The 72,089-nt window shown below is 35.6% G+C and overlaps 3 protein-coding genes across 3 annotated transcripts; all 3 read left to right on the plus strand.

Moving 5' to 3' along the window:
* The first annotated feature begins 30,345 nt into the window (after window positions 1-30,345).
* On the plus strand, window positions 30,346-34,608 carry LOC113338042 (beta-glucosidase 22-like). The gene is made up of 13 exons (XM_026583563.1): window positions 30,346-30,663; window positions 30,806-30,869; window positions 31,176-31,234; window positions 31,832-31,907; window positions 31,993-32,064; window positions 32,156-32,243; window positions 32,342-32,603; window positions 32,796-32,911; window positions 32,985-33,205; window positions 33,336-33,376; window positions 33,464-33,551; window positions 33,815-33,914; window positions 34,047-34,608. The coding sequence occupies exons 1-13, from the start codon at window positions 30,439-30,441 to the stop codon at window positions 34,279-34,281; spliced, it is 1,647 nt and encodes a 548-aa protein (XP_026439348.1). The 5' UTR covers window positions 30,346-30,438; the 3' UTR covers window positions 34,282-34,608.
* Window positions 34,609-42,064: 7,456 nt separating this feature from the next.
* On the plus strand, window positions 42,065-43,880 carry LOC113338068 (putative Peroxidase 48). Its single transcript, XM_026583587.1, has 4 exons — window positions 42,065-42,399; window positions 42,537-42,725; window positions 42,923-43,088; window positions 43,227-43,880. Exons 1-4 carry the CDS (start codon window positions 42,100-42,102, stop codon window positions 43,637-43,639), a joined length of 1,068 nt encoding a protein of 355 aa, XP_026439372.1. The 5' UTR covers window positions 42,065-42,099; the 3' UTR covers window positions 43,640-43,880.
* A 1,528-nt stretch (window positions 43,881-45,408) lies between these two features.
* On the plus strand, window positions 45,409-45,864 carry LOC113337988 (mavicyanin-like). Its single transcript, XM_026583515.1, has one exon. It carries the CDS (start codon window positions 45,409-45,411, stop codon window positions 45,862-45,864), a length of 456 nt encoding a protein of 151 aa, XP_026439300.1.
* The last annotated feature ends 26,225 nt before the right edge of the window (window positions 45,865-72,089 follow it).

A 72,089-nucleotide genomic window follows, 5' to 3' on the forward strand; every position in this document is an offset into this window, starting at 1 on the left:
TAGTGATCAAAACTATAAGCCTTCATTTCTAGCCTACATAGCTAAGTCTCGGACTAGGATAGAAAAGTGTAGTTGAGCTCAAGGACTTCATGGTGATTCATCATACAACAACGAAGATCTATACAAGGAACCGTGGAACTTCATCAACAAAAAGGTATGTGGAGACTTGAACTTATCTATCACTCAAAAGTTTATCTATTCTATCTCCTACTTCTTATGAGACAAAAGTCGTATGCTATATAGAGTAGATCATACACATTTGACATTTCGAGCTGAGCATTCATTGCTTATGTTTTATCTTGAAATCGTTTGTTGGTAAAGCGTTTCGCTTTGATCAAGTTTATCTTCACCTAGTGACGAAAGTCATGAAAAGTTTCAATCACTTTGAGAATTGCTCTGACGTGAATCGGTCTGTGAATAACTTCTACATAGTGTCCTCTGAGAATGTCTCAATGATTGAAATAAGAGTTTAGATTACATAACCATGTATTCCTTGAACCGAAGTTTTCGAACTTTTTTAATCAAGAGAAATCGGGAGGATTGTGGAATTGAATTTCCAAGTCCGTGAACCTAGTTTGCAGACTCAGTCGGCGAACTGTCGGAAGTTCTCGAACGAGAATTTCTGCTGGATTTTTCAAAACTCGTCCGCGAACTCAGTCCGCGAACCCAGTCCGCGAACTGGCGGAAGTTCTCTTTCCGAGAATTTCTTCGGAGTTTCGAAAACTCAACCGATTAACTTAAGTCCGCGAACTTGTTTGTGAACTTAAGAGGTTATGATCTAAAGATGTGCTCTGAACATGAAACATTAAATTACTAAGGAATGCTTTATGAAAACCGCGGCTATAATGTTCATGAGTCGATTCAATCGAATCAAATAATCTTTGCTTCAATTGTGTCTTGTGTAGTTACATAAGATCTCATAACAATTGAACAACTCTATAACTAGTTCATTTGAGTCAATTGAACTTGTTATAGTGAAGAAGAACAAGGTTAATATGAAATTCTCATAAGGTTTACCTTTTGGGTTACTATGTTGAACCAACATACACGTACACGTTTGGGCATGGTTTTCACGAACCCAGTAAAAGTCTACCCAAGTGTGTGTGACAAGCTAAGTTTTCGATCTAACGGTTGAGAAATATTATCTTGAATCTAAATAAGGTTTTCATCTAACGTTGAATATGGATTTCTTTGTAACTAAGGCAAAACCCTGATTTGAAGGATATATAAAGGAGACATGTAGCATTGTGCAAAACTAATCCCCACACGTGTGTGTGCTACTAGTGCGCCCGCTAGAGTCGATCTCCATTAACCTTTGATTTTCTTCTCTAAAATCAGGTTAATGACTTAAAGACTTCATTGGGATTGTGAAGACAAACCGATACTACTTTATCGTAGTTGTGTGATCAAATCTTGCATCTTCTATCGTACGAGTACAATCGACTGATTGGATTGAGATCGTGAGAGTTCTCCAATAGGCAAGATAAAGAAGTCACAAACATCTTCATCTCACTGTTTGTGATTCCTCGACAATCCGCTTGTGTAGTCAGGAAGGATTATAGAGAGGTGATTGATTAATCTAGGTTGTTCTTCGGGAATATAAGACTGGATTATCAATTGGTTCCTGTTACCTTGATTTTATATCTAAAGACGGAACAAAACCTAGGGTTTATCTGTGGGAGACAGATTTATCCTTTTATAGACTTTTCTGTGTGAGACAGATCTGTTTATTATCAAGTCTGTGATTTTGGGTTACAACAACTCTTGGTTGTGGGTGAGATCAGCTAAGGGAATCAAGTGTGCAGTATCCTGCTGGGATCAGAGGCGTCGGAGTACAACTGTACCTTGTATCAATGGGAGATTGATAGGGTTTCAACTATAGTCCAGTTCGAAGTTAGTTTGCAGTAGGCTAGTGTCTGTAGCGGCTTAATACAGTCTGTATTCAACTGGACTACGTCCCGGGGTTTTTCTGCATTTGTCGTTTCCTCGTTAACAAAACTTCTGGTGTCTGTGTTATTTCTTTTCCGCATTATATTTTTTATATAATTGAAATAATACAGGTTGTGCGTTAAAGATCATCAATTGGAAATCGAACCTTTGGTTGTTGATTGATATTGATTGATCCTTGGACATTGGTCTTTGGTACCGTCCAAGTTATCTCTCTTTGATAAAGACTCGCGGATTTCCATTTTCTTGAGTAAAGATCAAATCGAGAGATTGAGATATAAACTCTTTGATATATCTTTTTATTGATTGAGTCTAACTGTCTTGTTGATTCTCATAAAAAGTATATTGGAGTTTTTCCATACAGATTGCTTAGCGAAATATTGGGTGGTGTTGTTAGACCCCCGTTTTTTCACACTTATCCAGCCCCACTGAGAGTTACTAGATATAATGGATGATATGGCACAAGTTCAGAGAATGAATCTGAAGATGTTGTGCGAGACATATGCAACAGTTTTTTATTTTTATTTTTGATAAGAAGACATATGCAACAGTGACAACAAAAAATCAAGCGAATGTAGGCTCAATGGGGATGACTATAATGAGCAGCATTATTCGTTTATTTACAATATGCTAGAATGTTTCGTAAAAAAAAAATTTCAATATAGGCTCTTGATAGCTATTTATGCATATTCTTACAAAAAAATATCTCTAAATTTTCCTTTTTATTAACACTCTGCCATCAAAAATAGTTTTTTCTTTTTTTTTGTTTTCCTCCCTGTATTTTCAACGATGACTTTGTCGAGGCCTAGATTTATCCATATTTCCATATTGTTATGTAAATAATGCCTCCCCGGAAATTTCTTTATTACAGAGCATAATTTAGGTCAGGAGAAAGAGTTTTAAGTATCCGAGATACCTATTTTGGGCCATACTGATGCATTTTGACATAAAACCTCTCGTTTTATACGTCGAATTAGAACAAAAGTATAAGCTTATCGTTCATTAGTTATAGAAAAATGGATTGATATATATATATATATATATATAGTAATTCAAAGCGATAAAGCTACGGATATTCATGACCTTGGATGGACAAACTTTACTCTAAAAATTGGATCAGCAGCTGAAAAATCGACTATATCACTATGAAATAAACATAGATTGATCTTTTACAACTTTAACAAAATCTTGTTGAGAGAAAACCCCTTACATAATGATCCATAAAAAGTTCATTCTATTTTCCATCAATATTTGCATAATGACATAATAGACTTTAACTTCGACATGTATGGGACAATCATAGTTCACAGACGCAAACACACATATCCCATAACATAATTTGGAATATATAAAACCAATAAAGATTAATGCTGCAAAATCATCTTCCAAATAAACTTTAGAATTTAAATAAATAAATCTAAAAACATTGCAAGATGAAAATAGTTAGCAATAGCAATGTGTAATCACAAAATAATCCATTCCAAACCCTAGTTATCCTTCTTAAAAACACAAGAATTAATTCTCATAAGAAGTTTCCTAGACACGGAAAATATAACTCCTCAGAAGAAAAAAATTGGAGGTCTTCAGACATAATCAACAACCAGAGATCGAACAATAACAAGTTCATCAGTTGCTTTCTTCAGTTTGGTTTTCAGAAATTCAAGATTCTTTGTTGCAATTTCAAGTTGTTCACGTACAACCCCAAAATCTCGAAGAAGATTTTCCACCATTTGAGATGACATCTGAACTGGAAGTTTTTTTTCATGATCAACTTCATGATAGCAGGTTATGAAAATAGGAGTCTCGTGAAACTCAATAACTTTGCCCTCTTCAACTTTGTCTTCCTTTTTGCATCTATCCATTGTGCACTCCATAAAAACTCAAAAAAACTTGATGTTGTGGAACGAGTATATGTCATAAGAAGTCCATGATACATACATATATATATATACATTCGAGATTTTTCATAGGGAAACCCTACGGTTACTTTTGCGTTCGGTAAGGGTTGGGTGCACGAACGTTCGTGGTTATGAACCAGGTTCAAAACCGAGGAACCAAATGGAGATTCTAAAGACAGAACAACTTAGTTCAGAAAAAGAGCATAAGGTAATTGTTGAAATCAACAAACCAACTATCATTAAGGAGAACAACGAGGATTTACAAAGTGAGCAACAAAGAGAAATTTCTCAAGAGATATAGATCAATTGTATTATATTATGTAATAATTAACCGGAGAAAAGTTCAACAGTAAGATGATAATTTTATTCTTAAACCGAAAAACAGATACAACAAAGACCACTTTGTCAAGAAGAAGAGCTTCTTTAGAACTATGAGCATCCTCACCCGGTATCAAAGAGGATGCACAATTGTAAGCAGTCAAGTTGTAATTTGACGAGCATATAGCTCATCAAGGGTATTGACATTTTCCCCTTTTCTTAATAACTTGAAAATATTTAGAAAAGTCAATAGAGTGAGTCTCAAGTGAATTAACAAGAAGAGGACAAGAGATACCTGAAGTTGCTGCCTTCCTTGCCTTCTTAATGATGCGTTTGAGTCTATTTATACTGGTTTTTAGTTCCAAAACACAATTATTGATATGAATATACTCAGGAGAAATTGACGCTTTTGATCCAACACTTCCTATTGTCATGGAAGAAAAGTTTGAAGAATTTTTCTTACTCATTGGATTAACAAAGCAGTCATTTTTCCGTATAACACAATTCTTCTTACAATTGTAGAAAGCCTTTGTGTTATATTTACAGGAAAGAGTTGGATCATCACATCACTTTTCTTGTTTGAGAGTTAGACATTTAAGACCAGTAATATGAGAAACCGGTTTGATTACTTTCTTAGACATCCAAATAAGAATGTTATAAAGTTTTTCTTTCTGAAAACGAAAATGACATATTTTTTCAAAATGACCTTTGTTTCCGCAATAATAACATCTGAAGGGAATGTTTTTAATCTTTCTCAAATGAGTAGGAGGTTGAGTTCTTGTGTCTATTGAGACTTCTGCCGCAGAAGGTAATATTCCACTTTTGCCATTAGAGCAAGTTTTCTGAAAGAAGTTGCTTTTAGCAAAAACAAAATTAATCTTGCTACTTCTTGGAGTGTCTTTTCCTTCATAGCCCAAACCTCGTGTATCACGATGTTTCTTACAAGATCCCAGCATAGTGGATAATTACGATGAACTCAGATTAAAGTTTTTCAAGTTTTCTTCCAGCATATTTACCTTGTTTTGAGCATCCAAAAGCTCATTCTCCAACTGCTTATTTCGGGAGATAAAAACGTTCTCTCTGTCTTTAAAACAACTTTGTCGAGAGTTACATGTAGATTTAGATTCAGCAAGTTCTTCTTTTAACATAAAAAAATTTCGACGAAGATTCTCACATTCAGAAATTTTTGAACGCGCATCTTCTTCTCGATCTTTAAGAAGAGATTGTAGGAGATTATATCCACAATTATATCCTTTAAAGAGCTTTTTCATTTTCTTGTTTTCTAGACAGAGAGGAGTCAGAAACTCAGCCAAACAAAATGTTGACTTCTTTTTCTTTGTGATATGGTCAAAAAGCTTAATATATTGAGAGACTTCCTCATCAACATTGTATCCATCATCTGAATCACTTTCATCTGAAATATCATCCAACTGTTCATCTAGGCGTGTTTCCGAGTTATACACAGTTTTCTGACCATGGAGAGGATGAGGAAGATTTCTTAGGAGAAGTAGAACTTTGAACCAAGTCAAAACGTTTCTGAACTGGTGATGCGTTGTTTGAGATTGCACTACTGTCCATAGAGTCAGATTGCTACAAATACAGACTTATGAGGTCTGATACCAATTGAAAAAACGGGGGTCTAATAACCACACCCCACATTTCGTTTAGGAAATGTGTATGGAAAAATCCAATACAATTCCAAGAGAACCAACTAACAGTCAGACTCCACCACGGAAAAATATCCAAGAGTTATATCTCACTTTCTCAAATCAATCTGCAATCGAACAGATAGAAATCTGTGAGCCGAATTAATATGAGAAATAACTTGGATGGTACCAAAGACCAATATCCAAGCGAGTATCAATTTCAATCGACAACTAAAGGTTGGATCCAACAATTGATTGAACTACACACAACCTTTGATATTTTAATTATACAAAAAATATAATGTGGAAAATAAATAACGCAGATACCAGAAATTTTGTTAACGAGGAAACCGCAAATGCAGAAAACCCCGGGACCTGGTCCATATTTGAACACCACACGGTATTATACCGCTACATACTCTAGCCTACTGCAAGTTAACTTCGGACTGGAATGTAGTTGATCCCTAAACAATCTCACACTTATTAAGGTACAGTCGCGTTCCTTACGCCTCTGAATCACAGTAGGACCCTACGCACTTGATTCCCTTAGCTGATCTCACCCACAACTAAGAGTTCCTACGACCCAAAGTCGAAGACTTGATAAACAAATCTGTATCGCACAGAAAGTCTATTGAATAGATAAATCTGTCTCCCACAGAAATACCTACAAGTTTTTGTTCCGTCTTTTGATAAATCAAGGTGAACAGGAACCAATAGATACACCAGACTTATATTCCCGAAGAACATCCTAGTAATATCAGTCACCTCACAATAATCTTAATCGTATGGTAGAGGAACATGATATTGTGGAATCACAAACGATGAGACAAAGATGTTTGTGACTACTTTTATCTTACCTATCGGAGATTAAATCTCAAGAAAATCTTAGAGAAGATAATACTCAATAGGATAGAACAAAGTAAGATCAGAACGCGCAACTACAGAGAAAATAGTTGGGTCTGGCTTCAGAATCCCAATAAAATCTTTAAGTCGTTAACCTATAATGGTTTTAGAAAAACTTAGGTTAAAGGAGAATAGAATATAGTCGCAACTAGTATCACACAAGAGGTGTTGGGATTAGGTTTCCTGGTTGCTAGAGTTCTCCCTTATATAGTCTTAAAATCAGGATTTGCAATCAGTGCTACCTTGATCATAAAGATATCAATATTCACCGCTAGATGAAAACCTGATTAGATTTAAGCTAATATATTTCAACTATTAGATTGAACTTAGCTTGTTATACACAAATGAAATGTTCCTTCATTTAGATATGGGTAACCGTACCTAAACGTGTACACTTGGTTGGCTCAACAGTAGTTAACTGAAGTTAGCCATATGAACACTTTCATACCAACCTTGTTCATCTTTATCATAACTAGTTCAAATAACTAAAGTGAAACTAGTTATAGAGTTGTTCAATTGTTTATATTCTCATAGAAGTATAAAAGACACAATACATTGAAGTAAAATCGATTTTGATTCAATCGAATCAATTCATGAACATTATAGCCACGTTTTGCAAAATATTGCATTCTTTATTATATAAATGTAATTTTTCATGAAAAAACCGATTTTAGAACTTAACCCACTCAAATATGCAAAAGGGTACTCATACTTAGAGTTTTGGACTTGGTCTGTTCGCTAGTATGCGAACAGGTACACATATTGTCGTTCACGATCAACTCAATTGAATTATTATACAAACGAGTATGCATACTAAATTCCCGAACCTGAACTGATAAGCCAGTACGCATACGAGTATGCATACTAAGTTCTCGGACTTTAACTGTTAAATAAGTATGCATACTATGGTTCCCGAACTTGGAATAACTTGCAATAATTAGCATACAAGTACGCATACTGTGTTATATCCAATCAATGGTTAATCGTTCTAAACTCCCATTTAATCATTGAAACATTCTTCGAAGACGGGAATAGCTGTCTCACACAAAATATTAACATATCAAGCAATTTTCAAGTGATCGAATGATCAATACGAAACATTCTGAGTCTACATCAAATGACTGTCTCACACAAATCATGTAAGATGTTACCAGGCGATTTTCACATGATCGTCTTTTGACTTTCCTCAAGAATAAAAGATGAACTTGGTTAAAGCGAAAGCTTACTAACACATATTTCGAGAAATATGTAAGCGAGTTAAACTCAGCTTGAAATATCAAATGTCTATAAAATAAAGTCTACATGGCTATAAGACTTTGCTCAATAGGAGATAGAATAGAAATAGACTTCCGAGTGATAGATGAGTTCATGTCTCCATATACCTTTTGTTGATGAAGTTCCAAAAGATCCCTTTAGTAGTTCTTCGTCTTCAATCGATGAAAGTAATGAAGTTTGAATCTCAACTACACATTCTATCCTAATCCGAGAAATAGTTATAAGTAGACTAGAAATCAAGACTTATAGTTTTGACAACTAAACTTGACAAACAAGCCTGAGATAGCAACGCTTGCGAGTTCAAACGAGCAGTGCTCTAACAAACAATTATATGTGTCATTGATGTTATTAAGGAATGTTTCGAATCGGTTTATATAAATATAGAACTGATATTCATTCGGATACAAGACAATATCAGTTTTACTAGGAAAATTGTTATAGGTCTGAACCCGTATTACATATATTCGTACAGGTAGCCGAGTAGCTATATACATATCGACTTACGGATTAATGATAAACATATTCTTATGTATATCATTGAAAATTCGTGTGACTCTTGAACCGGGTCGGTATGTATACTCGTATGCAAACCATTCTTGAACTAAGGTTACAGAACCGACGACAGTCTTTGAGTTTCCAAACTAGTACGCAAACCTTAAAAGTTCTGTGAACTCCGGAACTTAGGTTTGTTGGAAAGTTTGCAAACTGGTACGCAAACCTAAAAAGTTATGTGAACTCCAGAACTCGGTTTTGGTTTAAATTTTCCATACCGGTATGCGAACTGTGACTGAACCGGCTCACTAACTACTATGTATTTGTACTCGTACATCTACTAATCATGTCGATTATATTTTCAAGTATGTTTAAATTATTTCTTCGATGTAATTAACATTTGATTAATTCCATATAGACACTAGACTTAATTTATCACATGTTTGTGACTCAGAGTTAATGTCTTATGTGTTCATGATAATGGAGATTAAGCTTTTAAGTTCAAACCGTCTAGTTTCGACAAACCATGTTGAACATAGTCTTTGTACACGGTTCGGTTATGGTCTCACCCAACCAGAGTGTATATCTTTCTTATGTAAATCAGATTCAAAGATTCATCTAATGGTGGATATTGCTTGCTTGGTTCCAAAGCTATTTTAGCTTAAACCTAAAGCAACCTATGATTTGAATGTCTATAAAAGGGGAACTCCAATCAACTGATGTTTTTGAATCCTGATACTACTTTTTGGTGCGTCCTAGTTATATCTAGAGTCGTCCTCTCCAAAAAACCTTTTTGTAGAGCTTTTTCCAACGATCAAGATAGATAGTAATCATCAAAGTTCTCATCATCTCAGACTTTGTTGATTCCACAAGTTGTATATGTGTGAGGTGAATAATAATCTATGCTTCACTTCAGGTTGTATAAGTCCGCATTTTGAGGATAACTAGACTTTTGTTAAATTGGTATCGATTTACATCACCTTGATCATACGTTTTGATTTTGATCATACGTTTTGATCGTAATCAGGAAATCAATTATATATGTTTAATCTGGGGGAGGCGGATTTGGTTTAAAGTCTTCAATTGAGTTGAATAAACTCTTAATTGGTGCGACGTCATCTAAGGAAATCAATTGCACAGAGTCCTGCTGGGATTCAAGAGGCGTAAGGAGCGCGAGTGTACCTTAATCGGTAGGTGAAAATGTGGGGGTCTAACAACCTCACCCAATATTTCGATTAATAATCTGTATGGACTAACTCTAATATACTTTTAAGAGAATCAACTAGACAGTTAGACTCAATCTTAATAAATATCTCGATCTCTTGATTTAATCTATACTCAAGAAAATATAAATTTGCAAGTCTTTATTAAATACAAGAGATATAAACTTGGATGGTACCAAAGACCAATATCCAAGGATCAATCAATTTCCAATCAACAACCAAAGGTTGGATTTCATAATTGATCGATACAACGCACAACCTGTGATATTTCAATTATATAAAAAAATATAATGCGGAATAGAAATAACACAGACACCAGAAGTTTTGTTAACGAGGAAACCACAAAAGCAAAAAAACACCGAGACCTAGTCCAAAGTGAACACCATACTGTATTAAGCCGCTACAGACACTAGCCTACTAAAAACTAACTTCGGTTTGGACTGTAGTTGAACCCCAGTCAATCTCACACTGATTCAAGGTACAGTTGCGCTCCTTACGTCTCTGATCCCAGCAGGATGCTACGCACTTGATTCCCTTAGATGATCTCACCCACAACCAATAGTTGCTACGACCCAAAGTCGAAGACTTGAATAAACAAATATGTATCACAAAGAAACGTCTACGATAATAGATAAATTTGTATCCCACAGATAAACCTATGATTTTTGTTCCGTATTTTGATAAAATCAAGGTGAACAGGAACTAATCGATAACTCGGACTTATATTCCCGAAGAACATCCTAGAACTATCAATCACCTCACAATAATCTTAATCGTATGGTAGCGAAACAAGATATTGCGGAATCACAAACGATGAGACCAAGATGTTTGTGATTTCTTTTTATCTTGCCCTATCGGAGATATAATCTCAAGTCAATTCTTTTAATTGAACTCGTGCGATAGAAAATGGCAAGATCAGATCGCTCAACTACAAGAGAAGTAGTTTCGTCTGGCTTCACAATCCCAATGAAGTCTTTAAGTCGTTAACCTACAGGGTCTCGCGAAGAAACCTAAGGTTAAAGGAGAATCGACTCTAGATAAACCAACTAGTATCACACAGGATGTGTGGGGATTATTTTTTCCAGTTGCTAGAGTTCTCCTTTATATAGTTTTCAAATCAGGGTTTGCAATCAATGTTAGCTTAGTAACAAAGCATTCAATATTCACCATTAGATGAAAACCTGATTAGATACAAGCTAATATCTTTCAACCGTTGGATCTAAACTTAGCTTTTCATACACGAATGAAATGTGTTTCATTTAGGTTTGAGTAACCATACCTAAAAGTGTACACTTAGTTGGTTCACAAATAGTTAACCAATAGTTAGCCATATGAGCACTTTCATAATAACCGTATTCATCTTCTTCACGTAACTAGTTCAAATGACTCATAAGAACTAGTTTAAGAGTTGTTCAATCGCTTAGGTCTTTATGAATAGACACAATTGAAACAAAATCGGTTTGATGAACAATATAACTACGGTTTCGCATTATATTTTGTTATATAATTGAAATATCACAGGTTGTGCGTTGCATCGATCAATTGTGAAATCTAACCTTTGGTTGTTGATTGGAAATTGATTGATCCTTGGATATTGGTCTTTGGTACATCCAAGTTCATATCTCTTGTATTTAATAAAGACTCGCAGATTTCTATTTGCTTGAGTATAGGTTAAATCAAGAGATCGACATATTAACTCCTTGATATACTTTTTATTAAGATTGAGTCTGACTGTCTAGTTGATTCTCTTAACAGTATATTAGAAGTAGTCCATACAAATTGCTAATCGAAATATTGGGTGAGGTTATTAGACCCCCCGCATTTTCAATTGGTATCAAAGCAGGCAGACACTATAAACCTAATAAGTTTGTGTTTGCTTGATCCTTAAAAATTGTCCTATGGGAAATTTCTTTGGAAAACTTGCTCGTGGCATCTGTAACGCACACCAGAACTCCTTAAAGACTATTCAAATATTATTACTCTCTAGACCTATGGTCTCTCTTAATAATCTTGTATCATTTAGTATATCACCGAATCTAGATGATGAGAAACAGTCTAAAGGAAAATATAAAAAACCTTCTAAGAAGAGTTTTCAGAAGAAACATAATCAACGCGCAAAGGTATGGACCCTCACAAGAATCACTCTTAATATCTTTGAGGAATACTATCATAATGGATCAATAAACAAGGATCTGTTTAGAGCGTTTAAAAATGTTTTGAAATTCTTAGAAAAACTTAAATTCATAGAGAAATTGAATCTTTCTGATAAAAGCTTTGTACCTGTCAAATTATGTTCTCATGATGTACAAAGTGTTCCAACTACCTACTCATGTGAAGTTGATAAAAAGATTTCCTATGAGGTTGGTAAAGGAACCATTTATCAGAAAAAGTCATTTCCACGTCATAAGAAAAGGATCTTACAGAACTTTAAGTATTATCACTATGATTATGCTCCTGGCTCTGATCACAAATGTCAACCGAAAAAATTGCATGAGAAATCCTCTGCACGTTCCACCACCTGAATTCAGGATTGGATCCACCCCATTTGTATATAACTTGAAATGGGGAAAGTAACGGTTTGACTTTGTTTATGTAATCCTTTCTTTAAGTTTTCTGACAAAAGCTTTTCAAAAAGATTGTGTAGGTAATTTTTCCTTCTAAATACGGGTATTTACTCCTAGTATGCGTACCTTTAAAAATCCTACTTTCCTCTTTGTGGGTCGTGGTTCATGTATGGGTCCAAGACCATCTGTGGGTATAAAAGAAGTACATGTACGTATTCCTTCCTTCCTCCCTCATCAGACCGCGTACGTGAACTATTCTAGGGTTCATGTATTGTCTCCATTAAATCTATTTTGGAGAACAATTTGTGAAGGGATTCCTCAATAAAATAGTCAAGTAAGTAATCTCTTTCCCACTCCTTTATTCCCTTCTAGAATCATGAATAATGTTAAGGATTCAAAAGGTTTGTCAAATAACCTAGGTTATTCATCCTCCTCAATGAATCTTCCTATTGAACAAAATTCTATTAGGGTTAGATTTGTGAATGAATCATGTGGCAAGGTTTTTGAAAAGATTTCTACTACTGGGTTTATTTTAGAAAAGAAATTGGATGATGTAAGTGGGTATAAAGAGGATTTGACTTTCTTTGAAAAATTCAAGCTTGGAAACATCTTTGATGGCGTTGGTGAAGGTTTTGATACTCTTACTAGAATCTTCTATGCCAACATTCATGATGTTGTTCTTGAGGACATGGAATTCAAGACCATGCTCAATAGAAAAAGGATTCTAGTTAATAGAGGATTGATTTCAAAGATTACCAAAATCCCTTTGGGTAACTTTCGTCTTCCTAGACCATTACATGAAACCATTTCAAATGGTCTTTGTGGCAAAAGTGTTGTGTGGAATGGAGGAAAATTTTCTACTAATCAGCTAGATTTTCCCCTAAAGTCTTTTGGAAAATTGGGTATTTCTAACCTTTGTCCTTCCACGGTTGAGAATTATCGTTGGAGTCGTGAGTTCGCGGAGTTGGTCTATTACCTTGTGATGGAAACCAATGATCTTGACATTTGTGGATTCATTATTTTTCAAATATTAGACATGACTTCCGTCAACAAGAAGTTAGGCTACCCATGCTTGATTGAGCGTATTTGTCGCAACTTCTCCATTGAACCCATTGGGAACTCCATTGGGAACCCCAAGCTTGTTCGACCGTGTACCTTCAATCGAATGAAGGAATATGCTTGCAAGAGACAAAGGCGTGACACAATTGATGGCTTGAGTGATCCCTCTACGAATCTTCTTCACCAGCATTACAAAGGTATTTGTAAGTTGAATACCAAAGTAAGTTGTGTTCAAGAACAATTACTTGTGATTGCTACCAAGTACCCCGATATTAAAGAAGACATGGACAAGGTTCGTTCCACCTTCATGGTCTCCGAAGATGAAGATGATGAGTAGTTTCTTGTGCTTCTTTATATTGGTGTTAAATTATTTTTGACCTTTTCTAGGAAACTTCTTAAGAGAATTTGTATTCTTGTTTTTATTTAAGAAGGATAACTAGAGTTTGGAATAGCCATTATTGTGAGTACACATAGCTATGTCCAACATTTTCATCTTGCACGTTTAGGTATGGTTACTCATATGGCTAACCAATGGTTAACCATTGATGAACAATATAGCCACAGTTTGTATAGAAATAACACAAACACCAGAAGTTTTTTTAACGAGGAAACTGCAAATGCAGAAAAACCCCGGGACCTAGTCCAGATTGAACACCACACAGTATTAAGCCGCTACAGGCACTAGCCTACTACAAACTAACTTCGGTCTGGACTATAGTTGAACCCCAATCAATCTCACACTGATTCAAGGTACAGTTACGCTCCTTACGTCTCTGATCCCAGCAGGATGCTACGCACTTGATTCCCTTAGCTGATCTCACCCACAACCAAGAGTTGCTACGAGCCAAAGTCGAAGACTTGAATAAAAAAATCTTTATCACACAGAAAAGTATACGATAATAGATAAATATGTCTCGCACAGATAAACCTATGAATTTTGTTCCGTCTTTCGATAAAATCAAGGTGAACAGGAACTAATCGATAACCCGTTAGAATTATCAATCACCTCACAATAATCTTAATCGTATGGTAGCGAAACAAGATATTGCGGAATCACAAACGATGAGACCAAGATGTTTGTGATTTCTTTTTATCTTGCCCTATCGGAGATATAATCTCAAGTCAATTATTTCAATTGAACTCGTACGATAGAAAATGGCAAGATCAGATCGCTCAAATACAAGAGAAGTAGTTTCGTCTGGCTTCACAATCCCAATGAATTCTTTAAGTCGTTAACCTACAGGGTATCGAGAAGAAACCTAAGGTTAAAGAAAAATCATTTCTAGCTAAACCAATTAGTATCACACAGGAGGTGTGGAGATTAGTTTTTCCAGTTGCTAGAGTTCTCCTTTATATAGTTTTCAAATCAGGGTTTGCAATCAATGATAGCTTAGTAACAAAGCATTCAATATTCACCCTTAGATGAAAACCTGATTAGATACAAGCTAATATCTTTCAACCGTTGGATCGAAACTTATTTATCATACACAAATGAAATGTATTTTATTTAGGTTTGAGTAACTGTACCTAAACGTGTACATTTAGTTGGTTCACAAATAATTAACCAATGGTTATCCATATGAGCACTTTCATATTAACCGTATTCATCTTCTTCATAACTAGTTCAAATGACTTCAAAAGAACTAGTTGAAGAGTTGTTCAATTGCTTAGGTCTTTATACATAGACATGATTGAAGCAAAATCGGTTTGATTCATTTGAATCAATTCATGAACAATATAGTCACGGTTTGCAAAGATTGCATTCCTTATAATTTATTGATTAAGTTCATGAACTACCGATTTGAGAAAATAACCAGCTTGGGTACGCGTACGGGTATGCGTACCTTAGCAACCGGATTGAGTTGGTTTTGGTTTCCAAACTCAGCAGAATTTTTCAGGTAGAAAAATTTCGCCAGTACGCGTACGGGTACGCTTTCCTAAGATGACTGGTTTACAAGTTTGTAAACTACAAACTTAGCAGACTCTTCTGGGAAGAAAAGTTCCGCCAATACGCGTACCCAACCTGTCTCCTTTACCAATTTCGTATACACACACATGCACACACTTGGTTTCCGGTACATGGATTGATACACCAATGTGCGAACACCCTATATTTTCTTATATCCATAGACGGTTACATAATATCAACTCTACATTTCAATCATTGAAACATTCTTTTATAATGTTATAATAGTCGTTATTCACAACTATCGTCATCAAAGCAATTTTCAAGAGATTGAGAAGTCATCATGACTTTCGTCACGGGTAAAGATGAAAATGGTTAAAGCGAAAGCTTACCAAAAAATATTTCGATAAATAAATAGGTGAGATAAACTCGTCTCGAAATAGAAAATGTGTATGTATGAAAACTATCATACTTATACGACTTTTGTCTCAAGAGTAGGATATAGAGTAGATAGACTTTTGAGTGACAAATAAGTTCAAGTCTCCACATACCTTTTAGTCGGATGAAGTTCCACTGGTTCCTTGAGTAGTTCTTTGTCTTCATAAGATGATCTTCGTGGAGTCTGGATCTCAACTACACTTAACTGTCCTAGTCCGAGACTTAGCTATAAGTAGACTAGAAATCAAGACATATAGTTTTGACAACTAAATTTGACAAACAAGCTTGAGATAGCAACGCTTGAGAGTTCGACCGAGCAATGCTCTAACAGTAGGATACCTTTCAGGGCTCAAAACATTTCAGTCCGAAGTTAATTGGTAGTAGGCTAGTGTTTGTAGCGGCTTAATACAATTTGGTGTTTAATATGGACTAGGTCCCGGGGTTTTTATGCATTTGCGGTTTCCTCGTTAACAAAACTTCTGGTGTTTGTGTTATTTCTTTTTCGCATTATATTGTTTATCTTCATAATTGAAATATCACAGGTTATGCGTTGATCAATCATAGTAGAGGCATCAGACCTAGTTTGTTGGATAAGACTTGATTGATTCTTGGATATTGGTCTCTGGTACCGTCCAAGTTATCTCTTTGAGATTAGGTTCACGGTTTCGATTTTGTATAACATTCTAATCGCAAGAGATAAAGATATAACTCTATGATATTATTCCTTGATTGAGTTTAACTCTCAGACTTGTATTGAGTTTGTCTATACAAATTGCTTATGAAAAAAGTGATGGTGTATTTTGGTACCCCCGAGTTTACTAGAGCGATGTTCTGGTTTAACCAGTGAACGTATGAAACTTCCTCATTTATTGATTCAGTAAGAACTTCACTATCTGACTCAAAGATTCCTTTCTCAAAGTTTCTGGATATTGCCCACTCCACATCTTCATGCATATCTAGACACTCCAACTGCTCTACCTCTTTATCTTGTATCATTCCTCTATTGAAGCTCCTCACTTTGATTCTGTGACGGTTACCTGCAAAATCTCTAGTTATTATTCCAACACCTCCTGTTAAATTTTCTTCAAGGCAATAAGCATTTATGTTTATCTTGATATAATCTCTATCTGGGGGATCCCAGTTTGAAAGTGTCGCTGCAAACTTACAACATTTTTAGCAAGATTAATTAGGAACAGTTTGTTTACAACTAGCTACCAAGGAGAAAATATTGTTGATAGTGAAGTTCCTGTTTGGCCCAGTGTTTTGAAAAACAACAGTACATCTGTTTATCCATAGGGACCATAGTGTTATCATTTGAAAAGATAACATATATTCTCTGTCTGTTGAATAAACACTAGCATTAGCAGCATTAGAAGAGAACCAACTGACAATCTAGTTAAAAAGATTAACATGCAAATTTCTAATGTTACTAACATCCACACTGACACTTAACCAAATAGATTTGGCATAAGGGCAGTCCAAAAAAAGGTGGTCAGCTGTTTCCAAAGGAGCATTACAAACACTGCAATGGATATCAATGCCAACTTTATATCTAACAAGTTTATCCCTAGTTGGGACAATATCCTAAGACATTTAAAAATAAGGAGTTTAACTTTATGAGGAATTTTTCATCTCCAAAGAGATTTTCAAACCTCATTCCTTATCTGATGTGAACCTACATGATCAGTAGTGTATACTGAGAACTTTATAGGCACTTTTAACAATGAACATTCATTTTCTATCAGGGATCCATTTCAGAGAGTCAGTGACATATATAGGAATGTGTATATATGTGCATTAATAAGATCTTATCATAAGTGTTGGTATCAAAAGGTGTCTCTTAGCAGTTGAGTATTCCAATTTCTAGTACCTGGCAGAAAAAAATCTGACACAAAAAAAGAGCATTGGACATATTAGTATTAACTGCTAGGTTAGGTGGATGATCTATACCAATAATCCATTTGTCTAGCCAAATTTTGATCTTTGTACCACATCTCACAGATAAAAAACTATTAAACATCTGTCTGTAAATTGATCGAATTTTATATAGTAGTAAGAAGGTTGTCGTTCACTCAGACTTGATGAGATTGATTTTAAGAATTAATAAACTAAAATAAAATAAAAATATATACAAAATATTGTCACGGGATGAAGAGAGTTACTGGGACTAGGATTTAGTCGAATTCATAACATAGGGTTCAATTTATTTATTCTCAACAATTAAAGCTCAATAAATAAAATCAACATGGACTCTGATTTTGCCAAGGTAGATTCTCAAAAGATTAGTTGTAAATCCTAAGCATGATGTATCAAAACATCTAAGCTAAGCATACCTCATCAAATTAAATGACAACCAATTGATTCAAATCATATTTCAATTAAAATTAATGCAAAATTCTTAAAAGAATTAAATAATTTTACCCATGTATGAAATTCGTTTTCATCCGTCGTCCCAGTGTTGGGGTTTAGCTCATCGTACTCAAAACACGCTCATAAAATAGAAACATGGCTCAAAAGGTGTTTTTATTGAAAGACAATAATAATACAACGATTTTGCAACTCTTTCTGGGTGTTACATAGTCCACCGTTACAATGAAATTCAAATATTGTTGCTGAAACTACTGTTACACAAAAACTATATATGGAAACTGTCGTAGAAAAACTGTCGCTAAGCTGAGAACATGCGACAGTTCTTAATGACAGACCACTAGTGTAGTCTGTGTTCTTCGTCTTCTTCTTCCTGCAGATGCAAAAATTCTTCTCTGCAGCTTCTTTTCTCGCTCTCATCTACCCCCTAACTCTCCATGACCTCTAATAACCTCCAACACGCTTTATATACCCATCAGTGCCAAGATATCACGATATTAACTCTAAAATCTTCCTGCAGTAATGATAATATTCTCGTTAATATTTTCCATGTTTGCAGCTGTAAGTTCCGGGATTTTATTCCCTGTTTAACTCTTATACGCGTCTTCTGCAGTCATGTTTCACCCTAACACGCTGAATGCTCGTAGTAGAGTGAGTCCAGCTCGTGTTTACTAAGCAAAAATCCTGAGAATAAAAATACTTCCCCTGTTTTGAGAATGATCTTATTCACGCGTCTTCTGGTAGTCAACATGCTCCAAACACATTTCTCCCTCATATCAAACAACTCTAAAACTATGTAGCCACAAAATCTTCCACAATCTCGTGTAAATCCGTGAATAAATCTTTCCATGAACGCGTTTCCATGTTCTCTTCGTTTGGATTATATAGCCAAATTCAGTTGAACCAAAGACATACACCAAGTCTGTTAAGCCCAATCAAATCATCCCAAGAGGTTTCAGCCATTGAGTTGTTGGATATTTTCTTCTATTCAACTGATGTTGACCCAAGTCACGACGACCAAATAAATAAGAAGATTAAAAGAACTAAGTATGGATCGAGTCGAGTATTGGATACTCTGTCCTTAAGACGAAATTCGCCGCACCCCGGTGCTAATGGGTCTTACTTGCGAAACGTCTCCCATGATACAACGATCTTTCTTCCCCGCGTAGAAGCACTCCAAACTCAAGGAAACAGCGAACCAAAGTTAGTGTTTATCTCTCAATGCTATGACAACAATGAATGCAAGTGAAATCAGATTTTTGTGTGTGCTTTTCTTATATTTGGAAAGAACCATGAGTGGGGTTTATATACTTGATAAGTGACTCTTAGGAAAGTCATGTCTTTTGTGAGAGTCATGTCTCTTCATGGAGAGTCACATCTCTTGGAACGAGTGTCTTCACAATTTGGTGTAACCAACTTATCCTAAATTCTATTCAATTTTTCCAACAATCCCCTACATTGAATAGAAATTCATAGAATGTAAATGTATGCAAACATTAAAGAGAGATAAAATTAAAAGTCATTGCATGGGGATAGGTAGCTTTTGGCTTTGAACCTTCCTTAGTGAATAACTATCGGATTTACTCACTAACCAGTGAACGCGATGTATTGAACTGTTCAGTTTTTGTTGTAAACCAAGACAATAATTATCACACAATGCCTTTTCTCACTAATTTGGTTCTACGGTTGTGTTCATTTCGGCCCTGAACAAATCCCGGATTCATGAGTGCTCTAGGAAATTAAAGCCTTATAAAATTTCCATAGAATCGGCCACAATTCTACACTTACATAGGTGATGTCCCATTAAAAATACCCTGTAATATCCCACTTGTAAATACAATATATAGGCACCATTAAAAGCATAGATTACCCTATACCACATTTCAGGAAATACACTGTCTCATCATAGGAATAGGATGGAGTTTTTATCTCCACAGTGTTTACTCCGAGTTATACATAACTTAGTTGTCCCTTTTGAACCTAAATCTTGGGATCTCCAGTCAACTAGGTTGGGTTACCATTATCTTCACTCATAATTAGTAGGCTTTAAATTAACCTATTCCCCTCGATAAACACATTGTCTCTAGTCATCAAAAATATTTTCACACGCGCGATCTTTTGAGACTATTTACCAGAGACTCATCATTATTTGTAGGCCTGTAACACTATTAAAAATCTCCGTAATTTCTTTTCCAATCGTGTATGCAACAAATCATTTCCAAAAATCATGTCTTTACAGATTCACGTCCAGGTGTGCATGCACTAGTGATTATGTAACTACTCTTTCTTGATATTAGGCTGGCCACTCCTAATCATCTTAGTTACAAAACATATCACTATTAATCCAATTAATTACATAGCTACTTACACAACATGATTTAGTGGATTCAAAAACCACATGCCCCCACATTTCATGACTATCCATGCATGTATAACTGTCATGAACCAGGAACATAAATGTGTATGTGCACATTTCTCAGTTACCTCTAACAACAAACTGGGGAAAGTTAAGTTGTTCCAAAACACTCCGTGATAAAATGCGGAGATATCAATAGTCAGTGAATCTTCACCAGTTCCCAGACCTGATTATATAATTCTTATCACAAGAATCATATACCTTTGATTTCAAGGCGTCGTTCCAAACCTTCCAAGGATATCATTGATGTCCTTTATAATATTTCACTCAAATCTCCTGAGGTCGACGCTCCAAACGTCAGTCATTAGAATGACATTCTAATCCTCCACCCTGTTCATCCTATTTCACGACATTTTACATATCCCATGAAACACCAGTGTGTTCATGTATCACTTATTTGATTCCCATCAGATTTGATACATTAACCCCTAATTGGAGAAACCTCTCACAGACAAAGTTTCAAGGATACACATGCATAGTTTCTGTATGTCTCTCGCCACTCACATATGGAATCTATTACACCTTGTGCAATGCAATTAGAGAAATACCAATTATCATTTCTAGATTAAAATGAAAATACACTTGGTCTTTTGGTAAAGAAACCAACCAAACAAGGTTATACTCCACCATTGTGTGAGTCTAACTATCATTTTCCATTAAAATGTTTGGAGGAGTAGGGTACCGAAAACCAACTATGTTTTGAATTTGTAATCTTACGCCTTTTAGCATAATGATTTCAAAACCTAATTTTAACTCAAATTCTAAATAAATCTTTGCAAAAGAACTGGGCTAATCATTGTATTGATTAATGTACTAACCATTTTCCGGTTCTGCCATGCATCGATTTCTTAGAGATGAGATCCAAAATTCCGTTGTAAATTAATGGCGATCTTGCCATTATATTCTTTAGATTTTTCGTACAACTGTAAGGCACTTTCCGAGTGAGTCCTTTTGGAAGTCGCATGTTATTCCCGATGGGAACTCTCAGAAAGAAATGGTAGTCTGTTTGCTTCAATCTCTGCAACTACTGCAACTCTTCTCCTCATTCCCTGTTCCAACTAGTTCTAATGTTCCTGCTTGAAACAAACTATACAATTTAGTAATGATTTCAATTAATGGATACAGACAAATTCCACAAAAACCAAAATGAAGAAGAAAAAAATGTAAGGGAGAGATACTATATGAAAACGACGTTAATTAAATAACGTGGCTTTCAAACCAAACTGTCAGTTGGTGCTCAACACCAAACTGGATTTGCTTGCTTCCACTTTAAATTAATTAGTTCCAACCGTCGCCCAATGGACCAAACATACAACGTACAGAAGAAAGAAGGAGATAAAGAAACTTTGTGATTCAGTTTCCCACTGTAACCGTCGTGGCCCAACCAATCGTCGCCTAATATTAACAGGCATAAGAGTGCGGAAGAAAGAAGAAAATAAAAGAAGATTTCGTCTTAAGATTGTCGGATATTTTCTTCTATTCAACTGATGTTGACCCAAGTCACGACGACCAAAGAAATAAGAATATTAAAAGAACTAAGTATAGATCGAGACGAGTATTGGATACTCTATCCTTAAGACGAAATTCGCCTCACTCCGGTGCTAATGGGTCTTACTTGCGAAACGTCTCCCAGGATACAACGATCTTTCTTCCCCGAGTAGAAGCACTCCAAACTCAAGGAAAAAGCGAACCAAAGTTAGTGTTTATCTCTCAACGCTATGACAACAATGAACGCAAGTGAAATCAGATTTATGTTATGCTTTTCTTATATTTTGAAAGAACCATGAGTGGGGTGTATATACTTGATAAGTGACTCTTAGGAGAGTCATGTCTTTTGGGAGAGTCATGTCTTTTCATGGAGAGTCACATCTCTTGGAAAGAGTCTCTTCACAATTTGGTGTAACCAACTTATCCTAAATTTTATTCAATTTTTCCAACATGAGTCGCTCTAAAACATCCCCAAAGCTCGATCCCAAATTCTGTTTTTCAGCTGCGAGAATTTCCCGCCAGATTTTAGTATTCAAAAGGTAGGTGATGACCTCCCCCTAACAGGAATGGGGGTGCGAATAGCAATTATATTCTTGGGTGAAAACAGTGAAGAAGTTTCCCCTTAGTAATTGAGGTGCCCCTTAACCAACCGCTGGGGTGCGAATAGCACCTGTCCTTCGGGTGCCTTTATCAACTTTTCGAGCCGATTCCTCTGAAAACGTTTATTGCCCAAAAATACCTACAAACACATAAAGTACCATAATAAGTACAAAATTGAGTACCAACAATACTGAAAATTGAGGAAAATTTAGACACAAAAATGTGTCAATCATAAATCCCTTTCCAGACCCAAGAACTATTATCACTCATTTTATCTAAATGAAGAGGATTAGTATTTCTAAAGTATTTTGCTTCTAGAATCTGAGTACAAAGGTATCAGAGTTGGAACAAATTTTCCAAGCAATCTTGCTAATGAGGGCTGTAGGATCAGAATCTCGCAGCAATAATGCCTCAGCGAAATTATTAACAACACAATACAACAGTGTCGCAGAACAACTTCAGAAACGACATAATAAACGGCGTCAGCTAAATCATGAGAAAAATGTGATGGTCCTGCGAAAATTAGGGAGTTTGTGAGATTAATATTTGTAAGGTTGCGAGAATGTCGCAAGCCATATCCGAAAATAAAGGACAGATTAGCTGTCATCCATTATGTAATTCCCTATAAATAGCCACTCAATTGTAAGGAAAAGGAGAGAGATCTTTTTGGAGAGTAATAGCTAACAAACAGGAGAGAGAAAAATCAAGTGTGGTTGTTATTCTTAATCCCTTTCTCTTTTCTTGTAAGATTGTTCAAAAGATTAATCAATAAAATTAAGATTGTTAATCTAAAATGAGTTGAATGTTAATGAAGTCTTGTGAGGGGTGTACTGTAGGATTTCCTGCAACTACAAGGGCTCTATTAAAGGTCTCCAAGTTCCTGAAACCTAAACCTCCTAATTCCTTAGGCTTTTGAAGATCGGTCCAAGCTATAAACTTACTTCCTTTATTGGCCTTATGTCCCCATCAAAAATTTCTCTGGAGGGAGTTTAACTGATGAATAATAGTAGCAGGATTTTTAAAACAACCCAGCTGGTAGGTTGGGAGGGAGTTTAAGACAGACCTTATGATGGTATTTCTACCAGATTGATTGAGAGTAATACTTACCCAGTTATTGAGTCTAGCTTCAAAAGATTGAGCTATTGGATCAAAATCTCTAAATTTAGAGTGACCTAGAAGAAGAGGGGCACCCAAGTAGGTCTCAGAATCACTCACAATATTCATGTTTAATATTCTAGCCAAAATATCACAAATACCTAGAATTAAATTATTACTAAAATAAACACAGGATTTTTGAAAGTTAAGAGTCTGACCAGAAAGATTATCAAACTCCTGCAGAGTGCTAAGAATATTATCAATATTGTTGTTATCATCTTTTGCAAAGATAATAATTTCATCTGCAAATAACAAGTGAGTAATCAGAATAGCTCTTCTGGATACTTTGATTCCTGCAATTTTTTTGTTAGACTCAACATGTCTTAAGCTTCTAAAAAGGTATTCCACAACTAGAATAAACAAATAAGGGGACAATGGATCTCTCAGTCTAATAACTCTTGAAGGTAAGATGTAGGATCAGAATCTCGCAACAATTATGTCTCAGGGAAGTTATCAATGGTATAGCACAATAGCGTCGCAGAACAATTTCAGAAACGACGTCAGCAAGGATCATGCGAAAGATGTGATAGTCTTGCGAAAATTAGAGAGCTTGCGAAATTAACATTTGTAAGGTTGCGAGAATGTCGCAAACCATACCCGAAAATAAAGGACAGATTAGCTGTCATCCACTATGTATTTCCTTATAAATAGTCATTCGAGTTGTAAAGGAGGGAGAGATTTTTCTTGAGTAAGAAACAAGTAAATAGGAGAGAGAAAGTTCAGAGCAGAGATCATTCTTGACTTCTTTATCTTTCTTGTGAGAACATTCAAAAATTAATCAATAAAAATTAAGAGTGTAAACCTAAAAATGAGTTGATCAACAATGAAATCATATGAGGGGTGTAGTGTAGGATTTCCTGCAACTACATATGTATTCTTGACAGGGAAAACCATTAAGTAAAACACTTATGCTAGTAGTGGAGATACATTGTTGTACTAAATTGCAAAAAGAATCATTAAACCCAAAATGAGAAAACATTTTCAAATAAAAGACCATTCAAGTTTGTCAAAATCCTTTGAGAGGTCTAATCTTAAAGCTATTGTCCCACTAGTGTGAACAATTTCATGATCTATGATGATATTATCATGAATGTCTCTACCAGGAACAAATGCATATTGGTATGGAGAAATAAGCTTTTTAAGGTAAGGTCTAATCATGTTAGCTAATATTTTAGAGACAATTTTATAAGAAACATTGCATAAGCCAATTGGTCCAAATTAATTCAGTAGCTTTCTTAGGGTCCTTCACCTTTGGTATCAAACAAATATAGGTCTCATTAAGATGTTTAGGAATGAAACCAGTTTCAAAGAAGTGTTGAACTACATCAGTACCATCTTCACCTACTATAGACCATTGAGTTTGCTAGAAACCAGCTTGGAAACCATCAGGTCCTGGTGAACTCCAAGCTGTCATGGATTTCACAAATCAGCTTTCCCTATTATAACAAAAATCTTTGGAATTTGGCCGGACATGTCCATGGGTATGGATCGGTGGAGTTATGTCTGAGCACCCACTATCAAAACTCAAAATAAAATTTTAGTCTTACAACGAGGAAATAGAAATAAAAACCAAGCAACATTCACGTTTTCCATTTGCATAAACAACATGATTGCGCGATTAAAAATAAGCTAAATTACCTATCAAGTTTGATATCTAAGAGTAGTTCCTGTGGAATGAACAAACTCAGAGTTTGTTCATTTTGCTCCATATGGAATGAACAAACATGAAAAATAGATGTTCAAATCAACAAATCTGTTGCTTTGAACATTGAGTCAGAACATCCAGCGCGCGTATGTGTTAAAGACGGGCGTCCTTGCTACCAACGCTGGCGTCTAAAAAAATAACGCCAGCGTGTGTACTTCCAACGTGTGTGTTTAATTGTAACATTCGCGTTCTTAACAAGAACGCCAGAGTCTGACCCAATGGCGCGAACGGCTCAATCTGAACGGCTGCAAAAACCTTTAATCCAACGGCTACATTTTTTGAAATCTATAAATACTCCTCATTTCAACTCTAAATTCACATATTCTACACATTTTTCCCTCTCAAATCATCTACAAAAATTCCTCCCAGAGTTCGTTTTGTTAGATTCACTCAACAAAAGGATTTAGCTATTTGCAGAGCCTACGTTTTTCAAACACAAGATGTTGTCACTGATGTTTCTACCGGTAGGAATGTATCACAATCGACGTTCTGGCAGAAAGTTTTTGAAATGTTCGTTGCTGAAACGATAAACATTAATAGGCGTGATTGTCACGGACTGTCGCATCGTTTTAGTGTAATTAGTTGTAATGTATCGGAGTTCATCTCTCAACTAATGGAGAATCACAAAAATAAGCTCAACGGTGAAGCCGAACATGAAGTGGAACCCAGAACTCTAGCGATGTGGAAAGCATCTCACCGCGGTCGTCCTTTCGACTTCCATGCTTGTTTCAACATTCTTAGGGTGCTCAACAAATACGATCCCTACATCGCCCTAGGAATTCCACCACCCGCCGAGAACTGACGCCACCTATGTAGCAGTTGTTTTAATCTGATGTATTTCTTTTATTCTCATGTATGGTGTGGTTGTTCAATGCAGTATGTTTTTATTTATGAAATTGATGGTGCAATGTTTAATCGAGGAAAAATTTAAAATTACTTGATATTGATGGTTTTAGATAATCGTAATAAAACAAAATAAACAACAAATTAAATAACATAATACCATAGTGAATCGATTTGTCCTACAACTTCAATCAGCCCACTCCACCAAAAAACACCTGGGACATTCCCAGAAATGCCTTCCATATGTGTCTTCTTCAGAAGAAGTCCGCAAATACATAAAAGTCCTGCAACCGGGCTTTGAGCATGAACTGATTCTCTGTGGACAATGTTTGTATTCGTGATCTCCATATCCACAATGCTTGCAGTGTAATAACTCCTTCTTCAATTTGGCTTCAAGTTTGAAGTTTTTGCAGAGTGTTGCAATCTTTTCTTCTTCTTCTTTTTTAATCTTCATAGCATCATCTAGCATATGTGGTTCCTATGAATAATTAGGATCTTGACATTGGAAATACCTGAGCTTTTGCTGTTGTGATTCAATCACCATTCTGATGCGTGAACAACCTTTAAGCGGACACTTTGAATATATCCAAGGACATTGCATAAGACTGTGGTTATCCATGAAACATAATGGAGAAACCTCTTTTGCTTCGACACATAATATTTGCTTCGCTTTGCCTTTAGAAAACATGGTGGATGATGACAAAGAAATCGGTTGGTTTGGTTTAGAATAAAACCTAGTGATGCATTTATAATAAAAAATAGACGTTGGTAATTCAAACGGACGCTCAAAGGAAAGTCGCGGGCGGTTTTACTACAAACGGCAACGACTAAATTTCCATTTCCAACGGAAAACTTTTCTTTTTCGACCTATAAATTTCATTCCTCCCATCTCCCAAATCACATCTTCTTCTTCTTCTTTTTTCCTAAATCTCTCCCCCTTTGCAGAAATGTATGTTAGAAATTGTGGTCCCAAGTTTACTCAAGAAGAGGATATAACTCTATGCAAAACATATTTCTTTCATAGGGTAATCACTGGTGTTGTTATTTCTCATGACAGTTCTTTTTGGGAGGACGTTTTTTCAATGTTCGTCTCATTTACGGGAAATCCAGGAAACCGAGATGCTCGTCGATTGCGTGCTCGTTTTTAATCTATTACGCTTGATGTGCAGCCATTTGTTGTTCTGGTAATGGAAATTGATCGAGAAAAGTTCAGCGATGTAACTGAAGATGAAGTGATTCAAACAACTCTTGATAATTGGGAGGAAGCTCACGGTAAACCTTTTCGTGATGAAGCGTGTTTCAGAATTCTAAAAGATGATCCATCTCAAGCACATCGTTGCCGCACTCGAATGCCGCTGCAGGAATCTACAATGGAAGATGATGTTTCTCTTGTTCGATGTTGGTTACCTCATATGGTGAGACCAATGAACAATGACAATTTCTGGGAAAGAGTATTGGGACATTTTGTAGCATCGTGGTACCAAGCCATAAGAAACAGTAAGAGCCTAGAACTAAGAATTGCATTCATCACTAATGAAGTCAAACATTATACAGAAATATTGTGGATGGTTCATCGTAGCAATTCTGGATTATCCAATGAAGAACTGGAAACCATCGCTCAGACCAAGTTTACCGAAGAAATCGGGAGAGAGTTTAGGCATTTTGAATGCTATGAACTTTACAGAGAGAATGTCGTTGGATTTGATGTAGTTTTATGTTGTTGTTGTGGTTTATTAAAATGTAGTTTGATGTTATTTGCAAGTTTAAATTGTAATAAATTTCACTTAATCTGAAGTGGAAATTTATTTTAAAATATAAACATTTACGTTCATTGATATTACTGCCAATTCTTTTAGAAGATATAAACTTAGACAATAATAAAAACTTCAATAAAAATCAAGTACAAGTTTTAGCCTCTGTTTATCTTCATTTGACGTATTTTCCATTCAACGCGCTCTTTGACAGTTTCACCTTTGTTTTTGAATTTTTTGTTGTTGACTTTCAAAACTGGAGCTCTTCTTTGCCTTTTAGCGGAACATTTTCTTGGAGCAACTTCTAAAACTTGCACTTCCCTTTTACAATTTTCAATCTTTTTAAAACTCCCACATATCTTAGAAACAACAGCTTCAAGTTTTGCATCGCTAAAAAGTGTGATCGCCTTTTCAGCCATTTTAGAAGAGAAAATTGAAGTGAATTTTGGTGTGAGTGAATTGTTTGAAGATGGTGGTAATTTATAGAGGTAAAAAGTGAAATTCGAATTTTAAAAAACTACCCGTTGGCGTTAGAAGCAAAAACGTCGTCGTTATATCTTAAGACGCCGCGTTGGTTCTTCTGACGCAAGCGTTTTTTTTTCCAACGTCAACGTTCGATCTAGGGACGCTAGCGCTTTTACCTGAATCGCACGCCTATTGATCTAACGCTCAATGTTTTACCATAGTGGAAAACCTAGTTTGACCGTCCACCTGGCTCAACAAATGAATGGGTTTGTTCATTCTCATAGGAATTGCTCTAAAGGGATGTGCCGCACCAGTTGCATTTTGATATTCTTGGCCGGCCATGAGGATCACTTACACCGCTTTGCCACTGAGCGCAAAATGAAATACCGCCAGTTTCCTGCATTTTGCCAAAAAAAAACAGCGCTAAAACTAAAAATTGGTTTTTTTTTTTTTTCTTTGACAACCATTGTCGTACGTGGATGGTCTCACAGTCTTATCTCTGGACGACAATAATGCAAAGAAAACTACCAGAAACTTTCATTAGTTACTAATATTCAAAAGTCAATAACTAAAAAAGTCAATTTTCACCCTAACTATGGTCAAAACCAGTTAATTTCCAGCCTAATACACCTGTTTTCTTTCTACAACAAAAGCAATCTATATAAGACTGGTTGTTTCTATGGTTCTTGATCTTTTTTTAAAGTTATGTTCCAAATTCGATTATGTTTTCATATATTATGGAAAGAGTTGAAGCAGCGCGTGAAAAGAAAAGAATCCAAGAAGAAGCGGAAGAAGCAAAAGAATGAAGGAGATAGTGACCAAGAATCTTACGGGAGTTCTTCTTCCAGTAACAATGGTAAACGTAAAACTCGTTGATAGACAATCTTATTCATCGTCATTACTTAATTGAAAACGGTGTTTATTGTATATTTGACCGCTCGTACGATGTAAGTATTTTACTAATCGTAATTTGCACGGTGTATATAATAAAATTTAATGTAATTTTATTTTGATGATTTGTTAACTTTGTGTTTGTTAGCATTTTGCTCAAAATGTACAAGAGATATTAGCAGGATCATGCCTGATGTATTAAAACAAAGTTTGGCCTGGGAATGGTGAAAAAAAACTGTGGTTAATATTCCAAGTTTTCGAAAGTGAAAATCAGCTTTTGCTAGCTCTATATAATTTTGTATACATTAGAGTTGCTTTTCTAACTGATTAATGAGTTGCTTTTCTAACTGAATATCTAATCTAAGCATGGTCTTGCGTATACTAACATTGAGCACTCAAATCTAAAGTTAATCATGTCTCCAACGAGGTTGCTAAGCCATCATAGGACACATGAAAAATAATTCCATGGCTGCCGGCACTTCTTTCAAGACTAGCCATAACACGTGAGTGTAGTCGACATACTCATTTTTGAATGCTGCTCGTATAAGGTTACCATTACTAATTTCCAATATCCGCAAGGAATTGCCGGAACCAAATCAAATCCACCAAGTTTTTGCAACTCGTCGCGGAATTTGGTAAGCCCCTGTAGGTTGACTTGATCATCGTATCATCTGAAAGACAATTTTTCAACTATATCCTCAAGAAGGCAGAAGTTCTCATTCTTACATTGCTTTGTCAGATCTCTTTAACCTATTCAATAAAAATTTTGTGGTTGGTTCAAATTTGTTTTTTATGGTCGACTTGTTTTCTAGTCGACCACTTTTGTTAGATTTCCTAGTCGACTTGTTTTTACGGGTGTCTCACGTAACGTTTTTATTTTTGAGTGGTTCAAAACTGAGTGCTAGTACATATCCTTCTACATGGCCAAAAAGAAACAAAAAGAGCCAAGAACCAACAAATGAACAGTTCTTCTACACTTTTTTTCTTCTAGTCATTTGTTTGATTCCTTGAAAAGAAGGTATCTTTTGAGTGCTGGGGAGAGAGTCAATGAGTGTTTAATTCCCAGCCAGAGAATCTAAAAGTGGCATATGAAGATAAGGTACTACTATATTACAGTTCATGAGAGAGATGATGAAAAAAAGACAGTACTGGAAGAGAAAGAAAGAGATATGCGTACTTCTTTAGTTATTCTTCTTCTTCATGTACTTGCAAGTTTTGTGGGATTCTGTAGTTGCCAGAATGGGAATAATGGTTTCAGCAGGAATGATTTCCCAACTGACTTTGTTTTTGGTTCTGGAAGCTCATCCTATCAGGTATGTACCCTCTCTTTTATATTCTACAAACTTATATATATATATATATATATATATATATATATATATATATATATATCTGACTTCCCGCATTTCGTTTTTTGGCTGATAAGCTACATTTACATCTTAATTTTGTAATTAGATAGAAGGAGCAGTTAATGAGGATGGAAGAACTCCGAGCGTATGGGATACCTATACTCATGCTGGTTAGTCTCTATTTCTCCTAAAAAAACAAGAAGGGGGGTTTTGTTATTTGTGTAATTCAATTCAAGAACTTAGTTTTTAATTTACACTTAACAATTTCACAACTCTCGCCATGAGCTCGGGGGCCTCTCACACCCTAGGAGATAATGAATCGTACCACTAGACACTTGTTAGCATGTGAAACATGTTGCAAATTTGCAATAGACATATATTTAAAGTATGTGTTCAACTATTTTCCATAGTTTCTTGATATTGGTACATCATACATGTAATAGGCTGTTGTAATCCGTGAAAAAATTTAATTTCAGGAAAAATGCCGGACAAAAGCACAGGCGACATAGCTATTGATCAATACCACAGATATAAGGTATGTACTGCTTTCCTCTTTCTAAAATTTAAAGTGCAATTGCGATGACACTGTCTGACCAATACTAGTAGTCGATGACGTATACTCTCGACTTCTTATAGTTGCCAATTGTATTTTAAGGAGAATGCATTTAGATGTAATCCTGTAAGATCATCCACAATGTTTACAAAAACTAGCATGCATGTTATAATTTTGCTCACAGTAGTCCTTGCTAAAGATAAATCGTAGCATGTATGCTATAGTTGCAAATTTAGCATTCTCAAATAGCAATTGCCAAATTTGGCAATATGACAAGAACCAGATCAGAGAACTAGCCTAAACTTGAGTTTAGTTTTGAGAACTGGCCTAATGACGAGGCTAAGTTTGATAAATGGCTTAAAGACGAGGCTAGGTTTGAGAACTTGCCTAGTATATGGGGCTCACTCGTCGAGTTAGTTTCACTACAAGGATGGATTTGAAAACTAGCCTAGCATCATGCTCATGCCCAGCAATGACTCCCCATATCTAAAGCCAAAGTAAAGTTTAGCTTTTAATTTAGATTTTACCATACAGACGTGGTGAATTGTCTAACTCTTCTTGTTTTAATTACTCTTGCAGGAAGATGTTCAACTCATGGTGGACACAGGTTTAGAAGCCTATAGATTTTCTATCTCATGGCCAAGGCTTATACCAAGTATGTTCATATTAGTTAACTCAATCAATTAGTCAATCATTTGAAATGAAACTATAGGGTGTCCTAATGAGGTGGACATATGCAGATGGAAGAGGACCTGTTAATCCAAAGGGTTTAGAGTACTATAACAACCTCATCAATGAACTAATCAGCCATGGTAAACAATCTAGTTGTTTCGTTACATGTTCGGATTAAATTGGTCATTTTAAAATAAGTGTACTCATATTCGCGAATTTATCTTTGATCAGGAATTCAAGCACATGTTACACTTTTTCATTATGATCTTCCTCAGCCACTCGAAGACGAATACGGAGGATGGTTAAGCCGCAAGATTGTGTAGCTCTCTGGCTCATCTTTATGTAACTTGCAACTTCCCTCTGTTGAGCACTCCATTGATACTTGATTAATGTTTGTTATGGTGTGTAACAATGCAGGAAAGACTTCACAGCATTCGCTGAAATCTGTTTTAAAGAATTTGGTGACCGAGTTTCGACTTGGACCACAATAAATGAGCCTAATGTGTTCGTTATGGGAGCCTACGACTTGGGATTTCTGCCGCCGCAAAGATGTTCCTCACCATTTGGGATCTTCAACTGTACAAATGGTGGAGATTCCACAACAGAGCCTTACCTAGTTGCGCATAATTGTATTCTAGCTCATGCATCAGTAGCAAGATTGTACAAAAACAAGTACCAGGTATTTGTTACCTTTCAATATCCTCGCAAACAATACAATATTCAAAAAAACATTAATCTCTATATATTTATCAATACATTTTTATGCAGGTTGTGATAGACACTTATGTAATTTGGATGACTTAACATGGAATTCATACTTAAAACATGTTTCGTGGTGATTCTTCATAATTTTGCGATAATGATGATGCAGGCTAAACAACATGGGCTCATAGGAATCAACCTCTTCGGTTATGGTTTAAGTCCCCAAACAAACTCAGTTGAAGATGTTGCAGCAACTCAAAGGGCCAACGATTTCTATATGGGTTGGTAAGTCTTTCAACAAAACATAAACATAAGTTAGGTTGGGAATTAGGATTTGTAAAGTTAATTCTACTTTCAGGTTTGCTAGTCCTTGTGTTTATGGTGACTATCCTGAAATAATGAAGAGAAATGTTGGCTCAAGACTTCCTTCTTTCACCTCATATGAAGCAAAACTTGTTAGCGGCTCATGTGATTTCTTTGGATTGAACCATTATGCTTCGTCTAACGTAAAGGACAATCCGGAAAGCCTAAAGATCCAACAAAGAGATTTATCTATGGATATGGCTGTGCAGTTCGTATGTAAGTTGACATTGCTGATACAAAATAAACCTCTTCTTTCATGGGATAAATTTGGAGAGTTCCCTTTTCAAGTTAATCTTATAGTTTGGAGACTAATTGAATGTTTTATCCTTTGAATACTTTAATGCAGCTAATTGGTCGACTGGTAAAGGATCAGTGTTGCCCGATCAAGTAAGAAAACAATATATTAATGTTTTATACAAGATTTTTGTATGTTATCTTCACTGATTCTGTGTTTGCCATGTTTTCGGAATTCAGTTCCCTGTTACACCGTCGGGGTTGCAAGGACTTCTGGAGTATTTTAAGCAAGATTACGGGAATCCTCCCATATATATTCATGAAAATGGTATGAATTCCCATAAGTCCCATCATCTGATTTCTCTATTTCCTTAGATTCTTATTAACTTCACCAGGGTAACATTTGCAACACATTTATCATTCTCATGTCGTTAAGCGTCCAATGACTCCAATCAATAACCTTCATGGTTGTCTTGTTCATCGGATACAACTTGGCCAAAATATAGTCTTAGCAGTTTTTATGCCCAATGAGTTTGACAAGTTATTTAGTTGCCACATCCAAGTATGTATCCAACTTTTGGTGTGATACAGGTCAAAGGCTCTTAGCAGCACCACGTGACAAGTCAATAAATGATACATCGAGAGTGAACTACTTGAAGGGTTACATTGGAGGTGTGCTTGATGCTTTGAGGTACCAACTTACTTCACTAACTCTGCTTTACCTCATTAATTTGAAACACAATCTAAACTTAATTTCCTGGTTTAAAACGTTGCTTCCTATCGAATTCCCTTTCACTTACCATTATAATTTTTTTTGTATCAGGAACGGATCCAACACAAAAGGTTACTTCACATGGAGTTTTATAGACTCATTCGAATTGTTAGACGGCTACAGATCGAACTTTGGCCTTTACTATGTAGATTTGGTCAATGACCCGGAATTGAAGAGATATCCAAAACTTTCAGCACATTGGTATTCCAATTTTCTCAAGGGAGGGTATAAGAAAACTAGCGTCATTTCTCTTCAAACTGATGAAATTTCTAAGTTCTCAGATTAGAAAGTTGTGCGTATTAGGAAGCTTGTCATCAGAAACCAGGTATATTAAGTTCGTGACACTACCCTCATTGTTACTAGCGATTCAGTACCTTTTTCATGGACCTTATCTAGGCATAAGCCATGCATGGACTTTACATATGCATAGTAAAATTTATTTTCCAATATGGAGAATATGAGAAGTTTGGTTAATAAGAATATAAGAATCATACGGGAGTGTTTCTGCCATTGATGATAATACTCGTTAGACATTATTATTAATGTAACCCCAATAAAATGAGAGAAGTATTTAATTATCAATACCATCACTTATTGTCTATTTGATCTCTCATATGTAAGTTTTTTCTTTTCTTTTTTTAAGGAAAAAGGTTACTATATTAAAAAAAAAAGAAGAAAAAAGATACATGAGTTCGACTCATCATCGATTGTGAAGAACTAAATCCCAATTGAGAATAGTCTGATTTACATTATAGCCTCTAAATGTTTCCTTATCAAAAAACCAAAGAATCAAAGTTTTTTTGATAAGAAGAAAAATTTCTGTAACTTTTGACTTGGCATGTTGCTCAAGATTTACATGACTTGGCATGTTACTATTCCCAGATTTGTAGGTATCATACTTGATGCCTAGTTGCCTACAAAACAAAACAAAAACTCTGGCCTTGAACTTGAACTATTTCCTACCGATGCGGAAAATAATTGTGGTCAATTTTCCCAAGGTTTTGGAAGGAAAAATCAGATCCATTTAAACATTTAATATTGTATACATAGTATTGGGCAAGTCTTATGATGACATCCAAGCTATTATAATCTTGGAATAATTATTGAATGTCAAGTCTAATAGCTTTTTAGTTGGGTTGTCCATATTTTTTCCAAAGCATGTTCCATGATTTCATAGAAGATACCTCAGAATCTAAACATGTGGTATTTTAAGTAGCGTTAAACGCTATTCCGAATTGTGTTCAATCTGGTGATTGATTTTATTTATAAATCTGCTGGCCTCTTTTTGACCGTCAATTTTGTGGCCCAAGATTGAACGTGATTCCAAACCGCGTTTAATGAAATTATGAATTATGTTTTATAATCTATTTTGTCTCCTACCATTAAACTTGATCTTCTATAATCAATTTCAAGTGCATATGTGTCGTTGAACTCGGAAGATGGAATTCTTCCGCCTTAAGATTTGTAGTACGTACATTCATTAGGTTCTGGAAAGATTTTGAACAATAAGCAACAATATGCTACTTCTTCCACATGCCCATATCCTCGCAAAAGACCTGACTAACTGGTCATGTTAGGTCTTATTTCAAAGTTATCACTCGTTAAAACGAAGCATCAAATTAGTTAGTGATTTCTTTTAATTAAGTCTTAAGTGGTGGGAGAGCCAATTAAAGATTACCTGATCGACCTTGAAATATGACTTGTCTTAGAGCATCTTCAGTTTAAGGGGTCAAGGTTTTAAAATTGCATGACGCCTACAATTTAATATCGTCTCCACCAAAATTTCAACTCCAATACAAAGATGAAGGTCATAAAAAATGACGTCATGACAGAGTTGGGGTAAATGAGAAACTTTAGATTAGACTTTCACCACGACCCTGAGTTTTAAGTCCACATTATCATTTGTTTCTAAATTTAACAAAATTTATTAGGTAAGACTACGAAAATTTTAGTGGCGGGTTTATTAAAGATGGGATTTATGGGTCTAAGGGATTTGGTGGAATTATGTTTCCGTCAGTACATTTGGTTTCCCAAATCCTCAGAATCAAGTTTCCCACGAGAATCAGTTTTCAAGCAAATCCTTTATATGGAGTCCGACCTCTCCCCCTAAGATTTGTTGGGAAACTTGTTAAGGGATTTATGGACCCACTATTTTTAACTCTAAATCCTGTATATATACAAATTTAAGATTCTTAGGGTAGCATCAAACAGTATGTGGACTTTAAAACAAGATAATTCTATGAATCCTAGGAATTTCAAATGAATTACCATTAAATGAATTACTACTAAACACACAAGGGATTTACATGAGTCCAGATTTTGTAATTCCATGAGATTATAAATTCCGTGAAATCGTGGATTCTTCGAACAAACCCACCATAGATGAACTTTAGGTGAATTTTTTTTTATCTTTTAACAATGACCCACTAAAAAATCCTCGCATTTTTAGGGGCGACCCTGAAAGAGTTCGGGGCGACTTTTTAATTCCAAACATCATGGAACTACCGATTGTAATAATAGAGGAATGCAAAATTCCACTAGTTTTTGAAAATTTTGAATTTGGAGCAACTACCACAATAGGTAGATAATGAACATCATGAAACTACCGATTTTACAATCAGTAGATAATAAACATCACGAAACTACTGATTGTGAAAATAGGGAAATTCAAAATTCCATTGGTTTTTGAAAATTTTGAATTTGGGGCAACTACCATAATCGGTAGATAATGAACATCACTAAGCTACCGATTGTGGAACCGATAGATAATAAACATCACGAAACTATTTTATGCAACCTAAGTAGCACTCAGCAGAGCGAGTGAGTGAGTAAATGAACATGACGAAACTATAATATGCAACCATAATCGGTAGATAATGAACATCACTAAACTATTTTGGGGCAGTGCTCAGCCGAGCGAGTGAGTAAATGTATTTGAAGAAACCTAGATGCAACTCTAATTCTTTAACCATTCATTTAAGAAAGAACACTTAATTTTGAATCTGCAAACCAGCTGATCTCGGTGATTAATTCGGATGAGCAACAGTTGTTTTGGGGTAAAAACTGATTCTGTTGTTTTTGGTAAATTTGGGTGTGCTGTTGAGAAACGAATCCAAACCCCCAAACAAATGCACTGCACGGGAGTACTTTAGATTCAAGAGATCAATCTGTACAATCTTGGCCTAAACCAAGAAATGGTCGTTCCAATCTTGCTTCGGTCACAAAGTGAAGGAGAAGGGTTGATCTTAGGGAGGGAAGCAGAACGGTGTTGAGATCAGAGTGGTTAACTCTGAAGGTGTGGCTATTTTATGACTTGTATCAGAATATGGAACTGGCTTGCGGAATGTAAGCTATCAGTTCTTTGGTTTTCTCGATACTGTGTTGATAACACTACTTGTGTTGTTGTTAACCAAAATTGTTGTTCTGGTCGAAATAGGTATAAACCTATTTATACAAGTCATAATTGAACGCACCCTGGTCTCGTAGGAAGTGAGAATGATTGAGTGATGGAGAAGTGGGGGTAATGTGTAAATGCAAGAAACCACGTTTTCACTATGAAGGAAACGGGTTAGTTTACACCCACTACCTCTTGCCGTCACTAATTTCCCGTTTTCCTGACACTTTCTTATAATGGGCGTGTTGCACGTCGCACACTGTAAACCGCCATACCAATACCCTGATGAACATCCCCCAGTTTGTGACATGTTTGATGTATCGAGTATTAATTGTATGCTAGCAGGTGGCCATGTGTGGAAATTCAAAGTTAGGAGACTTGTCGCGGGAGAATAGCGTGTGGTGCTATTACGTTAGTCTTGGTTGGTCCCCTAAGACTTACCATAGGCCGCTCAATTCTATGGAGAATTTGGATGGCTAAGCTTGTAATTCAAGAGAGAGAGAGCTCGTTGATTATGGCCACATTCCGTTGGCACCTGTTAATGGTATATTAGCATTGTCGCGCCTGTGGCATTATGGTATGGCCAAATCTAGGATTTGACGTCGTGGCCAAAGTTAAGTCTAGGATTTGGCGTCGTGGCCAAAGTTAGGGCTTGGCGGCATGGCCAAGGCTAGGATTTGGCTTCGTGGCCAAAGTTATGGCTTGGCGGCATGGCCAAGGCTAGGATTTGGCGTCGTGGACAAAGTTATGGCTTGGCGGCATGGTCACGGATAATGTTTGGCATCGTGGCAAAAATTAGGATTTGACGGCATGGCCAAGGCTAGGGTTTGGCGTCGTAGCCAAAGTTAGGACTTGGCGGCATGGCCAAGGCTATGATTTGGCGTAGTGGCCAAAGTTAGGGCTTGGCGGCATGGCCAATGCTAGGGTTTGGCACCGTGGCCAAAGTTAGGGCTTGACGCCGTGGCCAAGGCTAGGGTTTGGTGTTGTGGCCAAAGTTAGGGCTTGGCGGCATGGAAAAGGCTAAAGTGGCTCGTGGCATGTTGTGGGGACAAAGTGGCGTAGTTCTGGGCTATGACCAAAAATTAGGGTTTCGGCTAATGCTACTGAAGCAAAAGTCGTGTTTCAATTAGATCTGGCAAACAAGCTAAAACCCGTGAGTTAACCCGTGTCCGGCCCGTAAAAACCCGAACCCGGCTCGGCTGGTTTCTAAACAAGCCGGGTTCGGGTTGGAGAAATGCCGACTTGTGAATAAACGGGTTAACCCGTCCCGGCCCGTGAAACTGCGGGTACAACCCGTAGACCCGTCCACAATAACTAATTAGTAATTTTTATATAATCATGTCCGTAGGATTATCTAGGGTTAATCACATCCACACGATTAAGGTATAAAAGGCGAAACCCTAAAACTAAATGAAGAGATATCTTTCTTTTTTATCTCTCTCTTTTCTTCTTCTGCTCCTCCTTGCCGCTCCTTCCCTTCTTCTGCGTTCTTCAGTTGTGAATTGAATCTCGGATAAACAATAAATCATTTGGCACGATTCTCTGGAAGTTGGATAATCTTTGGATACTGAGAACCAAGTTGAATCTTTGGAAAAATCAAGGCACATACTGTTTGTTCGCTCAAACGGAGAACCGGACTCTGTCCCTCTCTCAGAATATCAAGAATCTCAAAAACCCTTAAATCCATTCTTTCACAGGAAATCCCATTTCTCCTATCCATCAAATCCCTAAAACCGCTTAACCTCCATTGTTCTTTAGGTTTTAGGGTTCATCTCTCAGTAATAAAATGCTTCTTTTCTGAGAGTATTATTCAACTACTAAGAGTTTTCCCAATTTCCTACTGTAATATTTGGAGTAAAATCAAGATTCACAAACAAATTTACTGTGAGCAATTCCATTTTAATTGTCATTTTCTTCTTGTATTCATCACATAAGTTTTTGAGTTTTCCTGTTAAATTTAATTTCTTTTTGAGTAAAAATGTTCTTTGAATTAATAGAAGTAGGGGTTTATCTTGAATCTTGTGAATTGGAAAAAAAAGTATGGATTGAATTCTTAGATTGTTCATGGTTTTGTTATTCTTTATTTGATAATATTCTGTGTGTTTCCATAACTTCATGTATGTTGATGATAACTGTTTGTTTAAATTCCCCAAAGAGACATTATGATCATTCTTTATAGTTAGTGTTAGTTCTGGGTTTTGTGATAGAATTATAATAGGGTTTAATGTGATGAAATCATAAAATTTTGTAGTGATTGAATTCATTTTGTTTTAGATTTATGGTTGTGTTTGTTGAATTCCCTACTGTAATTTTGATGGTAGCTGATGTTTAGACTCGTTTCTACAGGTTAGTAGTGTGTGTTTGAGAACTTTCAAGTGTACTGATTTAAACTCGAGTCTGGATGAATTCTAGGAAAGTTTCATTGCCTCGTCCACAGCCAGTTAATCGGTGAAGCTGTTGCTACCGGTGGTTTCTACAGATCTGCAGACGAAGATGAACATGGAATCGGGGTTTGCTGTTGTTTGAAATGCATGTACTATAATAGTTTTGTTGGATGTATATGTATTTTTCAATTTCTGTTTATGTAATTCTCGATTTCTGGCGAGTTGACTCAACAAAAACCAGTTAACCCGTGAGCACCCGTGAACCCGCAAGCTTTACCCGGGACGGGCGCGGGTCGGATAAATGACCACCCGTGAAGAATCTCAACCCGCAAGCTTAGGCTTGTATTAACACGTAACCCGCGGGTTGGTCACAAGCCAGCCCCGTCCCGCCCGTTTGCCAGCTCTAGTTTCGATCATAAAACCCTAATTGGAGTCCGTTATGGCGTTGGCCACAAACATAAAGTGGGTTAGCACACAGTTGCGCCATTTGTGGCATGATGGCGTGCCAATTAGTATGGTGGCGTGGCAGGGCGCGTTTGGCATGCCAGTTAACATGGAGGTGTAGCAGGGTGCGTTTGGCATGCCAATTAACATGGAGGTGTGGCAGGGTGCGTTTGGCCTTTAATGCATGGTGGCGAGTTTAAAGTGACGTGATTGGCCAGGAAAAGGGGTCGGCCAAACATAGGGCGCGGCTACACCTCTAGTGCTCGTGGCACATTTAAAGTGACCGTCGATGGGTAAGAGGAGGGCCGGAAAGCAGCGTGGGGGCGTGGCCATCTGCAGGTGGCGCTGGCCGGCCTATAACATGGCCACACTTCCCCTTGTTGCGTCTCCTCTTTTATTCCTCGTTTTCTGATTTCGGGTAGGAATTTGCACCTACTAATCCATGGCGGATCAATCGCCTAGCTTGCCCAGATTTAATTTCGACCAGCTGGGTCTGATATACTGTGCAGGGCGCAAGACCTAATTTTTGCAAATTAATTAGGTTGATATTCGAAAGTTGTGAATTATGATTAAATTTGATGAGTTATGTGTGTTGACACGGAGTTCTTTTTATTTTCAGAGATCAGTTAGTGCATCTCTTGACTGAATACTTTATGCAGACCTTAATTTTGATATTTCGGGAAATTCATGCTACTTAACATTAATTGTCATGTCATATCAATACTAAGGGTTCAGCCGGGGAACATAGCACAGAAAGTATCCAATGAGCCTTACATTGATGAATAATACAGGCATGGTGTTGAAATTTACAGAATATTTGGGATTATTACTACATGCACCATTCTGAATAAATTTCATGTAAATATATTGAATTGCTCAATAAATGCGTCAGTAACAAGGTTAGACATTCATCACTTTTTCATGGCTCTGTCTCTTTGCAAAGTGACAGCATATTAAATAAAAGGGTTTTACAATTTTAGTCCTGAACTAAAAACCACCATCAACAATAGTATTTTATGATTTTCTTGTTTCCAAATATATGAACATTTCAACTGCGGGGCCAGTATCAGAGAGGAACAATGCTTTTGTATATTAAATTTTCAAAAAATATTTTTGGTTACATGTTTCATCAGCAAAATAATGGTTCAGTTGTGTTCAGATATTTTAGTACCAGAAGAAGATAAATAAGCCGAGTCAACGGCTACAACTTCAGTTACGGAACTCCTCTCACAGCAAGATGGTAAATTTTGTAAAGCATGCATCCTGATATTTGTGTAAGCATGCAAGGAATCATCTTACAATTTGAGGGGTTTAACTCTACTGCTCAAACTAACTCACCAATCACCAAATAGTGCTCCAAATCATCTTATATTTTACAGTCCCCATAAATTTACGGATTCACTTCAACTATGTGAAAATCAAGTTTAACATCTCAAAGACTGCCTTTTGGAAAGTTCGTTCTAAATTTCTTATACAAAGAGTCGAGTTACGTACGCCATGCCCGATGCGTAGCACACGCATGAAATCCTAAACCGCGGGGCGAGGCAAAGCCAATCCACAACAAATACATTTTTCTAAATATATATCTGGACAGGGCGAGGCGAAACCCAAATTAAAAATCATAGACATACATTCATAAAGGCAAAACAATTTTCAGGTCCGCCCAATATACAGCAGGGGCACAGAATCTTCCCGTAAAAAGAGAAAAGAAGAGAAAACCGTGTTACACTACCAAAGGCGGGAAAAACGAGAATATCCCGCCAGCACCCCTCCGTACAGAATCAGTTGGAGGGTATTTACGTCTCCCTGAAAAAGAAAAAAACCTATTAAAAACCCTTAATCTCTTCTTTTTTCTGCAAACAAAATTAGAGAGAGAGAAGAGATGTTGAAGAAATGGATTCTGATATTGTTTTCTGTATCTGTAATTCTCTCGGTGATCACAGAAGATTCTACTGTAATTTCATCATCATCACCAACATCATCATCGTTTTGGTTTAATTCCTTGGTTGGAGACCAGACGTTCACTTTCTCTGCTAATCAATCTCTTGAATTCGATTTTTACCGCAATTCATGTCCAAATGCCGAGAAGATAATTAGATCTACACTTTCTCAACTCTACGACAATGAATCTGCTGTTGCTCCGGCACTTGTTCGATTACTCTTCCATGATTGCTTCATTGGGGTAAGATTCTTAACTAACTATGCTTTTGATTTTGACTTGGATTTTAGGGTAATTTTGATTTTGATGTATTTGTGATTTTGGTTTTGTTGTTTTTGATTTTAGTGTAATTCTGATCTTCGATTTGTTGTTGTTTCAAGGGATGTGATGCATCTGTGCTGTTGAACTCTACGAATGGAGTAGAAGCTGAGAAAGATGTAATACCCAATCAATCGTTGAAAGGATTTGATGTAGTCGACAATATTAAATCCAGAGTGGAATCGGTTTGTCCTGGTGTTGTTTCTTGCTCTGATATTCTGGTTATTGCTGCAAGAGATAGTGTTGTTCTGGTAATTCCTTCTTCCATTCAACTTTGGTTTCATAATCTTTTCATTTTCTAGGGTTTTGAGTTTGATTTTGGTTTCATTTTCTTCATCAATTTTGGGTTTGATTATCTTTTCATTTTCTTGGGTTTTGAGTTTGATGTTGGTTTCATCTTCTTGAGTTTGATTTTGGTTTTCGTTTTTGTGGATTGTTGGAATTACAGAGTGGTGGACCTTTCTATCCACTTCCTACAGGAAGGAGAGACAGTCTTGTATCTTACCCACAAACTGCTTTAATGGAGCTTCCAGCACCAACTGATAATCTATCTGTCATCTTGGCAAAGTTTCTCCAAAGAAACTTCAATGAACAAGAAACAGTCAGTCTATTGGGTAAATTTACTAAACCCTAATTGACAATCTTCCTCCGGATTACTTTCACTTTACAAAGTAATCCAGTTGTTATTGTGTAAATTGGATTTGTGCTAACTAGACAAAATTGGCTCACAATGTTTGGTTATTCTCATACAGGTGCTCACAGCATTGGTGCAGTTCACTGCAGTTTCCTAACTGAAAGAATGTCCAACTTCAATGGTACCGGCCAACCAGACCCCAGTGTAGAACGTGAGTTCCTGAAAGTTATGACACGGAAATGTGAAAATAACTCCAGCTCAGAATTCATTGATATGAAGAGCGACGGAGCACCAGAGACAGGGTTTGGGACTCACTTTTATCAAAGCTTAATCCAGAATAAAAGTATCCTTCCGTCTGATCAGCAACTGATGACTGTCGAAAACACTGCAAGCTGGGTAAGAGCATACGTGGCAAACACTTTCTTGTTTGTAAAGGATTTCTCCAACGCAATGATAAAGCTTTCAAACAATGGAGTACTTACAGGACCGCTAATGGGACAGATTCGAGTCCATTGTTCCTCCACATTATGATCAGGGATGGTGGGTGCATTAGAGGAGGGTAACTCTTTTGTTGCTTGTGTTCAGTCTGAAGTTGGCTTAGTTTGACCATATTGTATTTTCTGTTGTTTTTAGTTTTTCTTTCTCTTTTAGATTAGGGTATGAAAATCATTTTCCTTGGCACTTTTACAACAATTGGTGTTATTGTAACCAGAAGTGCAATTAGACTCTGCTCATGGGCTAAAATTTCAAATAAACACTTATTTTGAATATCTGCTCCAAATCCAAGCTACCTTACAGATTTTGGTATCATTCCTTCCTGGTGAGCAAAAACTTGTCTAGATTAAAGAAGTTATGATCTTAATGCTGACTAACCACCTTGTTAACGGATGGCATAGCAGCGCTAAATAGTTGAAGAACCGCCGCCTTGTCTGGATTTCTACAGCCAGGGCGAATGCAACAAGCGAAGGGAGACCTGTAAGCATTATAGCTCAGCCACTTTCTTTGCTCCTTGGTGGTATCGGGCACTGCATTTTCTCCTTGTTCTTGTTGCTGTCGAAATTCTTTCCAATGAGTGTCAGAAAGATTGGTAAAATTCACATCCCAAGCTTTTCTACTATTAACTATAGAGTCAGCAATAGAATGCAATGCCTCAATAAGTGAAAGAAATCCAAGACCAACTTAGAACAAATTCTTTTTCTTTTCTTTTTTTTGGATCAGAAAAAGAAAACTTGTATTGAACAAATTCTGCTCAGTGCTAAACTAGATCACTCGACTAATTTTATATCCCTGTAGACTTGTGTATCTGCACGCATAAGCCGAGTTCACCCAACCAATTCAAAATTTTGAATTTCCTGTGAAGACTAAACGTTGGATAGCAAATGCTAGTTACATTCAAACATTATATACACCTCGAGCATATCTGTGGATATTGCATTGGAGGTTATAAAGGCTCAGGTAAGGCTCCCGGAAAGAATGGGTGCCCATCATCTGGAGTTCTATTAGTTTCGATAATTCATGATTCCCTTTGTTTTGTAGCCAAATATACATATATGTGTCTGTCACAATGTAAAGCACAATACCATGTTTTCTCGGCAAAAGGAATTCATCTTCTCAAGCGTAACGCCATGTATGCAAAATTTGGTTGTGAGGAGATACAACATTGCTGTTGATTTCTACGTTCTACATTGCATCAATTTTAACATTTGACAACAACCCTTGCCAGATCGAGCCATCAGTTGCATCACAGCAGCAACAAATTCTTGCTGCAATCTCGACCGAAAACTAAACCTAAACCTTTGACAATTCGAGCACAGCACCATTTCCCCATGGAAACAGCAATTGCTAGCAGCAACAGTCCTCACCAGCTCCAGATCTCAGTTCAAGAAACTCCACCAAATACCCAAAACAGGAATTTTGAATATTCCTATCCAGACTCCCTTACAGATTCTGGTATTATTCCTAGTGGGAAAATACTTGTATAGAGTAAAGAAGTTCAGCTTTCCTTTAGCGCTGACTGACCCACCTTGTTAACGTTCTTTCTTTATATCCGATTCCGACTACACCTTGAATCTGTTTTAGAGTACAACAAGTATATTAAGGCGCAATACCTCTTCTCTGATATTAATCTCCTCTTCTTGCTAGAACTGGAATTCTGAATCCGTTCAGAACATAGCAAATCATCCCAAAACCAAGCTCTATATATACCTCATTCCCCTATGCTTTTTCTCCACACACAATCTCATCTTTTTTCTCCTCTCTCGAACTTCCTCTCTGATTAACTTTTTTTTTCTTCCATCGTCATGGCTTTCAAAACCAATTTCTTGCTTCCCTTGGTACTTATGTTTGCTGTCCCTCTAATGGTTAATGCCTTTGTTTGGAATGTTGGTGATGCTGCTGGTTGGTCCGGTCAGGCTCAATATGATTACCATTATTGGGCTCTGGGACCGGCTTTTCTGGTTGGTGATGACAGTCTCCGTTTCGTCTATGATCGTAACACTACTAATGTCTTAGAAGTGACTTCTGCTGATTACATATCATGTAACGCAACATCCCCACTCGCTGCTTACAACACCGGGAACGATACGATTCCAATAACAAAAAAAGGATATCAGTATTTTATTAGTGGTAATTCTGTTGACTGCAATAACGGTTTGAAGGTTGATATCTGGGCTTCAAATTCATCATATGTTAGGTTTTGGCGGTCAGGCCCAGCCTTTGGCCCCGATGGCTATATCAACGTACCTGATTTTGATTGAACTACATCTGCTACCGGAGGAGCAAGCACGACTTCGACCTATATCATCTAGTTCTATTTAGTTTATGTTTTATTTATTTATTTATTATTAATTTACATTTCTATTTAGTTTATGTTTTATTTATTTATTTATTATTAATTTACATTTAAAGAAATATGTTCACCAATTTTATAAGTTTTGTTAATTCGTGATTCATCTACGATACCATGTTTTCTCGGCATAAGGAATTCATCTCCTAAAGTGTTTTTAAAAACACCCTGTATGTAAAATTTGGCCGTGAGGAGACACTACATTGCCGTTTTTTTTTTTTTGAAAAACTAACTTTCATTCATACTTGAAATATATTACAGTAACCTTCGAAACAAGAATTTGATCACATAAGGTGGAGTGTACCACCATTGCATAGTACTAACATAAGACCTAGCGGACTTAGCAACCGTATCCGCTGCTTTATTTTGCACTCGACCAACATATTGAACAGACACATTAGACAAACTACCTAACAGACTACGACAAGTTAACAACAAAGACCTGTGAATCCACGACTATTTATAGAACCATGCAAAAGCATCAACTAGTTTTTTACAATCAGACTTGATGATAACATTAGATAACTGATGAGATGATAACCATTGCAGAGCTTTGTGTAAAGCCATCATTTCCCCATGTATTCCTCGCTCAGAGTGGTGATGCTGAAGCTGTCACAAAAGAGGCAAATGGAGTGGTAAGAACAAATGCAGAACCTGCACTATGAGAGTTAGGTAAGATGGAAGCATAAACATTCAAATAAAAGCCATTAGTTGTCGGAACAGCAAGAGTAGCCGGAACTGCAAGAGTAGGCTGAACTGCAGGAGTAGTAGTCTGAAAATTCGAAGTAACTTGCGAACTAATACAATGTAATCTGCAGAACTCCTTAATTTTGTGAATAAAAGATTGGGGGGATTGGGCAGTGTGATCAAAAGCTAGAGTGCAGCGCGCCTTCCAAATATGCCACAGAATAACCACAATAAGATGAATTCGTTGGCGACCTCTGAAGTTAAAAGTGTTGGCTGAATCACTCCATCCTTGCAACCATACATTGACAGTCGTCGAAGAACAATCAGGAACAAAATGAGACCATATAGCAGCTACAAAGGGGCGTTGCAAAAGTATATGGGTAGCCGTTTCCACTTGAGAATCACAAAAGTAACAAGAAGTATGCTGAAGATGCAAGTGTTGAGCTAGACGATGAAGAACTGGAAGAATTTGATGAGCTAGCTTCCATATAAACAACTGACATTTGTAAGGGACTTCTAAATGCCAAATACTCAACCAAAACTTTTCAGTATATATAGTAGTTGGAGGTGGAGACAGGCTGTGTAATATAGCTCGATATGTCACCACTATCTGTAAGTGACCAACGTATAGTATCTTGAGTAGCAGTAGATAAATGGATAGAATAAATTGCATATACTTGATTTAGGGAGAAGTACTGCTGAAGAGTTGAAATATCCCAAGATAGCAATTCATTATTTATAAACATACTAACCGAAATATCAGGCAAACGAGTACTCTGTACAGGTGGAGGAGGACTAGTAGAACATGGAATCCAATTATCAGTAAAAGCTTTAATATTTGTACCATCACCAACTTCCCATACATGGAACTGTTTCACCCATTTTAAGTCGCGTTGAATACTCTGCCATACCCAAGAACCAGTTGACCTTCGAATGCTATGAAGAGGAATGCAGTTGTAAAAATATTTGGCAGCAAGCACTTGAATCCACTTAGCATCAGGACTAGTGATCATACGCCAAGCTAATTTTGTAAGAAAAGCTTCATTAGTAACCTTTAGGTTCTTAAACCCCAATACACCATCACGTTTCGGATAACTAACAGATGACCAAGACTGTTTCACGTTTCGGATACTACATTGATGTTGATTTCTAAGTTCTACACTGCATCAATTTTAACATTTGACAACAACCCTTTCCAGATCGAGCCATCAGTTGCATCACAGCAGCAACAAATTCTTGCTGCAATCTCGGCCAAATACTGAGCCTAAACCTTGACAATTCGAGCACATCACCTTCGAAACAGCAATTGGTAGCGGCAACTGAACTCTAGCTGCCAATTTCTGAATCTAATTTCCTCATCAGCTCCATATCTCAGTTCAAGAAACTCCACCAAATACCCAAAACAGGAATGGGTTCGAGTTCTAAGCAATACCCATCCTTCATAATCCCAGAATAATTCAGCCTTCAAACCCATCTTCTGAGATCTCGAAATTCATCTCAATCAATCACAATCTCCTCCATCTAATTCTCGATCATGAATTAACCACAGCTCTACTGTTATGAACCTGGATGTGATTAACAACAAGAATAGATTATAGATAGTAGTAACGTCAAGATCCTCACGGATCAAGCCTCCCGGTTCAGCGAGCACGGTTTGATCATATGAACGATCTGGTTCTTTTCATTAATTCTTAGATAAACCGTTCTAATAGACTCCTCCTGTTTATAAAGATAGACATCATTAATCTACCCTAGATCTAACGGCTAAAATGCCACCAGAAGCTTACATCTAGACCATTCACAACAAAGGATAAATACATCCCTACTACACATAAAGGCTACCAACTATAGAATAAGCTAAATAGTGACATCAAGATGATATGGGCGCCCTCCTCCTAGACTTGGGACATGACAAATACCATCCCTTCAGAACATCCTTGTCCTCAAGGATGAAGGTCAAGAAAAAGAAAGGCTTGTTAAGTTGACAAGGGGAATATTGTTCGATGCCTTTGTGTCATCAGGATGATATGGGCGCTCCACTCTCGTAACACGGACATGATGACATTTTGTTGTCTGTTTCCTTGCCAACATGTCGTTTGTCGCAGCACCATGAGATCTTAGTTGTATGTAGTCCGCTCTGCTCAGGCCAAGATGAACCGTCAAGCTAATGATGACCGATGTTGCATAACACAACTTCTCATAAGCCGCCAAACGTCTAACTGTATTTCCGAGCGACAATAGCATCAGAAACTTTATATTCCACATGTTGGGTATACCAGAAAGTGGATCCCCCTTTGGTTGAGCTACTTCAAGCAAATCCCTTGCCAATATCCTTATCACTTCAATTCCAACTGTGAGTTTCAGGAGCACATATGAAACTTCCATTTTCTTTGGAATACTACGAGCCCCTTCCTTGGCAGTTGATATAATGGAAAATGCAGCTTTTTTATCTCTCACTGGTAGCACTAACCTGCCATTCTCTACACGCCACCAACCTGTAAAAAATAACTTGAATTTCCACTTCAAGTAGTCAAGCCATGCCAACACCTTAAGAGTTTGAATCTCAATGAGTAAACACTTAGGCCAGAAGCTACATAATTCCCTGGAGAGACTATTATGTTCTTCAACTGCCAATCTAATACTAGTACATCTGGAATCATCAGTCTTGAAAGTGTATGTCGGCACGGAATGTAGATTATCCATTTCTTGAACTTTATAAAGTTTAATAGGAACAAAATACGCGGCTGGAATCCATAAGGTAGTATGTAACTGCTCATAAAATTCAGCATAAGAGCGATCTCACCTGTGAGAATACTTTAAAAAGGACGAAAACAACGATTTCCACGACAAGAGAACTAGATCCAGACCCAATAGGCAACACAGCTTGAGCATCATAGTTCGAAACCAATCCCCACTACTGAGGTACCCAAATCTTGAATAACGGTAGAAGATTAGTGAAAACTTGAGTGGTTTGACAGGCCACATGTGAAGTACTTGTACAGTTCCAGCTTTTAGAAGAATGAGATGGCCATAAGATGGAGGCAACCCATTTTCCTCTGTCAAACAAAAAAAAACACCACTCAATTTACCAGTAGCATTTCCCATACTAAATAACCCACTTGAAGTGGTAAACTGACAATTGTGTTTTCTAATGAGAACTGCTGAAATTTGTTGATGAGATTCCTTTTCGAGTAGCTGACTGCTAGCATAACACCAGCTTGTGTTCAAACATGTGACTGCGGTAAAGCCTGTAAGCCTATAAACGTTGGGACTATAGAAGAACCTCTAATATTGAGAATTGGAACCAAAATGGATGTGGAAGAAGAAGAAAGAACTGTTAACTTGTTGCGAGAATATAAAGATGTTTTCGCAGGAAGCATGGATGAGATACCGGGAATAGATCCATCAATTGCATGCGACAAGTTGGAGATTAAAAAAAATGTGAGACCATTTGAACAGAGAATAAGAAAAATTGCAACAACTTACCATTCCCAAATAGAAGAAGAACTATAGAAAATTCTTGATGCGGGAATCATAAGAGAAGCCAAATACCCAGAATGGATAGCGAATATGGTCATTATCCCAAAGAAAAACAAAGGAATTAGGATTTGCATAGATTTCACTGATTTAAACAAAGCTTGCCCCAAAGATAGTTTTACGTTACCAGATATTCCTCAAATGGTGGAATCCGCAGCGGGAAACGATAGAGTATCGTCTTTAGACGGGTACAAAGGGTATAACCAAATCCCTCTCGCTAAAGAAGATCAAGAACATACTGCTTTCTTTGCCCCTAGAGGTTTATATTGTTACACGAAAATGCCATTTGGTTTGCGAAATGCAGGAGCGACATACCAAAGAATGGTAGAGAAGGTGTTCGCAAAATGGATACACAAAACATTAGAAGTATACGTGGCTGACATGTTAGTAAAGAGTAAAGAAGCTAAATACCATGTACAAGACCTGAGGGATATTTTTGAACAAATGCGGCAGTATAATATTAAATTGAATCCTGAGAAGTGTATTATTGGAGTTGCATCGGGAAAAATTTTAGGCTACATTATATCAAAGGAAGGAATACAGGTTGATCCAGAAAAATTGCAAGCAGTTCGTGACATGCCAACACCAACAACAATAAAAGATGTACAGAAGTTGAATGGGCTTCTAGCTTCGCTGGGGAGATTCATTTCGCGATCATCAGACAAATGCAAATATTTTTTCAATATACTCAAGAAGGGTGCGAAATTTAAATGTACTGATGAATGTGAAAAAGCTTTTCAAGGGATCAAAGAACATCTTATGAATACAACTATTTTACAAAAAGCAGAATCATGAGAATAATTATTGATCTTTCTTGCGACGACGTCGCATGCATTAAGTGTTGTGTTATTGCGAGTAGACGCAGGAGTGGAGAAACCCATTTATTACATTAGCAGAACTTTTAATACTGCCGAGAAGAATTACTCAAAGATTGAGAAGTTAATCTTAGCATTAGTTTATGCATCATTTAAGCTCCGCATATACTTTCAAGCGCACAAGATAAAGGTATTAACAAAAGTACCAATTGAATCAGTGATGAAGAATTCTAAAAGGTCAGGAAGAGTGGAGAGATGGAATGCACAAGTAGGCCACTTTGATATTAAATATGAAATTTTGTCTTCACCAAAATCACAAGTTGTTGCAGATTTCTTGGCAGAATTTCCTTTAGAAGAAGATGAAGCAGTAGAAGAAATGATGGATGTAGAAGAAGAACATGGAGATCCAAAAGATTTATTAACAGAACCAAATAGATGGGAGATATTGGTAGATGGATCATCAAATGGAGAAGGAAATGGAGTGAATTGTTTTAATTTCGCCAGAAGGAATAAAATGGCTTTTTCATTCAGATTGGAATTTGCATCCACTAATAATGAAACAGAATATGAAGTGATACATGCCTTAAAATTCGCAATAAATGAAACTAGAAAATGCCAGGATCACTAGTGATTCGCAGCTAGTTATTCGCCAAATAAAGGGAGAGTATACTACAAATGAACCATCCTTGAAGAAATACAAGAAGCTGGTTGAAGAAGAATTGTCAGCGAAAATCCCAAAAATAAAATGGAGGCACATTTCAAGAAAGGATAACAGACTCGCAGACGCTTTTTTCATCTCAAGCATGATGACAGATCCAACTGCGAGATGCATAAAAATACAAACACTTTTGTCACCATCAATCAATAAAGAAGAAGAAGACGTGGACGATTGATATAATAGACAATAAGAAGAAGAAGAAGAACAAATGAACAATATCGCAGACTGGAGAATGGAACTTCATGCATATTTGGCGAAAGGAGAAACACCAAGAAATGATTGGAAACACACAAGTTAAAAACGTGCAACGAATTATGAATTAAGAGATGGGTTGCTATACCGAAAATCCTTTAATGGACCATCACTCAGATGTTTGACACGAGAGGAAGGAGAAAAAGTGCTAAAAATGTTACATAGTGGGGATGCTGGCAATCATAGCGGAGGAAGATCTTTGGCACATAGAGCAAAAATGCAAGGTTATTACTGGCCATACATGCACGAAGATGCAAAACAATATCAAGACGTTGCGAAGATTGTCAGCGGCATGGAAAGAAAATACATGCACCTGGAGCACCATCATCTTCAACCAGTGTGTGGCCTTTTGGAAAGTGGGGCTTAGATATTGTGGGGCCATTTTTACCAGGTTCTGGACAAAGAAGATATTTAATAGTCGCAACAGATTATTTCACAAAATGGACAGAAGTGAAGGCAGTACACAGCATATTCGCGACAAAGATATCTTTACATTCATATTCGAAAATATCATTTGCAGATTCGGAATTCCTGCACAGTTGGTATCTGATAATGGGAAACAATTTGAAGGACAGAATATAGAAATGCTACTTAATGCATTCAAGATAAAATGTGGAAAGTCTACTCCTTTGTATCCACAAGCTAATGGGCAGTAGAAGCAACAAACAAAACAATTGCAGATATATTAAAGAAGAAATTGGAAGGACATCACAGAGCATGGTGCGAACAAGTACATAATGCAGTATGGGCTTATAATACAACTAGAAGAGAAGCTACTGGAATGTCACCTTTTTGTTTAACATACGGAGTTGAAGCGGTGTTACCAACAGAAGTTGTTATTCCGACAACAAAAAGAGAAGCTTGGGAGAAAAATCTTAGTGCGGGCTTGATTTTAAATAAACTTGATGAATTAGAAGAAAGAAGAAAAAAGCTTTACAACATATGGAGAATTATCAGCGAAGATTAGCCCGAGAATATAATAAACGTGTCAAAATACGCGAATTTCAACCAGGAGATTTAGTTCTGCGAGAACACCAATATATCAGCGAGAAAATGGTGGAAAATTAGCGAAAAAATGGGATGGACCTTACATCATTAAGGAGATAGTTGGAACAGGAGCTTATAGATTAATGGATCCAGAAGGAAGAGATGTTGGTCATAGATTAGACAGACCATGGAACAGGTTGTACTTAAAAAGATATTATCCGTAAGAAGCTTTGAGAAGTTATGGATTCTGAAAGAATAATTGCAAGATTACTCATATCAAAACAAGATCATGATGTGCGAAATTTTCGCAGAGATAATCACAAACAATGACATAAAAGAAAGGGGCGAACCTTTATGGCGTACACCCTAGTTCGCGAATAAAATTTCGCAAGAGGCAAATGTAAGACCTAAAGTACGTCATATTAGGGGGTACCTGTTGCATGGATCAGGGAAAGGCTACACCGCCACCGGAACCTGAGTCATGGAGATTTGGGGTCAATAAAGCCCATCCGGAAGAGGCACCTTGGATTCTCAGCTTAAGCATATGACTTGGGTTGGGCGACTAAGGTAATAAGGACTCTCCCAAGGAGTGCAGATCTGATCAAGGCGCTGAGGTACACGGTTGAGTCAAGAGTGCCAGGGACGTTTGAAGCGTACCTTGCCATTCTTGACAAGTCATGGCTTATACTACACTCGGCCCGAAGAAAACCCCACTTAGGGTGCAGTCTCGTAACCATAAACCCTATAGGTAAAAGGGATAAGAGGCTGCGAAAACAACTGGTTGTTGTTAAGAATGGATGGGAGGAGCTAACCTTGTATGGTAGAAGTACGCTTCCTTGAAGGGGCAACCAGGGGGAAGATAAGGGTGGCACCCTCCATTAGGGAGCTGATAATTGTCTTAAGACGCAAATGTCATGAGGCTTTCTATTCGCAAGAGTATTAAGGCTTGTCATATTTGTGCAAAAATACTGAAGAGGCAATAGTACAAAATAAAAAGATAAGACGAGATCAATGGGTTTTCGCATGAAAGTGCGAAGACGTCCTGCAATTTCGTCGCAAGACGGCAATGTCATGGGGCTTTATTTTCGCAAGAATATTTAGTCCTATCATATTGTCGCAACATTCTTGAAGAGGCCATAATACAAAAGAAAAAGTTAAGGCAAGATCAATGGGTTTTTGCATGAAAGTGCAAAGGCGTCCTGCGATTTTATCGCAATGACAAGAGGTGGCATAATAAGACCTTTAATTAGGAAGGCAAAATAAGACCGCGTGATAAAACAAAATATTTATAAGTATTCGTAACAGATTATTTTTTGCAAGAAAGATAATGAGAGGCAAGTATGGGAATCAATACACAAGAAGCATTATCTTTCTCATCAACAAAATATTAAAAGGAAAAGTTGATTCCAAAGTTGGTTGAAAAATGTAACTCGCAAAGTGATAAAAATAAGACAGTTCAAGAAGACAAAGCTAGATAAGAAGCTCAAGCTTCAGTATTAATTTCAGTAGCAGGAGATAACAGAAATTCTTCGCCAATATTCTCGCAAGCCTCTCCTTCATTTCGGTTTGATCTTCGCCTTGACTAGCATCTTGATTATCGCCAGCAATTACTTCTTCAGGAGAAATTTCTTTCTCATTTTGATTAACACCAGCAGATGCTTCTTTAGAAGGAATTCTTCTTCATCTTCCAAGAAATTATCCTCTGCACCGCTTTCGTAATCATAATCACTATCAGCAGGACGAGGAACTTCATCATCATCTACTTCTAAAGGATCAATTGATGTAGGAGGAAGAGATTTGGACAATAAAATGTCATTTACAAGGACTTCAGCCCGGAGATGAACTTGACGAAGAAGTGCTCTCTGATGATTCCTATCTTGAATATCCTTAAAATAAGCAAGATAATCAAGTCTTCTTTCTGCTCGGTCGCGAGAACCAGTAAGGGCAGAGACGAGCAATGCATTTTCTTTGCGAATTTTGGCATATTTAGCCTCCAAAACAGAAATGGAAGAATGAAGATTCTTCTCAGACTCTGCGAAAGATAGAATACAAAATTTCATTAAGATGAAGAATTCAGAAAGATATGACAAAGAAAAGATAATTAAGGCAGTCAAACTATTATGACTACCTTCCTTTTGCGAAATAAGGTGTTGAATCAAGGACAGACAACTATTCTCCCAACGGTCCATTGCGTCATCAAATTTATCTCCAACTAAACCTTAAGTCGAGACTGAAGATTTTTCTCTTTAGAAATAAGAAAGGCATTTTTCTTCGCAAGAGAAGAATAAGATTCTTCTAATTTGGAATATTGTTCTTTAAGCTGATTCGCCTTTACACTTAAAGCTATTCTACCTTGAATGAGTGTATCTCTTTCAGCGATAGATGACTCTGTTACTTCTTTAAGTTCATTTCTCAAAGAGCGAAGAGATTGCTCTTGGTCATCACATACTTTTTGAAGAATACTAAGTTGTTGCGAAGATATCGCCATCTTGTTTAAATAAGTTCGCTTCTCTGAGATAAGGTTTTATTCTCATCTGATAAAGTTTCATCCCTAAATTAGCTTTAGTTAAAGAATAAGAAAGAGAGATACTTCATTACTTAATAAATCTTGTCTTTGAACTAATTGGGTATTTTCATTGGTAAGATTATTTATATGATCAAGAGAATATGAATAGAGGTTATCTAATTGGTTATATTGATCCATCAAGATTTCTTTATCAACACGGGCTTCTTCAACAGCAGATTCAAATTGATATCTCTCCATTATTCGTTTCTGGTTTAAAGCTTAACATGCGAAAGAGGGATTTCAAGGATAATTAAATATGGGAAGGATAAAACCATTAAAAGGCAAATTAAAGACACAGATAAGAAAATCATACCTCTCAATTCATCATTCTTCTTGCGAAGATTGTCACGATCCAGCAAAACATTCTGAAGCTTTGATTTTCGAGACGAAGAGCATTACATTCTTTTTCCAAAGCTGTCTGCGAAGCAGCTCTGTCAGAACCCAAATGCTTGCTCAGAATTTCGCAAACATTAGACTTGATAGGATCAATAGAAGACTTCTTGACATCATCCAGACTTCAGATAAAACTTTGAAGGCAATATCTATCCCTTCCACGGTTTCTTTCGAAAGAGGAAGAGACTTAGGTAGAGAACTGGTAGTGATAGAAGGTTGAGAAACATTCTCAATGGGAAGAGAAGAGGTTTCATTCACAGAAGGATCAACAAGGGGGGTTTCAATCATTGAAAGGTCAGCTGAAGAAATGAAGTCTGAGGCAGCTTTTTCGCGAATTGGAGATAAAGGTTTATCTTGCGAAGATGTCGCAGGAGATTTAGAAGAGATGAGTAAGTGGAAGGGAACAGAAGTTGGAACAGTTTTAAGGTGGCGAGATTTCTTGAGAGGTTTATTAACATCTTTATCACCCTGCGAATTATAATCCAGATAAGAAACAGAGGCAACAATATTGTTATTAGAAAAGAATAGTGTTTCTTACTACCTTCTCATTCGCAAACTTTCTTTTATACGCAACAACCTTATGCTGCGATTTGGGAATGTTAGGGTTCTGAACTGTGAATCTAGTGTTGGAAGCGCTTTTGATGAAATAACAAAAGTATGGGAATCACATAAACAACATCAAATAAGGCAATAAACAAGATCAATTTCAGCAAAACCCATAAAGAAGAAAAAAAAAGAAAACTAACCTTGATGAATCCATGGAAAACAATAGCAATGAGATTGTTTCGAAGAAAATTACGAACGATGAAGATCTGCAGTTATGAAGATGAAGAAGAACTTAAAAAGATTGAAGAAGAAAGAAGAAAAGTTGCAATAATGGAATTTGTAGAAGAACGATGAAGTTGCAGAGAAAATAAAAGGAAATAAAAAGAGAGTGAGAAGGAATATATATAGAGGGAATTTATCCTCGAGAAAATAAACACGATTAATACAGAAATATATAAGCGGTTAAAAAGCAACGGTTGCAAAAGACGTGTCAAGAAATAGATGGAAGAAATAATACGTGTGATAAATGCAGAATATGAAGAGGAGAACAGCTGCGGCATTTCTCACATCATTCTCTACTTCGCAGAAAAGATATAAGAAGAGGCAAGATGTAGGATCAGAATCTCGCAACGACAATATTTCAGCAAAATTATCAACAACACAATACAACAGTGTCGCAGAACAATTTCAGGAAGAATATAATAGATGACGTCAGCTAAGATCACGAGAAAGATGTGATAGTCCTGCGAAAATTAGAGAGCTTGCGAAATTAATATTTGTAAGGTTGCGAGAATGTCGCAGATCATACCCGAAAATAAAGGACAGATTAGATGTCATCTACTATGTATTACCCTATAAATAGTCGTTCAAGTTGTAAAGAAAGAGAGAGATCTTTTTGAGTAAGAAACAAGCAAATAGGAGAGAGAAAGTCTAGAGCAGAGGTCATTCTTGATTTCTTTATCTTTTCTTGTAAGAGCATTCAAAGATTGATCAATAAAATTAAGAGTGTAAACCTAAAAATGAGTTGATTAATAATGAAATCATATGAAGGGTGTAGTATAGGATTTCCTGCAACTACAGTAATTGTAGAAAATCTGATATCAAAGACTTAATGAAAGAACACAAGACAATATGCTAAACAATACTTCTCTTAATTGATGCAATTGAAACTCACGACTCAACAGCCTATATATATATATATGTAAAGAAACTTGACGCAAAACACTTTCCTAACATAAACCAAACTCTAACAAAGATTTTTCAAGAAAATTCTTACATAAACAAACTCTAAACACATAATAACTTGCACCTCAAGTTTACGCTACATCCAACCTATTAGTGTGACAACAACACTTGTTGATCCTCATACCATGTCATCTATTCCAGTTGATCCATTCATACTGCATCAACTAACATATCTTATCCCAACTGCATTCTTCATACTATGTCAACTAAACTAGTTGATCCCTTTTATCTTCTTCATACTATCTTGATTTAACCTTCAACAGTAATGAAAAACTTCTTCTACGTCTAACTCATGTTCAATATCTATGACCAAAACAAACTCTTTGGTTATTGTGAGTTAGCTTCCGATTATTTTGTTACAAAAGCTTTAGAAAGAAAATTGAAATCTCTAGTATTCCGATCAGACCAGCAAGGAGCTTTCGCAAAATAAATGAATAATAGCCTTCACGTATTGTTGGAATCTACCCAACAAATCGGTGAAATACTAATAGATATAAACCAACTTAGGGAGGTGTCTTAATTCAAGTAGAAATCCACATGTAAGAATACAAGAAGACAGATTGATTTGCATGATTTATATATAAACACGAACTTGATCGGTGAAAGTTGATCATTTGAGAAAGAAACTCTAACACTTCTACTTGAATCAACTATTGGGGACATTTCTAACATAATCAAGCAAATAACATAAAGCTACAAAAACTCATTGTGAATATATATGAACAAATCTGAGTACATAATAGATACTCTAATACATGTTCGCATGAACGTGATAATTTAGTATCGTACTACTAGTTGATTAGATAAAGGAAAACATGATATAGATTTCAGCCTTTGTATTGTTGTAACAAACTTATATATCAATATTACTCCATTTATTTCTAAAAAACGGGTTTGTTTCCTTTTATGAATATGTCAAAAAAAAATAGGCTTGTTTCTTTATTTGGAAAATATAATGTTATTAATTTACTAACTTACCCATGGAGGGACCACTTCTTTTTTTTCTTTCTTTTCTCTCTTAATATAAAGAGGAGACCATTTCTCTTTCCATTTTCTCTCTAATATCAAATCAATGGAACCAAGAATAAATAGGAAAAAAGTATGAAAAAGTGGTTACAATGATTAGTTCTCTTAATACTTGTGGAAACCAAACAAACTTATTTTTTAGAAACAGAGGGAGTAGTTAAAACTAAAACATCAGGATATGTTAATTAAAAAAAATTCTTCAGGTGCAATAGTTAACTTTTCTTATGATATATGCAGTTTGCATTACTCGCATTACTTCAACTTTTCCTAATTACAAGAATAAGTTTTTGATCTAGACATATTTGGATGCAATTCTCAATTAAATAAACATAATATATCTTAGGAATTTCCATATATTTAAAGATTTTGCAAATTTTTACCCACGCCAAAAGAAAAATATATCTTTTTAGGTAGTTTTAGAATTGTCATAACTGTATGGACAATTCGCGTTAAACTCTTTTCCTTAGTCAAGGGATTACCATTATGGGTTTTCCTTGGCAAGGTTTTTCACGAGGCAACAAATGTGTATGCTATTTTTTTCTAGAATTTTCCTTATGTATTTCTTTTTAAGCTGGTGATTTGGGCTTATATTGACGGAACATCGCTGTCTAGGAAAACCTTCATGTAACTAGTCCAAATCACTTAGCAGGTTTCTAATATAAACCAATTTATTCGCAAAAAAAAAATGATGGGGGGAAATTTAAGATCTAAAAAAACTGGCAGCGAAAAGAACGACAGAAATATTAAGTCAACAGAAAAATCAGAAGCTAACTCAAGTTAACTAGAGAGTTTGGTACGATCATAAATATCATTGAAATTCTGCGTCCAGGGAACTGCTAGGTCATGTTTTCTCTAGCAGTGCTACCAAGTATTTTAGTATCTGTGCTACCAAATAATAATTCGAATGTTGTTTCGACCTCACTTTCACAGGTTCTTTCAAATGTCCTTTCTCTTCACGTTTTCCACCTCATTGCCATCATAACCTCAGCAATTTTAATTGATATAATGAGTGGTCCTGTTAAGTTTTTGGTATCCTCCCAAAACTAAAAATTTAAAGTTCAGAACTTCTTGTTTTCGAGGAAAGAACTCCGAAACAACATTTTTTTTTGCTTTTATTACAATCTAAGTACGATCTTTGCTCGTTGGAGCAATATATGCTTAGCCAAGAATAATTATGGATGGGGTTGGTGGTGGTGTTTTATTGATTGAAATTATAACCAGTATGCTTTTATAACAGTTACCACCTACTCAGATATAATTGGAAAAAAAATGACTCGTTTGCTGGTACTCAACCTGACCAATGATTGATCGACTCTCCGGCAAGTACTGATGTAATATAAAAAAGGAAATCGAGCTGGGTCTAAATCATAATTCACCTTATCAAATACGCTTAAACACAGATAAAAACCACTCCCTCCGTCCCAAAATAGATGAGTTAGTCATTTTCAAATTTTGTTCCATTAATAGTTGATTTTATATCATTCGATAGTCATGTTTATATTCGTTACGTAGGTGTTTTAATATGCTTTTTGATGATATAAAATTTACGAATATCTATAGTATATTTTTTGAGAGATAAATCATTTCTAAATTGTACTACTAGCTCAACTAATTTGGGATGGAGGTAAGTAGTAGTTAATTAGTTGGATCTATTTCAATAATGACTTACTTTTTATTGTAACATAGTTTTTGATACGGTTTTTGTTTTTTAAACATGATTTTTATCGGGATTAGTTGGCGGAATTAGAATTTTTTTTCTGGGTAAGAATAAAAGATATTTTGGTTATGTAGTTTATGAAGAGCACAACAAATACTAATACATCAGCCTAGCTAGAATTTTTAGTTATTTGGTTCGTTTACATTTTGCTTTTGTTTACAATGTAAAGTCAATTAGATATTGTGGTCATGTTAGTTTTTTTGGTGTCATTACGAGCAGCAAGGGGCGAATCGATCGATTAAACACAAATGGTTGTAATATAAAAAGTAATACGTGGATTATTTATAAGATATTCGACAATCAAATCTTCTTATCCTCGTTTTATTTAAACTACATATTTTCTCATCTCTATTGATTTGTCTCGGAATTTTGATGCGGGAAAAACTTTATCGCCCATATAAATCGAACCTGCTCTGATACCATTCCCATTAATGTATAAACTTTACTCTCGATAATTCGATAGAATTAGAACGGAGATGTATGAGCATAGTGTTAGAGTTGCTCATACAGAGCTCCTAGTAGATAGAGATGGTAGTGGTGGAGCAATGTTGTTTATATGTAAACTTTAATTTCTTATAAATTTGCTTGCTCACCGCGTAAAAAATTAATGGTATTCATTTTCCTGTGTACATGCTACAACAACTTGAACCACAAGTATACTTAACTTGCAACTGTACACAAACTGTCTCTTTATTTATGTAATCTAATTTTTTAGATATTTTAGTTTTTTACAGACTTTTTTTGTTCACACTAAATGAACCGACGGTGGCAAACTCTAGTTTGCGCAAGACTATTCTTTTAAACATGATAATTTTGTTTATTTTAGACAATCACAAATTGTAATAATCTTCAAAAAACAATGAATTTCTGAAGAAATAAAAAATATTAGAATTTCAAAACCAAATTCATCAGTGGAAAAAATAGGATATTGGAGAAAGCTAAAGTCAATATATTACTTTCTCATTGTTGTGAGGAGAATTGAAATATTGCTGAAGTTCGAAAGAGTGTTATTGGTTGGACAAGTTTATATGAAACCGACAACAATAAAATTTTATCTCTAGAACACGATAAAATCCAAATGGGAAAATCAAGGGGCATTCATAATTTTAAATAATGGATGAGTGCCAACAAAAGAATTCGGGATACATTACTTTCAGGATATTGTACAAAATTTCCGATCTGGTCTGCAGTTTATGAATAAGGAGGCAATTACTAACTACATTTTATTTATTATTTGTGTTCGAACTTATTTATCTTTGTCTAAGAGATTTTTAACGATGATCGGATTAAATTTATTAATGAAATAGTTACTATTTATAAGTTTTGATTTTTCATATATGATATGTTCTTTTGTTTACATATACTATATCCCTGGCACAACATACAAGAACAATCTCTTATGATACATTACCAAATCTCTCATGGTAAAGATTATCTTTGCACAAGTTTTTTCAACTTGTCCTTTCCCTTCACTATTTATGTTTGTTGGATTTATGGTTGTTTTCTCCAAATCTGTTTTCCATCTTCGGGATTGAGCTACTTTTATCTAAAAAACATGATTAGATAATTTGAAACATCATCATGCCAAAATTTAGTACCTTCTTTGTCCACAATAACAATCTACAACAAATAACCAACTAAATTTTCATGGTAAGTAGGCTAATAAAGACTATAAGAACTATATGAAATATATGGTAAGGCCTTTATTGGGAGATATCAGACATTAATGACAATCAGAGGATCAATGCGTATTCTGAGTTTGAAATGTCTATGGTTATGTGCAGTGAATCACATTAAGTTGGAGCGTCAATTTTAGTAAACATGGAGAGAAAATTTGCTTTGTCCGTACCAAATTAGACTAGCTAGTAGTAGTTTGCACAATTTCTAAGGAAAGGAGGAAATGGGAGTATGTTTAAGTATTTTTTTACAATTATACTCTTATGAATAATAACTAGTAAAACTTAGAGATGATTTATCTCTTAAACTATAACAAGGTTTTCGTAAACTTTATATCATTAAAAAGAATTTTAAAACATGTATGTAACGAACATAATTAAACATGGTTATTTCATTATACATATTTCCTATAGTAACAATAATCAATTAAAAGGGTAGTTTTAGAAATATCCCTTTGATTAGTGATCAGATGGCATATCTATTTATGGGACAAAATCTAAAACCAACTAGCTCGTCTAATTTGGGACGGAGGGAGTATACAATAATTGCATTTATTGTCATGTATTTTTTAAAAATATTAGAGGGTTGCATTTGTATTTGTACTTTGCAATTAACCACCTTGGAAACTCACGATAGTTTTGCTCCATAGTAGAGAAAATAACATATTCAAGAACGGCTAGTTATGAGTGGAAATGTTGGCATTTTCGTACTCGTATTAAGTCACTGAGATTCCTTGACATTTTTGTTGAACTTGAATCTCACTCCAAGAACGAAGTAGACGGGAGATCGACAAATGAAGTTTTGAGTAGTTACGCGCATGCAGCTAATCACCGGACACAATCTTTTGTCATGACCCCAATTTAAAATCTTGTCAAAAGGTATCACCTTACCTATGTGGTCCTCCTATAAAAGGTTAATTAATGTATCATTTTGTTTGCTTAGGCAAGTATATTAATGATTAAAATTTGGTATAAAAAAAAAACTCAGTAAAAAACTTGGGTTTACTTTCATTTTTTTGAGTAGTAAAGCGAATTGAAGTTTAAATGTTGGTAAAAATTAAGATAAGTCTGGATTTCCATTTTAACTTAACCATTTTGGGTTATGGTTAATAATTGTATGGACTTATATTTAACACGATTTATAAAGGGTGATAACAAATCTATGAGGGAATACCAATCCAGAAAATCAGGGGTCATGATTGTTTTGTTTTATGCGTAATGATATCTCCGGAGAGATTTAGTATATAACCAAACAAAATCTTGGTCTATCCAGTTGTCCATGAACCTATATTGTTAAGAGAATATATTTTGCTTATTATTATAAATTTGTTTAGGAACTTCAATTTCTTTTATCAGGATTATTTTAGTTACAAGGATGTCACCCCATACAAATTTATTTCATTCTTTAAATATTAATTAATCGGAAACACAAAAATACAGTTTCATATTGTACTTGAAAAATAAAAATCCAGTCCATATCCTACAGAAAGCTGGATTTGACCTGATCTCATTGGTATTGTAAGATCAGAGTGAACAAAGACACTTGCATATTTACTATCGACCATAGTCCTTCTTTCAATGCTCAACCATCTTAAGTACCATTACTGAGCTATGAACAATGTATGTTTCGTCTGCGAGAAAAAATCCAAATAAGTTAATATGCCCAAAGATCAATTGACCCAAATTATATTATATCGTCAATTCATTGTTTACCCAATATATTTTATACAATATTGTTTCGGTTTTACCCAATTTTTTTATTGAATAGTATAGAGATTATCCAGTTTATTTTATTGGATATTTAATGAGTAGGTTTGTTTATGTTTTGATGTCTTAATGGGACAGTATATTTGAGCAACCATGTGCGCGTTATTGGATTTCTCTAGAACACGATGAAATCCAAATGGGAAATTTAAGGGGCATTCATAATTTAAAGAACGAAGGAGCGCCAAAGAAAGAAATCAGGACACGTTACTTCCAGGGTATGGTACAAAATATCCGATCTGATCAGCAGTTTATGGACGAGGAGACAATTACTAATTACATTTTATTTATTATTTGTATTCGAACATGCTTATCTTTTTCTGAGAGATTTTTAATAATGATCGGTTTGAACTTATTAATGAAACAGTTTGCCAATTATAAGATTTGATTATACATCTATGATATGTTATTTTGTTTACATATACTATATCTTTGTCACAATATATAAGCACAATCTCTTATGATATATTAGCGAAGATCCCATGGTAAACCTTCTCTTTTCACAAGTTTTTCAACTTGTCCTTGCCCTTCACTATTTATGTTTGTTGGGTTTATGGTTATTTTCTCCAAATCTGTATTCCAGCTTCGGGATTAAGCTACTTTTATCTACAAAATCTGATCGGGTAATTTGAAACATCATCATGCCAAAATTTAGTACCTTCTTTGTCCACAACAAAAATCTACAACAAATACCAACTATATTTCCATGGTAAACAGGCTAATAAAGACTATAAGAACTATATGAAGCATATGGTAAGATCTTTATTGGGAGATAGCGCACATTAATGACAATCAGAGGATCAATGCGTCTTCTGAGTTTGAAATGTCTATGGTTATGTGTAGTGAATCACATTAAGTTGGAGCATCAGTTTTAGTAAACATGGAGAGAAAAGTATACTCTCTCCGTCCCAAATTAGATGAGCTAGTTGTAGTTTGCACAATTTTTAAGGCAAGGAGGAAGAGGGAGTATGTTTAAGTATTTTTTTATAATTATACCCATATGAATAATAACTAGTAAAACTTAGAAATGATTCATCTCTTAAACTGTAACACGGTTTTTCATAAACTTTATATCGTTGAAAAGTATTTTAAAACACGTATGTAACGGATATAAACATGGCTATTTAGTTATACATATTTCCTATAGTTTAATTATACATATTTCAATTAAAAGGGTAGTTTTAGAAATATCCTTTTGATTAATGAGATACAGTATAACCCCTATAAAATAATAGCGTCGGGACCGCCAAAATTTATCAATTTATCGCGATATTAAATAATCGCATGAATAATTACTAAATTATATATTAATTAGTTTATCAAAATATTTTTTGATTCTAAAAAAAATAATCAACAAAATGAACCACTACACCTTATTATATTGCTAAATAATCAACAAGAACCAATACGTCATTGTAAGATTCGTTCAATGGATGACACCGTAGAATCCAAGTGAAGTGTTAGGTAATAAAGGAACTAGAGAATTTTAATCAATGAATTGAGTTATCACAGTGAAATAGATGTTGATTTTCTTTTAAACTTCCCACAAAAGGATATTATTTCATATTTGTTGACCGACGAAAAAATAATAATTGAGAGTGTCATGGGAACTCGAAGATGAAACTGTAAAGCCACCTTCTCATAAAGAAGCTATCAAATGCAAAGATATTGAATAGGTTTTTATTGCATCAAGAAACGACAACACCAAAAACTCTTCTAATGTTAAGAAAAATCCAAGATGAAATTCAATGTGACATCAATTTTAAGAAAAAGCAAGTCACGATTGAATCATTCTTTACCAAATTAGCATAAATGTAAAACTAAATTCATATAAATTGGAGAGTTATTAATATATATATTCGAAGGGACCTATAGAAAGCTAAAAAAAAGTTATTATTTATAAATTTAGCGAGTTATTATTTAGCACGTTGACCCGCAAAATTTATTAATTTATCGTTATTATCAATTTATCGCGGATTAAATTATAAGGGTTCTACTGTAGCTCATCTATTTGCGGGATAATATCTTAAACCAACTAACCCATCTAATTTGGTACGGAGGGAGTGTATAATAATTTAGTCATTGCCTTGTATTGTTAAATAAAATTAGATGGTTGCATATGTATCTCAATCTGTCAAAAGAGCGAATTGGAGTCTAAATGTTGGTAAAAATTAAGACTAGTTTGGTTATTCATTTTAACTCAAACGTTTTGGGTTATGGTTAAGAATTGCATAGGATATATATGTATAACACGATTTATAAAGAGTGATAATAAATCTACGAGGGAATACCAATTCAGAAAATCAGAGGTCATGATTGTTTTGTTTTATGTGTAATGGTATCCCGAATAGATTTAGTATATAACCAAACAAAATCTTGGTCTACCTAGTTGTCCATGAACGTATATATATTGTTAAGAGAAGACATTTTGCTTCTTATTATAAATTTCTCTTAAAAACTTCACATTCTTTCATCCGGATTATTTTTGTTATAAGGATGTCATACAATTTGAATTTCTTTCATTCTTTAAAATTAGGGAAAATTAAGAAAATGACCATGTGGGGAAATGTAATTAAGAAAATGCCCACGTTTTTTTGAAAATTAAGAAAATGCCATACCGTTAGAAATTCCGTCTGGACCCATCATTTTGGCAAAAACTCGCTTACTTAGTGAATTTCTCATCGCAGGAGATGATAAAATGATGGGTGCAATTACAAACCTGTCCATAACCTATGAACGGTTCAAGATGTATCTGATGAAGTTGTGACCGTTAGATTTTCTTGAATGGTGGGTGCAATTTCTAGAACCTTACCTTCCCATTTATCCCCTTTCACTTCTAAAAACAGTCGCTCAACTTCTTTAACTCTCTCTCCCCCCCTCTCTTTCACGTCCTTATTCTGCGTCATCAAAAATTACCCATGCCAGCACCATTAAGATCGTCATCGTCATTTTATGAAATCATTTAATGAATGTTCTGTTAATTATGTTATTGTTTATTTTTTTATTTTTGTTTCCTTGATTTTGAGTAAGTTTGCACTAGCAGATCCGTGATTGTCATGGGTTTGAAGAAGATTTCAATTAGAGATTTATGATGGGTTTTTACGGTTTTAACTATAGTTTTAATTGGAACCACATAAACCATAAAAATCCGTTGTAGAAAACCCCTAATTGAAAGGTAAAAAGATGAAGAATTTGGGATTTTTATCATGTTCGAATTTCTTTTGCTAATTGATGAAATGGGTAGTTGTAATTTTAAATGAATTGATGATTTTTTGTTATCAATTGATTTAATTAGATGTTTGGATCTATAATTTGTGAAATTAGGTTTTTTTTAAGTAAATATGTTTTGAGAACCAAATTGGTCTTGTTGGGTAAATCAGTGCAGATCCTGTTTGGAGGTATTCCATGTGGTATGGAAGTGGATTTACATGAAGTTCTCGATTGAGAAATGGATACAACAACAAATAATAGCATTTGGGGTTTGCATGAACTGAGTTCCATGGGTTTCTTGAGAAGTCAGAGAAGTGGTGGTGTCTCAATTACCCGCAATGCAATTTGTCGAGAGCTTGTCACTACGTATGATCAAGCCATGGAGATGGTTGTGAATGTTGCTGGAAATGATAAATTAATCTTGTACTTGTGTTGTTAATATGCTTACAGGGATAGAGGTTGAGTCGAATTTTCATCTCCAGTGAGCAGTTTCTGGTGGCTTATGTTGCAGACAGGTGGTTCTAATTGCATTATAGAGAAGCTTGAGAAGTGATTATCGTCGCAGTTGATAGTTGATGCCAGTCATCGAAACCAGCTGAAATAGATTGGGTTCTCGGCGTCCATTGGTTTATTAAAGGTCCACTCATGGGCACTGATAGATTTCAGTTGCTATATTGGTACCGAGTCATGAGTCGAGTTCATATTGAGTCATTGTTTCTACTCTGACCGATCCAACTGACTCAGGGCTAGAAGGTCTTTTTACATGCCCGATTTAGTGCCACATGTCATGTAACGTCCGTTAGCCGTTTTTTAAAAAAATGGGACGGAAAAGGTCAAGTCATGGGCATTTTCTTAATTTTCAAAAAAACGTGGGCATTTTCTTAATTACATTTCCCCTCATGGACATTTTATAATTTTCCCTTAAAATTAATCGGAAACACAAAAGTATTATTTCATATTGTACTCGGAAAATAAAAATTCAATTTATATCCTACAGTTGGCTTCTTCCGACCGGTAGGTAATACAGAATGACAAGTGTAATGTGATCTCTGTAATATCAGAGTGAACGAAGACACTTGCATATCCACTGCCAACTATAGTCCTTCTTTCAATGCTCAACCATCTTAAGGACCATTAATGATCCATGAACAATGTATCTATCGTCTACCAAAGAAAATACAAATAAGTTAATATACCCAAAGTGTTATAAACGGAAATTTATTAGGTGATGTCCACTTTAGTGGGATCGTATTATTTGGGCACGAAGTATGTAAACTCTATAAATAGAGTCATAAACCTTTGTATTCGATACACAGATTAATAGTATTTCTCCCTTCTGCTTCTCTTTATTTTGTGTTTTCGTGTCCTATTTTATTCTATATCACAAGACGTTATCACGCACGTTGCTCTACCAACGGAGCGATGGAAACAAAGGTTTTTTTTTCTTTTACATCTATATCTAATCTTCCATCTTGGTTTGATTTTCTTTTTCTTTTTTTATTTATTAAAACGATTCTACCAAAGTTTCTATTGATTTCATTTTAGGTTAATTCCCATTCAAAAACTGTTGACGAGTTTTTGGCCTTTATGAGTTACACGGGAACAAAATGTTAGAATTGCACGAAACTATTGTTTGGCTTTGACGGCCCACTTAGCTTGGTTTTGGTTGTCTACAAAGATCTCCTCGTAAGCATATGATGATATGTTACTTTACGTGTACCATGACTCTATGAGATAAGTTGCTAAACCTTACTGTTTAGTCATTTTTTTTTTAATTTCTTTTCTCCAAACTACTTGATTTGAGTTATTTATTAATGAAACGATTCATATTAATTGACTAATGAGATTTTGGTATCTAGTTGATATTGTTGTATATCTTCGTTTATAGGTAATCGATTTTGTGGAGATTGATTTTCCTGTCCTTTCTATTTTTATTATAGAGAAAGACTAAATAAAGCCATCACAAGACAGTTTACAATTTCTATTCCTTTAATGAAATTGTAATCACAAATATCTTTTTGGTGATATCGCAATCTAATTACCATTATGATAATTAATCATGTGCATGGTTCATGAACTTCCGGCCAATTAAATTTGGTATCTTTGGCTATTAAACGAAGATCATGTGATTAATGGTTTTTATTTTATTTTTGCAAGAAACCATCCGTCAGTGACTATGCGGTATTGAAAACGACAATATTTTTTTAATTTGTCGATACAATTTTTTTTAATTGTACAAACCGATTGGAGTTGGTTTTTCTCCAACAGCTCTCTATAAGGAGTTGTAAAAATTGGCAATCTAAGATTTTTTTTTGGCTAATTTCGGTTATTGATTTCTATTTCTTTAAAAAAATCTTCGTCAACCAAAAAGTAGATTTTTCTCTACGAAGAATACGATAATTTCTTTATTTTTCTCAAAAGAAACTGGAATTAGATTTCTCTATGGATCCTAAAAGGATGAGATTGGTTAGAATTGCTGCATTCCTGGGGGATATTTAGCAATATTTAGTTCTCTTCCTTGTATTATTCTCCAAAATTTGAAGTTTTTACACTTGTAGTTGGAATTGGACACTAAAAGTCAAGGGGTGCGCACCCGGCTTGTTAGCCTATATAATTAGTCCTTAAGCGGCTTAATTGATCTTTCTATAAATTTCTTTTGCTAACATAAGTGTCCATAATTTTATTCTAATTTTATTTTTTGGAGAGTTCGCATATTTTATATGCTTTTGTACCAATTAATTTCGGGTTCCATATGTACTCCATGGTTGATGTTAAATATGTATGTTTATTAAGACTATTTTTTTTTAATGTTGAAAGAGATTTCATAATGAGTATATGTCTCGAATTAATCACATAATACTTTACGAAACTTGAAGTTTTCGTATATGAGATAAAAAGAAAATGTCCACCATGATCAGGGGGAGGGCCTACACTATCAAAATCTTGTGTTAATGAACTTAAAAGTTATATCAATTTCTCTCCCAACATGGTCAAATCCAAAAAAGGCTGTCACTATCAATAGGTGTGAAATGTCTCATTTTGCTTTTATATTAGTTTTTGCCTCTTGAAAGGAAAATCCAATCACATATTACAAAAAGTAGCATTTTATAATAAGCTACAGATAGTACTTCAATAGAGTCTATAAAAACAAGATCCACATTCTCATAGTTCATATCTCCTCACTGGAAGATGGGGAGATTATAATGCCCTCGTTGTTACCAGTATTTCTGTGAATTTTTCAAGATATGCACATACTTGAGAATTGTGTGGTATCATAGTTAGTTAACATTGTCGAATATTAATTTACAGTAGCTACAAAAATAATAAAAGATGGTGGTTGTTAACCCCTCTGCAGGGAAATATCGACATATGTGATTGGTTGGCATACAATCCAAGTTAGGTTGGATTAATTTCTCGATTGATGCCATTTTGGATCCAAACTTAACACCTTAAACATGCCAAGCCTATTAATTACAGGTTGGTGTAGTGATATTGCGTCTTTATATGAGAAATATTTTCGTTGTAAAAACGATTTGAGGGTTTTATTTTTATTTTTATTTTTATTTTTCCAAACCCTAGAATTGATTCAATAAATTTTTGGTCTCCATGTATTTTGGCGTGGTGAGTCCTTAAAGGACTCAAATTGCATTAACACAACAAATATGGTAGGGAACATATTCAAATTTGTAATCCTTTTAGGATTCAAATTATATTCAGACAACTACCTTACTGTGTCTGTGTTAACAATCCTTTATGTGTTTTTTAGAAACTTGGTACAAAACCAAAAATCCTGATTAATCAGTTGAAGATATCAACTTTATAGGTCTCTTGAAGGGTCCTTAAAAACACAAAAATCCACGTTTTAGCAGCATAAATTCTTTTTTTTTTCTTTCTCAAAACTGCAGTTGGAATTATGCTAGCTTAAACTCGTCTTTGAAATAGACTAGAGTTATTAATTTGATGCTTTTCTTTTGTAAAACTCATATAGTTGGGTTAGCATCCATATTTACGTCAAAAGTTGTACTCTTTTTCCTTTATTTCAGGTTTTATCCCAAGTGGTTTTTCTGAAAAGGTTTTAACGAGGAAACATCTCGTTGACGTTTGATTTTCTTTCAAAAATGTTGATATTTGTGCTCTTTTTCCTTCGTCCAAATTTTTTCCCACTGGGTTTCATTGGCAAGGTTTTAGTGAGGCAATGTATTTAACATGGTGGTCATCCAAGGGGGAGTTGTATAATTTTGGTTATTCGGTGGATTCCCACCATTAACTAGGTCATTCTGTTTTGTTAGACCACATCAACATAAGAACCCTTAGGAATTTGGATATCATTTTGATCCATATATGGTATGATCACAAACTTTACTCACCTATAGAACTATAACTGCATATTTGCACTTTGTTGAAGAAACTTCATCAACTACTTTTGCAAATCATCTACGAGAAGCTAGGAATCCAAGAAGCAAGTCCTGAATGTACTTAAAGAAGCGTGAAGACTCGATAACACTACCATTATAAGACTAACACAAAAGAAGACTTCATCAACTGACAGATTTCTCACGAAAGCATTGCTATCTCCAGCATTCAAGAAATTCGTTTATTGAAATTGGGAAGTGTCGACTCGAAGATTTGCAAGCCAAGATTTAATTGAAGTAATTATCAGGGGGAGCATCATAGTAAAAGGTATTTTATCGGACTATCACGTTGTTCTCTTTTTCCTTCGTCAAGGTTTTATCCCACTGGATTTTTCCTTGCCAAGGTTTTAACGAGGCAACATATGCATGTCCAACTCTGTTCTAAGTTTTCTAATAATTGTACTCTTTTTCCTTCAGTCAGGTTTTGTCCCTTCGGATTTTCCTGATAAGGTTTTAATAAGGCAATTAGCTTACATACAGTGGTCATCTAGGGGGAGTGTTATAAACAGAAGTTTATTAGGTAGATGCCCACTTTAGTGGGACCCTATTACTTGGGTACCAAGTATATAAACTCTATAAATAAAG

This window comes from Papaver somniferum, unplaced genomic scaffold, assembly GCF_003573695.1.
Source record: "Papaver somniferum cultivar HN1 unplaced genomic scaffold, ASM357369v1 unplaced-scaffold_18, whole genome shotgun sequence".
In the NCBI taxonomy this organism is placed as follows: domain Eukaryota; kingdom Viridiplantae; phylum Streptophyta; class Magnoliopsida; order Ranunculales; family Papaveraceae; genus Papaver; species Papaver somniferum.

Bases quoted from the DNA above. Each gene is read 5' to 3' on its own strand.
- LOC113338042 (XM_026583563.1), top strand. From the start codon at position 30,439: ATGAAGATAAGGTACTACTATATTACAGTTCATGAGAGAGATGATGAA. The intron at 32,065-32,155 runs GTAAACAATCTA...ATCTTTGATCAG, and splicing joins CAATGAACTAATCAGCCATG to GAATTCAAGCACATGTTACA. The intron at 33,552-33,814 runs GTATGAATTCCC...GGTGTGATACAG, and splicing joins CATATATATTCATGAAAATG to GTCAAAGGCTCTTAGCAGCA.
- LOC113338068 (XM_026583587.1), top strand. From the start codon at position 42,100: ATGTTGAAGAAATGGATTCTGATATTGTTTTCTGTATCTGTAATTCTC. The intron at 42,400-42,536 runs GTAAGATTCTTA...TGTTGTTTCAAG, and splicing joins TCCATGATTGCTTCATTGGG to GGATGTGATGCATCTGTGCT. The intron at 43,089-43,226 runs GTAAATTTACTA...ATTCTCATACAG, and splicing joins AGAAACAGTCAGTCTATTGG to GTGCTCACAGCATTGGTGCA.
- LOC113337988 (XM_026583515.1), top strand. From the start codon at position 45,409: ATGGCTTTCAAAACCAATTTCTTGCTTCCCTTGGTACTTATGTTTGCT.